The sequence below is a fragment of the Crocodylus siamensis genome, chromosome 15 (genome assembly GCF_052110815.1).
Source record: "Crocodylus siamensis isolate JL-2025a chromosome 15, ASM5211081v1, whole genome shotgun sequence".
NCBI lineage: Eukaryota > Metazoa > Chordata > Crocodylia > Crocodylidae > Crocodylus > Crocodylus siamensis.
Genome location: NC_143409.1, coordinates 51752965 through 51823875, shown reverse-complemented (window position 1 = coordinate 51823875; position 70911 = coordinate 51752965). Strand labels below are relative to the sequence as shown.

Genomic DNA, 70911 nt, shown 5'->3' with positions numbered 1-70911 from the left:
ACCCCTGGAACCTGTTCATGTGCCCAGAGTGCACAATACTAGCTTTTTCCAGTTCAATGAATAGGCACACCCAAGAAGTATCTCCCCAGAAGAGGGCAGATAGTTCCTGGATGTGACCACTCATTCTCAGGTTATTGTCCCTTGAAAGAAGCACCTCCCCAGGAAACAGTGCTGCTCTGCTAGAACCCTGTTTTGAAAGAAAGCCTTGCCCCGCACTAGCCCAGGTCTGAAGGAAGCATGTCTCGCCAGAAAAGAGCCCTGGCCTGCAAGAACCCTGGTTTGTAAGCATCCTCTCCCCAGAAAAAAACAAAACCAACTTGCCCTGCAAGAACCCTGGTTTGAAAACAGTATCTCCTGAGTAAAGAGCCTTCCTCCACACAAACCAAGGTTTGAAATGGGTGTGTGAGGGACAGTGCTATGTTTCCATAGCTACCATTAACACCTCTCAAGAACTAAGGCAAGCATCAAGGCCTCACAGCCATCAAGTTCTCTCTCAACAAATGTCCCTCCATACTTGGACCCACCCAGTTTTGCAATGGGCCTTCCTTAGCAAACATGCTGCATTTTTAGTCCTGGATAAGCATTGTAGCCCCCTGGACCCTCATCTCCCCCTGTTAGAAGGAGCTCTGCACCCCCTCTCCCAAGATATAATTCTCTAGTACCTTACAAAAAAAATTGGGGTTCTGGCAGTCAAGGACACACTGCCCTTGATTTGCAGGAACAGTGAGGCTAGGGACAGTTTGGCCAGCCAGTCACAGACACTTGGCTGTGATCCTCATTGGGACATTATGGGACTTCACTGAGCTATCTGAATGGACAATGGGGGCCGAATTGGGCCAGCCGATGCCTATCACCATTGCTAGGTACATAAAGGGTGCTTGGACACATTGCCCCGACTTGCAGTTCTGAGGCAAAGCTGGCACCTTCACAGTTAAGATCCATGGGATTTAAAACAAGTTTTGTTCAAGACATGTCTATATAACACCTCTGCCGGCCTCACCAGATCTGAACAGCCCTGGACTAGCTTATCCTTGAGATCTCTTCCACGTCTCTGCAGTATATGCCTACAATTTCTATTTAATTAACCACAATGACCATGATCAAGTTAGCAGGACATGGACCTCTTCTCCCCACCCCACAGGCCTTTCTCCCTTGCACAGCACTGGGAGAGGTGCCTCTCCAGGCCCATGCCCTATATGTTCATTGCTTGCAGACCCCATGTCGACTGTGGTCGACGTCCTGGCCCCTTGTGGGCCACATGTGGCCTGCAGGTAGTCAGCTGGGCAGCCCTAATCTAGTCCAACCCCCTACACAGAAAAATGATGTCCTATTCTTAAGCCATACCAAACATACATACTTTATGAAAACCACAACTTCCCTAGGCACATTTCCATACACATTTCCTTGTCACTTCCGGTAGCTTCATTGGTGTCAAAGGTCATGTGACATCACTTCCTGATGTGATACCACTTCCTGTGAGGTCCTTGAATATGGCTTGCTGTCCCACTGGGTGACAAAAAGTTTGCCCCACATTCAAAAAGGTTGGACACCCCTGCTCTAGTCTATTGTTTGGCATTCAAGTACCTCCATAAATGGCTGCACGTACTGATAATGATACGCACAAGTGTGGCAGTCTGATAAGCTTTTGCTCCTGCATGTCTGGAAGCAGCTCTCATACTCTTGGACTTCTCCCTCCATTCGACTGCCATCTTGTTGTGCCCCCACCGGGCAAGTCTCCTGGAGACATCCAGCTAGGTGTGCAAGTTATTAATTGGGCTGTTGCTGACCCTGAACTGGCTTAACCTCAGGTTCACTTCACTGAACTGACTGAACCTCAGAGTCCCCCCAAAGCCCACTCCAGACTGTTTGTTGCTTCATAGGACCACATTGCCCTAGTTCTCACTGTGACTTTTCATGAGAAGAGCACCTTTGTGTGAGCATCTGCTTGTACAGGATCGGAAGGTAGATGGCCAAAGGGTGAGAGGCTGGAGAGAGGAACTGAGAGGCCTTCACTTTCCATAGAACAACTGCGTCTCCTGAGTGCTGCACAAGAGGTGGACCTACTCAGTGTCACGCATACTGCTGCACCCGGTGGCAGTGTTAAGCATGATAGCGGCTCCAATGTGGGGTGCTAAGAAAAGAGCCAGTTTAAGGACGCGCAGCATTGACCGTGTCTGCAGTGCCACTTACAACAGGTGCAAGCTATGGCTTAGCTTCCCCCTCTCGGTTCTCAGTCCCCTGACAGGAGAAACAACTGCCCCCATTTCAGTTGGCCTGCAGCTGGTTTTCAAGGAGTAGTGAACAAAAACAGCGAGGCCAAAAGAAGAATGCAGTGACGATGGGTTCAGTGCAAGACAGAGGGTTCGTAGGAAAGCACATGCCACAGGACCTAAGCAGCATGATGGGACATGCCGTAACCACTGATTCAGGAGCATAACCTCAGACCCCCCACCTCGACAGCAATTTGAGCATCAGTTGTAAGGCTGCTGTTGCCACGTGGTGCTGTTGTGGGTTAGTGGCACTTTTGGGAAGAGCACTCTCAGCATTGCATCTACTGTAAAAGTCCTGAGACTATTTCAGGCTGCCCCTGTCCCTGGCTTTTGCTGTGAGCAGTGTCTTGAGCGTGGTCCCTGCCTCCACTGGGTCTGAGCCGCTCTTCGCCCCGCTCAGGAACCCTGTTGGCGGCTCTTCACTTAGGAAGGAGCCCATGGTCCTCTCTGACCACAGGAGCTGCCGTATAGAGACTTTCTACTGCTCCCCACCACCACTATGAAAGTGGAGATTAAGGAACCTTGCATCTCTGGGAATCTGAGTTCCTGCCCTTCTCCCTTCGGGGTGCTTAAGGATCTGGTGGAGAACTGCAGAGGACACTTAGAAAGCAATCAGGTCTGAGGTTAGGGTAAGGCTCAAAGAAGAGTCATGTTTCGTGTAGAGTTCAGCCGCTTATATATGTTGACAGGGTGAAGCCAGAATGGCTGTTGAGCTGACCAGAGCAGGCCACCTCACTCAGAGCCACTCATTCAGTGGAACTGATCTGGACAGGGTGTTTCCATGCTGTTGATGACATCCCAAGTAAGGGAGCCATACCACAACTCCCTGCCTAGGACCCCCTTTCCTGCATGCAGATGTGTAGAGCATCTGTCCCAGACAGTAGCTCCAAGCCAGAAGCGGGACTCTGCATCCCCATTCCCATGACCCTTTCTTCCTTCCAGATGCTTCATGGCCCATTCACCACATGGCCAAATTTCCTCTTCTCCATAAGCCTTCCAACCCTCCAGGGGACCTGGGGTGCTGATGAAGCACATGTGGAAGTAGTCCCAACCTCCCACGACAAACACTCATGAGCTGCGGGCTTTTCTGACTACCATTTCAGGGCCTCTCACAGAGTTCAAAGACCTTCCTGAAGGAGCAGGATCACTAATGTGCATAAGTGGCTGGAGCTGAACCCTTGTGAGCGTGCCAAGGGAGATCAGGATCTAACAAGTCATGTAGAAGGGCACAAGCACCACACACACACCAACTTCAGCCATGGAAATGCCCCTGCTCTGCCGACAAGAGGTCAGCTTGGAGCTGGATAGACACAGGACCAAAGTCACCATGGGAATCTGGCACTGACAGGGTGGCATTACCACATAGGCAAACTGAGCACATACATAGGGCCCTGAGCTTTGTGTGTGTGTGTGTTTGTGGGGGGGAGTCCTTCCCTGTGTGATAGCAGTGCAAAAGTCCCCATCTGTCTCCCATCCCTTCCCTTCCCATTCCCTCTGCCTTCCTCACCACTGCAGTGGCTGCTTTCTAGCAGTGGCTCTGAGCCCCACTCTCCACGGGTGGCAGTGCTGGGTGGGGAGCAGGGACCCAACCAGCCCGGGACCTATGAGTTTGTTTGCCTAGGGCCCACTAAAGGGTTAATCCATCTCTGGTAACAGTAGGGAACTGAACCCATCTCCCCCAGTCCCAAGTCAAACCTGGGGGACAGCTTCCATAGGCCTCACCACACCCCTGTCCTCCAGCTCACAAAAATCCCTTCTGACTCCTTGTTTCTTCCTGCCCTGTCCCTGCATCCATTCCCTGTGTCCTCAGCCCTCAGATCCCCTGCTGCTCCCTGCTTACCCATGGAGGAGTCACTGTGCTCACCCTTGGTTGCCACCAGTGAACGTGAGGGAGGACTCTACCCCTGCCACTTCAGTGGGGTCGCTCTCCTTCAAGGGAGAAGAGAATTTCCCCGACTTACTTTGGGAGGGTGACACTGGGTCAACAGTGGGATGAGTGAGGCAATATCTCCAGTTTCCTCCAAAAATGTGACACTGGGTCACGGTTTGGTTGAATGAAGGAAAGCCACACGGGCAAGCATGAAATTGCTGATTTGTGTGCAGCAGCATTCCCTAATTCATATATGAACTACTGACTCCTGGGGATAAGTACAAAACTCCTCCTAAAAGCAGAACGTGCCACACCTGTCTGCCAGGTGTGTCACTCTGAAGCTGGGGGTGGCCTCTGCTGCACACAGGACAAGAAGGACATTGGCCACATCCACTAGGGCAATTCTACATTCCCATTCACATCTCCAGTCCTTCCTCCTCTCTTTTACCTTGAAATGGCACACAGCTCAGTTCCCTCTGCATTTACTTTGGTTCGTTTCTGAACTGGGCACAAAAGCAGTTGAAGGGATACTGCCTGCTTGGGCTCCCCATAGGTCATAGGGCCTGGACTGGTTTTACAAGCTCAAGGTCAGGCCTGAGACATGGGAGATGAGTTCAGGGACCGAGGGGAGTTTGCGGCAGCAGGGACCACTTGCCCGGCAGTGTGGAAAGGCCTGATGTGGGAGAGGCCTGGGGTTCAGAAGTCACTTTCCAAAGCTGTCTGCGGTGTCCCAACCTGATGGCATTGTTGGCAGAGTTTCCTGATCTAGCTGGGATGCAGCATCCCCAGCTCTCCAAAAATGCCCCTGGACATCACCCAACCCCTTGCAGAAGCACAAAGCCAAAGCAAAATCTTCAGTGAACACTCAGCTCCACCTCTTTCCCCCTCCACCAACCATGGGCCGTTAGAGTTGGGGTGGGCGGGGGAAATAGCAAATAGCATGGGCTTTTTGGGAAGGGGACTGCCACCATCAGAGACAGGAGCCTTCAACGCTGAACTGGTCTCTTTCTGGGAGAGAGAAAAATTCGGACTGAGGTGCACCACAGACTACAGCTTTTTGGACGGACGAGCTCAATGTCTTTTCTTGGAGCTTTCCAACTTTCTGCATTTCTACGTCTCCTCGTCCAGAATCTGATTTTTTCCTTCCCACTGTCTCCACTCCTGTGTCTTTCTATCTCTCCATTTGTCTCCCTTCCCAAATACATTCTCAGCTTAACCAGCAGACTTCTGTATCCTTCTATCGTACTCTGTTCTGACTTCTTCTTTCCATTCAGCCACCTCCTTTATTTCTTTCCCTCTTCCTTCAACTCCTTTTCCACCTCCCTCTCCACCATTCTCAATCTCTGCTCTCTTCTTATTGATATCACATCTCTTTTTCCCTCTCTTTGAGTAAACTCTCCTCTCTACCCCCTTCTCTCTCTAAAACATCCATCCCTTTCTTTCTGGCTCTGTAACTGCCATACATGCACTGGCTTATCACCTATATCTTTATTTGCACCTTTCTGTCCCTACTTTCTGGCACTTTCCACCCATCCCTGTCTCACAGAATTTGTCCTGTCCAGGCTGGCATTTCCAATGCTCCCATCATCAACGGTAGAAGGATCTTCGGAGGCTGTTCCAGCTCAGACAGATTTAGAGCATCCCTGCGTGGCTGCAATGCACAGTTCTGGTCCCAGGTCCCACATTCAGAACCAGACCTTAGTACTGGGTCTGGAGACCTTCATGGTGGTCTGAACCTAGCTCTGCCTGTCTGGCCAGTGCTCACAGCTGCTGTATCCCCTCTGTTCCAACAAACCAGGTCCCTAGTAATATATGCAGAACAACGTGATTTTCCACAGCCCAGACCTTTGTGCCATTATAAACGGTACAGAACAGCAAGTGCCCTCTTGCCTTTAATGGCTTTATGCCCTTTCAGCCATGGGGCTGACTCTTCCCAGGACCCTACAAAGATGAAAGGATCCAAGAACAGAGAAGCAGAGATTATGGGTGCAGGCTCTGCCCCCAAACTATGAGCTATTGGAAGCTGCCGGCACAGGAGAGATTGGGCTGACTGGAACCAGGAGAAAATGAAGGTGAGCCTGGATAACAGAGGAAAGCATTTAAAATGGTGTGCAGGATACAGAGATGGGGGGGTGGCGAGGGGAAATAGCAGCATGAATGGAGGAAGGAGCTGCCTGACTTGGGTTTATATTTTGGGAATGAGGCTGAGAGATGGACTGACAGCCTGATGAAGGGTGAGTGGCGGAAGAAGGGCAGTTAGATCAGAGATGTCTCCTGAAAAAGGCATTACTGCCTGTGCTGGTACTGGCCAGGGCCACATGGATGGGACCAATTCTGTGATCCCGATCCCTGCACTCAGAGCCCACGGCTCTGGTGGGGTGGCCTTGCAGAGCCTTAACACTAGTGCAGGTGGGTGCATGAATCCTACCTGGAGGACTTGAAGCTGGGATGTTAGACAGTTTTTCTCCTCTGTTGTTCCTTCCAATTTTCCCCGCAGTGTGTTTGTGGGACAGATCCTTTGTGCGGTTAAGCTGAATTGAGATCAGGGTGGTACTTCGAAGCTGAAGCTAATATTAGGGGTTCAATTTTCCAGCCCTGTACAAACATGCAGTATGAAACAGTCCCTGCTCCAAGTGAGATCATAACTCCACTGTGCCAGGTGCTGCACAGGAAAGCATGCAGAGAGTTATAGGTCCCTCACATCTCTCCCTAACCTGATAGAAAGAGGAAAGTTGCATAAAGGAGAAAGAAAAAATTACTATTCTCAGGATGTAGGTGGGTAATAGAGTCAGATTCAGGGACCAGAAGGGACTGACTTAAAACTTCACAGCGAGTCTGCAGCAGGTCGGGGAACAGAGTTCACATCTCAGTTCCTGCAACATCAGGACATTAAATAAGAAAAATCAGGCAAACTGCAATAGGAAAGAGCACTTTTTAGTTTGCAAGAACAGGATCATATTTGGGGTTGTTCCCTGTAACTCCTCTGATACCACATCCCCTTCAGCCCTATGTGCTATGGCTTCTTCAGAAGATTTACCAGTGATCCAGGAAATGCATTTAATAACTGGCGTCAGAGGTTTGGATTGTAATGCAGCATTTGGATAACGCTCACTTTATCTTTTTAGCAACCTATTTGTCACTTACACTTTTCTCTTCCTTCCTTCCTTCTCTTAGCTTCTTTGAATAGCAGAGATAGAGTTAGCCGTGCTATCAGACAGAATGGGGAAAAGGGGAATGAGAAGGAAGGTGAGGCGGGCGGAAAAGTAAATATCTTGAAGGGGCCAATTGTCTGGGCTAGAATGGGATGCTTTAGTCAAGGGTGATCTTACCTTGAGCAGGGGATTGACTGGATATCACCCCCTGAGGTCTGCTCCAGCCCCACTTTTCTATGATTGTGTCTCAGCCCACTCTAAATCCATGTTTAATAGTGAAGTGGCCTCTGAAAAACTTAACACCCTCCATTCCCCATGTACCATGGCTTCTAAGTGATGGCGTAGTTATAGCACAATTATACCCCTGCATAATTTAATAGATAATCATGTTATATATAATTATAGTTATATATAACTATAAACATCTATATTTGTAATAGGTAATTATACACCTGCAATACTTCTTGTTTTTGATTCCACTGATGCTGCTTGGGATCCCATTCTGCCACTTCTACTCAAAACTCAGGATTTCATGCATTCCCCAATTTCACCGGGCCACAGAATTTCATCTCTGCTACATCACCTGGGATGTGTGTGTGCCAAATCAAAATCCACATAATGGATCCCACTAATCACTCAGTTAGCTCTCAGTCTATCATACCTATCTTTACCCAAATTCACTTGTCTTACCTTTGAAAAATCCCATAGCCCTCAGCTCTGCAATCTTCATGAATTTGCATTGATTAAGGATTTTTTTTTGCATTTTTGAATATGCTCAAACATTAAAGCTGAACCTGACTTCGAACCTTAAACAATGTGGTAGCGTGACATATGCCTGTGATGCTTTTATTTCATTTTTATGCCGGTGAAAGGCATATTGTAGACCCCCTGAATGTACTTGGGCTCGTGTGGAATCTCCTATTGGCCAATAAGTAGGCCTGCTTTATGTTGGAAGAAGTACATTTTGAGAGTAAAGTAAGGTGTATATTAGGAGTGTGCACTGATACTGATCTACCACCAAGTCTTTCCTATGCAAGGCCTATCCTTTACGAAGAAATAGATTTAATTCTCATACAACTTGCTTCATACCTGTTCCCAATTTCCCGTCATCCGTCCAGTGCTACCAGTGCTCACAACCCAGCCCTCCAGCTTTTCCCAGAACCACTTATTCACTGTGTATCTAATCTCTGGGCGATGAATTGATTTGTAGTTGCCCCATCCAAAACACCCACTGCAAGGCACACTCACACAACCGTTATCACCAAACCCTGTCTGCAAGGTAATTCTCCCCTTACTCTCTCTGTTCCTATAGGTGACCTATGGCAAAGCAGCACGGGGCGAGGGAAACCAGAGTGCTGTGGATGAATTCATCCTGCTGGGAGTGTCGGATCAACCACAGTTGGAGCTGCTGCTGTTTTCACTCATCCTAATCTGCTACATCGTGGCGCTGCTTGGGAATGTCACCATCATTGTTGTCTCCCAGCTGGACCCACGTCTCCACACACCCATGTACTTCTTCCTCAGCAACCTCTCCTTCCTGGACCTCTGCTATACCACTAGCCTAAGTCCCCTGCTCCTGGGAACTTTGCTTAGCACCCGCAAGTCCATCTCCCAGGCTGGCTGCATGGTCCAGCTCTTCATTGCTCTTGCCCTGGGATCCACCGAGTGCATGCTGCTGGCAGTCATGGCTTATGACCGCTATGCAGCCGTCTGCCACCCCCTGCGCTACATGACCATCATGAGCCGCCCCCTCTGCCTGCTCATGGCTGCGGGCTCCTGGCTCAGTGGCATAGTCAATTCCCTGGCACAGACGGTGATGACTATGCAGCTGCCTCTGTGTGGGCAGAACCACATTGACCATTTCTTCTGTGAGCAGCCAGCCCTATTCAAGCTGGCCTGTGTTGACACGTCTTTCATTGAGACTGAGGTCTTCTCGGTAAGCGTGTTTGTCCTGGTGGTGCCTGTGAGTCTCATCCTGGTCTCCTACAGCTACATCAGCGCTGCTGTGCTGAGGATCCGCTCGGCTGAGGGCAGGCGCAAGGCCTTCAGCACCTGCACCTCCCACCTGGCTGTGGTTTTCCTTTTTTATGGGACAGGCATCTATGTCTACCTGCAGCCCCAGTCAGGAGCGAGGTAAAGATTATCTCCCTCTTCTACACATTGGTCACCCCCATGCTGAACCCTCTCATCTACACACTGAGGAACAAGGAAGTACACAGGGCCTTGTGGAAGGTTTTGGGACGAAACCCAACATCCAAGCCTTTGGGCTAGTCATTGGCCATTTGACCCTCTGTTCTTACACTGCCTTTAAAGAATTTTGCCTATGTCCTACCTGCACCCCACTAAATTGCCTTTCCACTTTTTCTTAATATATCCATTGGTTGATCTTATTTTGCCCTTTGTCTTCTTTCCATGTTTTCCCCCAAAAGTTGTGAAGCAGCTGAGACAAAATAGGATTTGTCTCAGTCTGGCCTCCTCCAGATGTCAGCTTTGCACTGTGACTGGCATGTGACCAATTTTAAGAAGGATTTCAAACCCTGTGCTAATTCTCAGGAAAGAAGTGAAAGGTTACATTTAATAGGATTTTAAAGAGGATTCTATAGATGGAAGACTCTTTAAGAAACCCCGCGAAAAGATTTGGAATGTAAATCATGAGATGCTATTTTTGAAATGTGTATATGTATTTTTGTTGGGAGGGTTATATGTGAAGGTGTGGGGGGCTGTGGGGATGTGTGTGGGGTTAGGGCGAAGTGGTCCCTGCACACGCTGGCAGGATGCAGGTACTTACTGTAAGTCAGGAGCGAGGGGCAGCAGCAGGGCGGGTGGGCGGGTGCGAATGTGGTTTGGGAGTGAGGGGCAGACACACAGACACATGCCATGCACACACAGACAGGCAGCCACCCACCGCTCAGTTGCATGACTCACTCCAGTTGCCAGGCTAGGGAATGCCAAGGCAAGAGACTGAATCAGAGGGTGTATGGGTGAGATTTGAACAGTGGTTATGGGTTCATCACAGTGTCCAGCCCATTGAAGCCCCTGACCACAAATGCTGTCATACTTTTCCTGGGATGACTGGTGGGGTCCTCCCCACAACTCTCATGAACATTCCCGGTGATTCCAGTGATTTTACACACACGTGCATGAGAATGATTCAGGATGGGCAGCAGGGGTTAATTGTTTTTGAAAAAGTCTGGCTCACACACACACAGTCTCCCACAGCCTTCAAAGCAGACAGGCCGTCTACACAACAAGGCCAATGGATACACACATAGTCCGAGAAACTGGGGGCATGTACCATACTTCCTGGGATTTTGTAGCTATATAGAATTGTTTGATTGTTTGTATTGTTTCATTTCTGTTATCGCTGGGTATCAATAAATTTGCCTATTCTTCATAGATTCATCGATGCTAGGGTCAGAAGGGACCTCAACAGATCATTGAGTCTGACCCCTTGCCTACACAAGAAACAGTGCTGGGGTCAGATGACCCCAGTCAGATGCCTATCCAGGCTTCTCTTAAAGACCCAAGGTAGGGGAGAGCGCCACCTCCCTTGGAAGCCAATTCCAAATTTTGGCCACCTTTACCGAAGTTTTTCCTGAGATCTAGCCTAAATCTGCTCTCTGTCAGTTTGTGGCCATTGCTCCTTGCTCCATTATCAAATGGAAAGGGGGTGGTTGGTCTAAGGGTGGGTCCCCCTCCACCTCCAGAACAAGGCTCTTGGGTCCTAAATCTCGTGCCAACATTTGAACCTCAGGAGATTCCTTTTGGCTCCATCCTCCAATTTCTCTAAGGCACTCTGAAACTTGGCCCTATCCTACAGCAGATCTGCTACTCCCCCCAGCTTGCTGTCATCTGTAAACTTGCTGAGGGCGCACTCTATGCCATCTTCCATGTCTTTGATGAAGACATTGAACAAAACTGGCCCTAGGACCACCCCCAGGTGCACTCCACTTGATAGCGGCTGCTAACTAGACACTGAGCCATTGATTACAACTCTCTGAGCTCAATGCTCCAGCCAGTTTTCTATCCACCTTACAGTCCATTCATCCAGCCCGCTTCCTTAGCTTGCCCACGACAATGCTGTGGCACAGCATCCAAGGGCACATCAGCCAACTCCCTCAGCACCCTTGGGAGCATCGCATCCGGCCCCATGCACTTGTACATGTCCAGCTTTTCTAAGTAGCCCCTAACCTGCTCTTTCAGCACTGAGGGCTGCTCACCTCCTTCCCAAACCGTGCTGCCCAGTGCAGTAGTCTGGGAGCTGACCTAACCTGTGAAGACTGAGGCAAAAAAGGCACTGAGAACTTCAGCCTCTTCTGCATCCTCTGTCACAAGGTTGCCTCCCCCAGTCAGTAAGGCACCCACACTTTCCCATATCCTGCTCTTGCTACCAGCCTACTTGTAGAAACCCTTCTTGTTACCCTGCACATCCCTTGCTAGCTGCAACTCCAAATGTGCTTTGGCCTTCCTGGCTTTATCTCTGCATGCCCAAGCAATGCTCTTATATTCTTCCCTAGTTATTTGTCCAAGCTTCCTCTTCTTGTAAGCTTTCTTTTTGTGATTTATTTTACTGGAGAGTTCCCTGCTAAGCCAAGCTGGTCTACCGCCATACTTGCTAGTCTTCCTGCGCATTGGCATGGTTTGTTCCTGCACTCTCAGTAAGGCTTCTTTGAAGTACAGCCACCTCTCCCCATAGCTTGGCTTCCCAGGGGATTCTGCCCATGAGTTCCCTGAGTGAGTCAAAGTCTGCTTTTCTGAAGTCCTGGGTCCTTACTCTACTGCTCTCCATCCTTTCTTTTCTCAGGATCCTGATCTCAATCATCTCATGGTCACTGCTGCTCAAGTTGCCATCCGCTACTATATCCCCCACCAATTCTTCCCTGTTTGTGAGCAGCAGGTCAAGAAGAGCATGGCCCCTAGTTGGCCACCCGCGCACTTGCACCAGGAAGTTGCCCCCAATATTCTCCAAAAACTTCCTGGATTGCCTGCGCACTGCTGTATTGGCCTCCCAGCAGACGTCAGGATGATTGAAGTCCCCCATGAGAACCATGGTCTGTGGTCCAGAAACTCCCCCTAGCTGTTTGTAGAAAGCCTCATCCACCACTTCCTCCTGGTCTGGTGGTCTATAGCAGGCCCCCACCATCACATCACCCTTGTTGCTCTCCCCTCTGACCCTAACCCAGAGACGCTCAGCAGGCCTATCTCCAGCTTCATTCTGGGTATATGTCATTGTGCTGGGCCAAAGGAAGTGGCAGCCAGAAGAAGCCACCACCACTGGGGCTGCCAGGAAATGGAGTATGGTCAGAGAGCCTCCCCAGCCCTGCTGCATGCCCAGGGATGGTGGGACACACCACAGGCTGGATGCTACCTAGCTCAGGTGGGAACCACCATGGGCTGGACAAAGTCCCTCCATGAGCCATCTTTTGCCCACCCCTGGTCTAGATCCCAACAAGCTTCAATAACACATCATTGCCCAGCCAGTCCAGAGCCCTGAATCCCACAGCGCCACACTCTGCACCACGGCCAGTTCGCCCACCACTCAAGAGGCTTATGCCTTGATGGCTAGACAGAAGCCACCCTCTTCAAAGTGTGTCTCTTTACAGCTCAGTGTGTTGCATGATATTCTAGCCTAGTATCCCAGCTCTACTCCTCCTTTGTGTAGGCCTATGGTTATCATTCAGGTTGTTACAGAAGCTCCCACTGGTGGGCAAGTCCCATCAGATCCATTGTGCAGAGAGGGAAGAGGAGGCCCAGACAGAGGAAATAACTTCCTCAAGGAAGGGGTGAAGCAGAGTCAGGGGCAGCACCTGTGATTTTCACCTCCCAGTCCAATGTTTTGGGCTCCAGACTAAACTTCCTGCAGAAGGAAAAGCTTACTGAAGCCCAGTGGAAATGATCTCAGCTTAATTCCAACCTAGGCACACTTTCCTGGGCTCTCTTATCTCTATTGGAGGGGAGTTTACAGGTCTCACATACACATGGGCAGTCTTCATGGCTCCCAGACTGGCCTGAAAGGGAGCTGAGTTGGTAGAGAAGTGCATGCACAATGACCCATACACAAATCAGTTAACCATATATTAGTGTACATAATGTACTGAGCAGAAGGACTGGTCAAGCAATGAACAGTACCCAAGAGTCCTGATTTCCTGATGCTCCCTGCTTTAATCATTAGACCCTGTGGCAGAAAGCCACCTTGGTTTCTCCCCAACATCTCTGCCCTGTGACAAGGAGATCAAGATGGGCCAGCACAGAGGATTCACACCTCAGCCTGTCTCTTTAGGTAACTTGAGCTGGCTGCAGTCCTGAGGGAGGGGGGAAACCTGCTCCCTCTGCCTACGGGACTGGCATCGGCCACCTGGGTGAGGGGCATCTACCTGGTGGGCTGGGATCTGCCCGGTAGCTGGTGATGTATTTCAAATTGGTTGGCTGACAGCCAACTGGGGCTGACCTCCACTGGACCAGTTGATTGAGGTCACAGGGGCTATATAGGTTGGGGGGGGAAGGAGGCTCTCTCTCTTCAGCCATGTGGTGAAGCAGCAGCAAAGCAGGGGAGACAAAGAAGCCTTGCCATCGGGACCTCGCTCTCTCTCTCACCCCCAGACTCCAGAGGGGAAACTGGAGAACTCTGGAAGATGCTTGTGAGTAAGCTACTCAATCTGATTAGATATTTAGCTGGCAGTAACACAGATGCATGATCAAAAGGCTACCTCAGCCACTCTGTTTGCTCTTCAGGATTTCTAAGATATTGCTCAACCCTGTACCTAGTTTACCCTACCCCTTGTAATCAATAAAGTTCTCCTTTGTGACCAGTGTGGGAGACTTATTGAGGGGTGGGTCTAAATTGTGCCTAAGAGACCCCTTAGGTCTGCGGACTAAGGGAGACTACTTTTTGCTCCCTTGACTTGGGGAAGTGCCCCAAGTGCCTGTATTGGGTCGAGCACCCGTCGGACTATTAGGCCTGTGTTTCCCTGAGGACACAGGGCCGAGACAGTCCCTTCTCAGGGTGGTGGCAGCAACGTTACCCCCAGACTAGCGAGTGTACTCCGGGAGAGGGGTCAGCCAAGCATAAGGCGCCCCTAGGGAGGCATTCGGAGCCTGGAAGGTGGTCGGGCGCAGGGAGGTGGGCGGCTCAACGCAGGAGCGCCCCCTACTTGTCCGCCTCACGTGGTGTGAGGGTTGGGATACAAATACCCTGCTGTTTTACTGAGGTGGGGTCCCTGCACCCGCCACAGACCCCATGTAAAGGGATCTAGGAGCCTGGGCTCTCAGCCCCACCTGCTGTCCCACACCCTCTTCCCAGAATTGATTCCACATTTTCACTTCCAGGGAGCCCCGCTGGACATTGATGTCAGTGCTTAGCTCTGAATAGGAAAGCAGTTGGACAACTTTCCCAGTTCATCCCATCACCAGTTAAAGGGATACAGACTGCTCAGGTTCTCCATAGGTTGTAGGAACTGGACTGGTTTTACAGACTCAAGATCAGGCCTGAGAACTGTGAGATGAGTTCAGGGACCAAGGAGAGCCTGTGGTATAACAGGGGCCACATGCCTGACAGAGTATAAGGACCTGACATGGGTGAAGCCTGGGGGTCAGAAGTCACTTTGCAAAGCTGCTTCTGTGGTGTCCCAACCTGATGTCATTATTGGAGAAGTTTCCTGGTCCATTTGGGATGCAGCACCCCCAGGGCTCCATAAATTCCCCATGTCAATGCCTAACTCCTTGCACAAACTCAAAGCTCAATCTTCAGTGAAAACTCTGCTCCGCCTCTTCTCCCCTCCTCCATCAAGGGGCCTTTAGAGTCAGGGATCGGGGATACTGGCTCTGTGAGCAGGAGACACCTACCATTTGAAACACGAGGTTTCAAAACTGAGCGAGTCTCTGTCCAGGACAGAGAAAGGAGGTCCAAAGTCGACCGGGAACGGCAACCTATTGGGTGGATGAGCTCTACATTCCTCCGACCACTGTTTGATCTCTCCAACTGTCTGTGCTTTGGCTCCTCATCACGAATTTGTTTCGTTTCTTTTCTCCCAGCACCCTTCTGTACCTTTGGATCTATTTCTCCCCCTTCCCATATATAACTTTGACTTATACTTAGTTGGTAAATTTACATATCTCTCTGTCCTCCTCTTTTCTAATGTTCTTATTCTCTCTGTTCAGCGATCTGCTGCATTTTCCCCCTCCCGTCATCTCATTTCTACCCATCTATCCACATTTTCCCTCTCTATTCTATTCTCTCTCATATATTATCTTGTTTCCTCCCTTTCTATAAGCTGTCTTTTCTCTGTCTTTCTTTCTCTAAAATATCAATTTGTTTATCTCTTTCTCTAGCTGGCATGCATCCGCTTTTTCACTCGTTATAGCTTTATGTGCACCATTCACTCCCTACTTCCTAGCCCCTGCCATTCAGCCCTCTCTCTCATGCACTTTGTCCTGCCCAGGATGGCATTTCCAAGCTCCCATGATTAAATTTGGTGGGATTTTAGGAGGCTTGTTTCAGCTGAGACAGGTTTAGAGCATCCCTGCCTGGTTGCAGTGCACAGACAGAAAGGTCTGTTTGGTCCCAGGTCCCCCATTCATAATCAAGCCTTAATGCTAGGACTGGGGCCCTTCATGACAGTCTGAATCCTGCTCTGCCAGACTGACCAGTGCTCACAGCTACTGTGCTCTTCTCTATGCCATTAAACCAGGTACCCAGAAATAGGTACAAAGCGATCTGGTTTTGCACAGCCCAGACACTGCTGCCCCTTTGCAGGGGGACAAGACGCTGCCTTTCATGCCTCTGACTCCTCCTAGGATTCAACAAGGATGAAAGGTTCCAGGGACAGAGAAGCAGAGATTGCAGCCAAGAACAGAGAAGCAGACTCTGCCCTCAAATGGTGAGCTATCAAAAGCTGCCCAGGCAGGAGAGAGTGGGTTGACTGCAACCAGAGAAAAATGGAGGTGAGTCTGGGCAACAGGGATAAATGTTTTTTAAAAATGTACAGCATATAGGTAGGGAATAGTAGTATGAATGGAGGGAGAGACTGACTGACTGGCTGGGGTTAATGTGAGAATGAGGCTGAGAGATGGACCAGTCTCTTCCAGCCCTTAATTTCTATGATTTCTATGATAACCCGACTGAGGGGTGAGGTAGATGATGTGCAGTTAGATCAAAGATGTCTTCCCAAAAGGCCATTACTGTCTGTTCTGGTACTGGCCAGGGTCACATGGATGAAACTGATGCTGGGTCCCAATCCTGCACTCAGAGCCCACAGCACTAATGGCGTGGCTGTGCAGAACCATAATACTTAGTGCAAGTGGGTGAATGAACCCTAGTTGGAGGATCCGGGACTGAGAGTCTTTCTCCTCTACCCTTCCTTCAATTTTCTTCTCTCCCCCAGTCTGTTTGTGAGACAGATCCTTGCTGGGCTTAAGCTCACTCGAGATCATGATGGTACTTAGGGGCTCAAGCTAAGATCGGGGGTTTCGTTGTCCAGCGCTGCACAGATACCCAGTATGAAACAGTCCCTCCCTACCTGAGATCATGACCCCACTGTGCCAGGGATGTTAGAGTATGGACAGAGCTATAGGTACCTTCCATCTCTACCTAACCTAATTGAAAGTGGAAAGTTGCAGAAAGGAGAAAGAAAAAGATTATTATTCTCAGTTTGTACCTGGGTACAGATTCTGAGACATGAAATGACTGACCTAAGACTCCACAGTGAGTCTACAGTAGCTTTGGGAACAGAGTTCACGTCTCTTGAATCGTATGCCGGCATTATCCACAAAATGGCTCTTCTGGACCACAGTTACCCCAGCCTTTGTATCCTTAATGTGCCTCCATGTCAGTTCCCATAGTGTCAAGAAGTCAAATGGGAAAAAAACCAATCAAGCAGCACTAACAAAAAACATTTTCTAGGTTGGAAAAACAGTATCACAGCCTGGGTTGTTCCCTGTCACCACTTCAGAAGCACTTCCTCCTGCACCCCCATTCTTCTTACTTGCCCTGCCTTCTCCAAAAAATGTACTAGGAATTCAGGGAATGAATTACCTAGCTGCTATCAAGGATATTTATTTTAATGCAATATATGGACAGTAGCCAATTCATTTTTCTACCTGCCTGATTTGTCACTTAGTTCTCTCTCCTCCTTTCCTTCCTATGTATATATGTAATTTTGTAGTTAGATGTATAAACCTCCCCCCCACCGAAAGCCCCCATACTGTTTTCTAGCTACCCAGGGTGTTTGTAAGATTCCTTCTCTTACCTTGTTTGCATAACAGTGAAAGTTAGCAGTGCTACCAATAGAGAGAAGGGGAGTAAGAAGAAAGATGAGGATGGAGGAATAGTAAAAACTTGAACTGGGGGATATTGTCTGGGTGAAACAACCACTCAGTTGGAATAGTTTATTCAGAGATGATCCTGCCTAGGGCAGGGGTCAGGACTAGATGTCACTGTCCGGGAGTTGCCTGGACTGGGAGACCCCGGGAAGCCCCTTTACCCCAGAGCCAGGGGGTGGAGCAAACACTCACCTGCCAGAGGTTCTGGACAGCCCAGCCCGCTTAAAGAACGGGCCAGAGTCAAACCCGGGGGGGGAGAGCTGCGGGACCGGAAGTGCTGGGACAGACGCCGGCTGCCGGCAGGAGAGCGGAGGGGCGGATGCACGCCACCCGACATGGAACCCGGACGTTCTGGGGCAGCGGTAAGAACCCCCTGGGGCAATCCACGGAGGAGGTGGGGTTCGGCGGAGAGTCAGCTGTCGAGGGGGTGCAAGGGCACCAGGTTCCGGCGGGGGAAGGGCGGAGGAGAGCCTTAGGACCCACCGAGCTGCAAGGACCCCAGACGGCGACCCAGCTAAGGGAGGACAAAGGAGGCACAAGGCCCTTCCCTTGGAGAGGCACCAGCAGTAGGATCGGACTTGGAGGAGGAGACGAGTGGAACTCCTCGCACAAAGACCAGAAGCCTCTGGGACGTCGTTCCCCAACACTTCTGGTAGGATCAGATGGACGTTGACTTATAGAGCGGACAGGACATTCCCCGGAGGCACGGGCGAGGGTGTAGGGGTGGAGGAGCCCTCAATTAGCTCAGGGACCACCAGTCCCAATTCTGGACAATTTTGTACATGCCGTACAAAACTCCACTGAACCGTGGAAAACGTCAAAGTCGTGGCAGGAGAGCTTGGCGCGTGCAGACTGAGAAAGAGAGGGGATTGGCTATGAAAAGGATGGACCTTTGAGTAACACGGCCAGACGATTGATAGACCCGTTCACAGTCATGTCCTGAGGTCCCTTCCAGTGCATGGAATGGGCTGTCTTAGCCCATTCTAAATCCATGTCTAATATGTAAGTGGCCTCTGAAAAATTAACACTCTGCATCCCCCAGGTACCACACCTACAAAGTGATGGAGTAGTTACAGCACAATAATATACTTAGTGATTTAGCTAAGTACAAAAATACTTGTTATGCATCCCCTGCACCACATCTTCTCTTTGCTCCCGCCAGTGTCCTTTGGGATCCCATTCTGGCACCTTTACTGAAAAATCACTATTCCATCTATACCCCAGTTTCATTGGGCCAACTGAATCTCATCTCTCCCACGTCACTTGGGATGTGTGCACGCCAAATCAAAATACTCCATTTATCACTCGGTTTGTCCTTAATCCAAGATCCCATCTTCTCCCAAATTCACTTGCTTTCAGCTCTGAAACCTTCTGGGATTCGTGGTGACTAAGTTCTTTTGAAATGCCCTAAGTGCATTTTTTTAATATACCCAAATATGAAGGTTGGGCCACTCTGGGAACTTTTACCAAGATGGTAATATGGCATGTATCTGTGATATTTGTTTCATATTTTATACCAGTGAAAGCCATATTGGAGACCCAATTATAATAGCATAAATGTATTTCTGATCCTGTAGGTCATTTTGATCAGCAAATAGGTGAACTCTGTATTAGCAAAGGTACATTTTGAGAGTAAAATAAGGTCTAAATTATGAGGGTGCATGAACGACTAGTGCCTCCTGAGACTGGGGGGGCAACATGGTGGTGAGTGGGGACCATGGTAGGTGGGGTGGGAAGTGGTAAGCAGAGACCACCCGTAGATGCTGCTGGCTACATTGGTGGCAAGGAGAGGGTAGGTGCAAGCACCGCAGAAGTCGGTGGTGGCCAATCTCAGAGAGAACATGCGCCACCCCATGCCGCCCCTATGCATTGCCTGTGTGAGGGTGTACTGATGCCGACCCACCACCAAGTCTTTCCTAGACAAATGCTATATAGATTCTATATTAATTCTCATACAGCCTCCTTAATAGCTGTTCCTAGTCATTTCTAGTCATCCTTCCAATGTTACCAGTGCTGACAACGCCAGCTGCTTAACTTTCCCAAATTCATTCCTTCAGTGTGCGGCTACTTTCTGGGAAGTGAACTGATTCATGGTTGCCCCATCCAAAACAGCCACCACGCTGATGCTTGTTATCACCAGCCTCCTGTCTGCAGGGTATTACTCACCTATAGTCTCTGATCCTACAGGTGACTGATGTCAAAGCAGCACAGGCGGTAGGAAACCTGAGTGCTGTAGAGGAATTCATCCTACTGGGGGTGTCTGACCAACCACAGCTGGAGCTGCTGCTGTTTGTGCTCATCTTAATCTGTTACATTGTGACGCTGCTTGGGAATGTCACCATCATCGTCGTCTCTCGCCTGGACCCCCATCTCCACACTCCCATGTACTTCTTCCTCAGCAACCTCTCCTTCCTCGACATCTGCTATACCGCCAGCGTTGGCCCCCAGGTGCTGGTGAACTTGCACGGCACTCACAAGTCCATCTCTTGGGCCGGCTGCATGGTCCAGCTCTTCATCTCCCTTGCCCTGGGATCCACCGAGTGCATGCTGCTGGCGGTCATGGCTTATGACCGCTATGCAGCCGTCTGCCACCCCCTGCGCTACATGACCATCATGAGCCGCCCCCTCTGCCTGCTCATGGCTGCGGGCTCCTGGCTCAGTGGCATGGTCAATTCCCTGGCACAGACAGTGATGACTATGCAGCTGCCTCTTTGTGGACAGAACCGTATTGACCATTTCTTCTGTGAGGAGCCCGCCCTATTCAAGTTGGCCTGCGTGGACACATCCTTCATGGAGACTGAGGTCTTCTCGGTAAGTGTGTTTGTCCTGGTGGTGCCAGTGAGCCTCATCCTGGTCTCCTACGGCTACATTGGTGCTGCTGTGCTCAAGATCCACTCAGCTGAGGGCAGGCGCAAGGCCTTCAACACCTGCACCTCCCACTTGGTTGTAGTGTCACTTTTTTATGGAACAGGCATCTATGTCTACCTGCAGCCCCAGTCCAGGAGCCAGGGAAAGATTATCTCCCTCTTCTACACATTGGTCACCCCCATGCTGAACCCTCTCATCTACACACTAAGGAACAAGGAGGTACACAGGGCCTTGCGGAAGGTTTTGGAACAAAACCCAACATCCAAGGCTTGGGGATAGTCACTGGCCATTGGATGCTCTGTTCTTATAGCAGATTTAAAGAGTTTTGCCTGTGTGCTGCCTACACCCCAATAAACTGCTTTTCCATTTTCTCCTCCCCGTAAACTTGCAGGGCTCTTCTACTTCCTGTGACCTATCATCTAAAGTCAGGTGGTTGCCCAGCACTTTGGTTTTCATTTAAAAAATAACTTTCTACCCCTTGTTGATACAGACCAAATGTGGATACTTGACTCAAGTGTAAGAGAAGTAGCTCTGAACCAGAAGATTGCATTGATTTACATGGCAATTTCATGAATCCTTATGTCCTCCTTCCCCATTTTGAATGCTATGGCTTTGAAAAATTGCCTAGGAGAGGAAGATGTGTTACCCCATAAACTATTATGTCTCTACTATGATAAGATCCTTGCTTGGCAAGTCCCACACCCATGGGAATGCGATTCTGTTTCATGCAGTTTTTCTGTTCTCTCCCTGGGCAAGCCACTATGTGTCCACAAGCTGATCTTATTTTGCCCTTCATCCTCTTCTCACCTTTTTCCCAAATCTTGGTGGGGGCGGTGGCTTTGCCCAGGGGTAGGACCCCACCTCAATCTCAAGGGGTACTTGGGCCCACCCATGTGCATGCTTGGAAGGGATCTGCTCCAGCCACTTTTACTCAGTAGTGATTCTGCTTCCCTCGGGAAGGTGCCTGAACACTGTGTAAGTCCCTGACACATTAGATGAAGAAACCCCTGGCCAATGACACTGGTAGAGGAGAATCTTGCCTTTCTCCACCCCCTCCAGCCTAGTATTTCAGGCACTTGGCTATTAGTTAGGACACCCTCCTTCACCCAGACTGTAATTGAACCTACACCCCTTTCCAGGGAAATAGAACCTAAAAGTGCCTCAAGTTGGCTGCCCATGACCTACCATCTTGTCCAGAGATGGTGTGGCATCTCGGGTTCGGTGTCTTAGCTTCCTTGGAATAATGGGAATATCAGCTTCTCCTTGTCCTATAGACTGTGGTAAGTATAAGTTTATCATGTCGATGAAAGATGCTTATGTACCACAGTGGTGAGTGAGTGAGTGGTGAGTTGCATGGTGAGTATGTGAGTGGTGACTATTTATAGTTGCGTTTGGGGGGGACTGGGCCGCAACCTTGTGGCATTGTCTGCTATGTAGGCGCATCCCGCCTGCCCAAACCCCTTTCTTGCATATTCAGTTTTCCATCAGTTCTCCAACTCATACCTTCCCTCAGCTCTTCTGACTTTCCCTCTCCACTGGCTAAAGGATGTGGATAAATTGCAGTGTCCAGCACAGGGGAACAATATAGTAAGGGAACTGGAGGACATGAATTCTGAGGATAGGCTGAGGGAACGGGGCTTATTTAGTCTAGAAAAAAAAAGACTGGGAAGGGATTTAATAGCAGCCTTCAACTACCTGAAGTGGGGCTCCAAAGAGGATGGAGCTGGACTGTTCTCAGCGGTGGCAGTCTATGGCAGAACAAGCAGCAATGGTCTCAAGTTGCAGCAAGGGAAATTTAGGTTAGCTATAAGGAAAAACTTTCTCACTAGGAGGGTAGTAAAACACTGGAACAGGCTAACCAAAGAGGTGGTGGAATCTCCATCCTTGGAGGTTTTTGAGACCCAGCTAGACAAAGTCCTGGCTGAGATAGTCTAGTTGGGGTTGGTCCTGCTTTGAGCAGGGGGCTGAACTAGATGTCCCTTCCAACCCTAATTTTCTATGATTCTATACAGCTAGAAGCTTTATAAAATCACGTGTCAAAATATAAAAAGTAAATATCTATAAATTGTGACTGGTTTGAATCATTCTGTTTATTCATTAAGAAACAGCCTGGTGGGCAGGGGCCAGAAGAGGAAAGCAGCAGTATTCCCAGAGCTCTGGGAAGACAGGGAGTGGTGGTGGTCACCCTCTGTGTCCCCATGCTTAGCCAGCCTGGCCTGGACAGGATCTTGCTGCCACCAGGCTGGAGCCTTGAACACTCATGCTCATACTCATGTTCATGTTCATACTCTTCCCCTTCTGCTATCCACTCCCCATCTGGGCTAAGGGCAACTTTTGTTTAAGTAGCCTTTTATTTCCCTCCAGCCTGCTGCTGCACCTGTGAACAAGTGGCTAATTGCTGATGCATCCGTCATTGGACATCAACAGAGGAGAGTTTTGCAGAAGCCTGGTACAAGTGGCCTCATGCTGGGAGGAGCCTCAGTCAGAGGCATCATTGCCCGGGACTCATCGCTATGCAGCAGGCTGTGGTGCAACACGCACTGTCAGCATCTTAACAGCTGCTCCAGCTGGGGATAGTTGAGAGGGACCCTAAGTCTTATTAAAATATTTCCTATTTGTGTTGCAGACTCTGAGGAGCCCCATGGAAAGTGCAGGCAGACCATTAAAAAGTTTTCATGCCCAATTGGGAAGTGAATCTAAATGAATCCAGAGGGAACCCAACTCAGTCCAAGTTCAAGGAACAGGAGTGGAGGTAGGGCTGGAGCAGTCAACAGGGATTTAAAATAGTCCCAGCTGTATGTGACCAGGGTCCTTCTAGTCCAGTGTGCAAAAGAGGCCAGCCCCAGCTATAGAGGAAGATAGTATACCCTGAGATTGGGCTCAGTTGCCTAATCAGAGACATTTTTCCAGCATGGTTTTAGCTGTATGTGTTCACTGGATAGTGGTTGATTACCTCAAAGACCCTACAGTCCAGTCCACCTCCAATGCACCTGCCTCACCCTCCAGTGACAGATGTGCAACCCCCAGAATGAGCTCCCTCCATGCCCTTCCCCCCGTCCTATGCTGAAAACAGTGCCAGAAGCAGAGCTGGTCTGTGCCAGTTCAGCCTGGCTCCTGGCAAGCACAGACATAAGTTAATGAAAGCACTCCTTTTCTGCAGGGCTGCTGCCCAGCCAGTGAGCCCCCAGCCTGTCCTGGTGCATGGGATTGTTCTGTCCTAAGCACAGGACTTTGTACTTGTCCTTATTGAGTGCTTTTGAGTGCCTCAGGTAATGAGTTGGGTTCTCTCAACACAAAAACTTTTTAATGATATGCCTGTACTTTCCATGGAGCTCCTCAGAGGCTGCAGCAAAAACAGGAAATGTATTTAGTAAGACCCAAGTCCTTTCTCAACTGTCCCCAGACAGAGTAGATGCCAAGATGCTAACAATGCCGGATGCACTACAGCTCAGGATCTAATGAGGAGGCAGAAGCATTAATACATCCGACTCAGGCTCCACCTCTGCTGGGGCTGCTTGTGCCAGGCATCCACCAATATCGCTTTTGTTGAAGTCAGGTGAGGGGTGTCTGAGTGTGCAGCCTCTGTCAGAGGCACTCAAGGAAATCTCACATACAGCCCAGGGGTTTCCTGACAGGAGTGAAACAGGGAGAAAGAAAAATCCAGACCAGAGCATCAGCTTAGTCAGGTCAGTCTCCTGACCTCCCACCTTAGCCAAAGTATCACGAGCCAGCTAGCCTAATCTGCTCTATCTCGTTGTTGCAGCTCAGGCAGAAGACAGGCTTGGGGCATCCAAAATATCTGCAAAACATCACTGGCTAGCTACTCCAGCACTCCACACCCCTCCCTATGCTAATTCACAGGCCAAATGGACCAGTGCCGGTTTCATACAACGCCATAAGGTTGGGCAATTACTTTGTCACTCTTTGGGCATGTCTACATGTGCACAGTTACCGCAATATAATTTAACTTACTGTGCAGAAACAAAAAAGTACCGCATAGTATAGGCACGCATCTACATGTGCACACCCATACTGTACAGTAACTATGGTGACTTAGGCCAACTTGGGTGCAAATTTGCTACCTGCATGATGCAGGTAGAAAATTTACACCCAACTAGTTGCTGTGCAGTAAGGCACGTGTAGACACCTTACTGTGTAGTAATACTGTGTGTGGACTGATTTAGGACTAACTTTAGTCCGCACACAGTGTTACTGCACTGTAATGCCTAAACATGTAGACACCTGCCTAAAAACTTCTTACTGCACCTCAACTTACTGACCAGTCAGTTACTGCACAGTAAATGCATGTGTAGACCTGCCCACTGCCTCTCAACACCAGAGGATTGGCCAGAAGCCCAGAATCCAAGAAGCTTTGCTGTCAGTTGACTGGCCAGCTAGTGCAGCAGATATTCTACTAAACCAATGGGTCAGCAATGATTTGGGGCAGCAGGCTGCTATGGGCTGATAGTCCCCTCTTCAGTTTCCAATGAAGTAGCGCACACTGGGCCAAACTGCATGTTGCTGATGCCCTGTGCTACTACAGCCATTTCCAGTCATTTCACAGGCTAGAGCCCCTCAACAGGCCAGAGGTTAATGACCCCTGCACTATACCATGTAATGCGGAGCTGGTGTAGCACTCCCTAGCCCACTGCAGAGGGGCCAAACTCTTTAACCAGGAACGCTTGGGTTTAATTTGACCAGGAGCACTCCAGGCTTGGCTGCAGCCCACACTCAATGCTTCTGAAGAAGGTGTCAAAAGCCCCCTAGCACCTGTACCAGCAGGAGGGGGAAAAATTCCTTCCAGGCACCACATGACAACCAGAAAAGCCCAAAACATGGAAAAAATAAATCACTCCATTCTGTTCTGCCACCTGGGGACAGTAAGCATGACTACCCACAACACACCCTGTGAGTGGACAGCCAGAGCTCCTCTTTCTGTCTTCTCTCCATAAACTTCTCCCACCTGCTTTTATCTTCTTTCATAACTAAGCCAGGGGTGGAGTTGTGCTTTACTCCTTGCTGAGTATGCTGCTTTCCCATGTCCCCATCATGGGCAACTGATGCTTCCTAAGTGGGGGGGGGGGGGGGGGGCTTGTCCTCCCAACAGCCAGTCAGCACCTGGGGGTCCCCTGCGGCCAATCGCATGGACCCAAAAGTGCCAGGGGCATGGCTCCCACGCCCTGGTCAGTGCTCTTGGGGGGGGGGGGGCGGAGCACCAGTGCTCCCACCTGCCACCCCTGTCCAACGCCTAAGCAGGGAACTCCGGCTGTCAGGGTGTGCACCAGTGTACATGCACCCCCACGTGTCCCCTACTCATTGCCACCGGTCCACATGCTCTAGGCTACAGAGCTCTTTATAGCCCAGTAGTCTGTTGGGGGGGGGGGCATTAGTGGACTTCTTACTATTTTGTTTTACAGCACACTCCAGGCATAGCTGCTCTTCAGTCATCCCTGTCCAGTGCCTTTCCCAAGTCTTCTTGAAAACCTCCAGTGATGGGGATTCCACAACTTCCCTAGCCAGGCTGTCCCACTGCCTCACTGTTCTAACGTTGAAGAAGTTTTTCCTGCTATTTCATTTAACATACTTGGCTGCACCCTCCAGGCATTGGGATGCATCCTATTCTTTGAAGCTACAAGGAAAAGGTGCTCTCCCACTTCTTCATGGCAGTCTTTCAAATATTTGAAGGGCTCTATCATATTCCATCTTCATCATCCTTTGTGCAAGGTGAACATGCCTCTTTCTTTCAAACTTTTCTCATGTGGCTTACCTTCCATGCCCTTTTCACCCTCCTGTGAACCAGCTTTAACTTATCCATGATTCCCTTTTTAAAATGTGGGTCCCAAAACTGCATATACTGCTCTTAGATGATGCCAAGATAGTGCTGGGTATGAGAAGAACTAAATGACAAGCATTATCTGTGGACCGGTAGGGAACGTTTATGCAGATGCTTGGGCTGGCTTAAACTTATGGACTGATTAGCAAACTTCTGGGCATTTTTCCTGGCTGCTAGGCTGGCTGGCAAAGGGTGGTGGGAAAGCAGGTGGTGAGTGTCCTATGATAGATGCATGAACAGCCTAAACCCAATATTAATGTACATATTGATTAGAGTGTATGTTGCGTACGAGTGCCACTACAGGCTACGAACCTCTAGAGGCTTATTAGTGCCTACACCCTCCAGTCTCCCCTTATTCACTAATCTTGCCCACCATGTCTTGATGTCAAAATGAATAAGGGAGGCTGCACAGAGGTCAAGGCACACTAGTGAAAAGGTAAGTTGCATCTGCTTCAAGGTCCCTCCCCTGCCCCCAGCCTTGTCCCAATATTACTCTTGCTGAGCCCTCTAGATCAGGGCCCTTTATTAAGACCTGCAAGCTCCTGGTTTAGCTCTGGTCACACCACGTGACCTCAGGTTCCAGCACCTTCAATATCAGCAGCATAGGCAACTAGGGGGCTTGAGTCCCGTTTTTCCCCTGCCACCTCCTGCCTTACAGTGCCAGCAAACTCAACTTCATGTGGACAAGAAACATGCACTTAACATTTAGCCCCCTCGCTTTATAGTCTAGGCAAGGTCAGCTGTATGTAGCCACAGAACCTACTCTAGTCTTTATCTCCTGTCCATTCAGCACAATTTCAAGTTCAGGGTGTCCAGAGTCACCCCTTTTCAGTGACCTCCACTTCCCCTACTGCCACAACCCAGGCCTCTCGGGAACACGGAAACTACAAAATACACGCACCTGTCCTGGTTCAAAGAAATGCCCCATATGGGGTTTATCATGTCCCTGGGTGGTGGACTCCATGTTGGCAAGAAAACAAAACAGATAGTGCCCAGGGTGCTCAGCTTGCTTCCTATGAAGAGCCCTAAGCTTCTTTTCATCTGGGGCTGCCTTGTGAGCCCTCTCACTGCAGTCTGCGCTCCGGTCCTGACACCTCTCAGAGAAAGTCCCATCCCTGGAGGCTTCCACAGCCAGACAGCCTGCCCTGGCCTGAGGCTTGGTCTTATACAGGGCTTGCTGGGTGACTCTTCCAGGTTGGTGAACCTCCTTCGGCGGGCTTTAAACTAGGCTCGTCGGGGGAGGGGGAAGATGAGGGCGGAGGAGACGATGAACTACCAGGCCCGGCAACAGCCAGCGAGCCCAGACCAATGGTCAAAAGGGAGAAACAGGTAAGTGATGGGGGACGGGGCATTGCTGAGACTAGGGGGTCAGTGGGCACAACCGTTGGAGGCCTCAAATGCCTCTACACGAATGCTCGAAGTATGGGGAAGAAGCAGGAGGAACTTGCCCTCCTCCTAGCTGTCACCAGCCCTGACATAGTGGGGATCACAGAAACGTGGTGGGACTCATCGCATGACTGGGCGGTGAGTGTCAAGGGCTATAGGCTATACAGGAGGGACAGGATAGGAAGGAAAGGTGGAGGAGTAGCACTCTACATCAAGGAGGAATATAATTCCTCGTGAATTAGCAAGGGGGTAGAGGGGGGGAACTCTGAGGTGCTCTGGGTTAGAGTAAAAGGCAGTCCAGGGGATAGAGACTTAACGGTGGGAGTCTACTATAGACCTCCCAACCAGGGAGAAGAGTTCGACCAGGAATTCTTAGGTCAGCTCGCAGAGGCAGTGAGGGCTAAGGATGTGGTCATCATGGGGGACCTGAACTTCCTAGACATCTGCTGGGAAGAGCAGTCAGCCAAGTCTGATCGCTCACGTCGGTTCTTAGCCAGAGTGCAGGACCTCCATCTAACCCAGGAGGTGCACAGCCCCACCAGGGGAGATGCCTTGTTGGACCTGGTGCTGGCCACGGGTGATGACCTGGTGAGGGGGCTGCGGGTGATGGGCCACCTGGGAGACAGTGATCATCGCTTGCTGGAATTCACCATCCAGCGTAAGGTGGCAAAGGGCTGCAGCAAGGCAACAGCCCTAGACTTTAGGAGGGCTGACTTCAACAAGCTAAGGAGGATCGTTGGGGAAGTGCTGAGGACCCAGAGGGGAAGGGAACCAGATGTCGAAGGTGAGTGGTTGCTCCTTAAGGAGACGATCCTCCATGCCCAAAGGGAGGTAATCCCAACAAGGGTCAAAGGGAGCAGGAGGGCACATAAACCCCCATGGCTCACTAGGAGCATCCGGGAATGTCTCCTTGCTAAAAGGGAGGCATACACCCAATGGAGGGATGGGGTCATCACCAAGAAGGACTATGTTACAGTCGCCCGAGGATGTAGGGGGGCAGTCAGGAAGGCCAAGGCAGAGATGGAGATAGGACTAGCTTCCCGGATTAAGGACAATAAGAAGTCCTTCTTCAAATACATAGGGGGTAAAAAGAGGGTCCCGGGTAATGTGGGGCCCCTGCAGGACACGATGGGCAACTTAGTCGTCATGCCAGATGACAAAGCTAACATATTTAACAATTTCTTTGCCTCTGTCTTCCTAAGTAGGGACCAGTTCAGCCACCTCCCTGCTGGGCCCCCCTCGGGCCCCGGGAGAGACACGCCTGGGCCAGGGGTTAGCGAGGAGTTAGTTAGGGTACTTCTGGAGAGGCTGGACGTGTTCAAGTCTCCTGGTCCGGACGATCTTCACCCTAGGGTTCTACAGGAACTGGCCGAGGTCATTGCGGGACCCCTGGCGCGGCTCTATGAGCACTCGTGGTGCTCTGGTGAGGTGCCGGAGGACTGGAAGAGGGCCAATGTGGTCCCTATCTTCAAAAAGGGAAAAAAAGAGGACCCGGGAAATTACAGGCCAGTTAGTCTTACCTCAATCCCGGGTAAGCTCTTTGAAAAAATTCTCCTGGCACACATCCAGGAGGGCCTTGCGGGGGAATGCATGCTCAGGGGCAACCAACATGGGTTCATCAGTGGCAGGTCTTGTCAGACCAACCTGGTGGCCTTTTACGATCAGGTCACCAAATCATTAGACGCAGGGGTTGCTGTGGATGTAGTCTTTCTGGACTTCCGGAAGGCTTTCGACACTGTCTCTCACCCTGTCCTCATCAAAAAGCTGGGAGACTGTGGTGTCGATGCCCACACGGTCAAATGGTTCGCTAACTGGTTGGAGGGCCGCACCCAGAGGGTGGTGGTGGATGGGTTCTTCTCGACCTGGAAGGACGTGGGCAGTGGGGTTCCGCAGGGCTCGGTCCTCGGGCCCGCACTGTTCAACATCTTCATCAGTGACTTGGATGAGGGGGTAGAAAGCACCCTGTTCAAGTTTGCTGATGACACTAAGATGTGGGGGGATGTGGGTGCACTAGAAGGGTGCAATAGGCTACAAGCTGATCTTGACAGGTTGCAACGGTGGGCGGATGAGAATAGGATGGGGTTTAACACTGATAAGTGCAAGGTGTTGCACATGGGGAGGAAGAACCGGCACCACACTTACAGGTTGGGGAACTCCCCTCTTGCCAGCACGGAGACGGAAAAGGATCTTGGAGTCGTCATTGACTCCACGATGAACATGGGCCGGCAGTGTGGGGAGGCAGTCAAGAAGGCCAACCGTACCCTGTCATGCATCCACAGATGCATCTCGAGTAGGTCCAGGGAGGTGATCCTCCCCCTCTATGCGGCACTGGTCAGGCCACAGCTGGAGTACTGCGTCCAGTTCTGGGCGCCACACTTCAAGAGGGACGTGGACAATATGGAAAGAGTTCAGAGGAGGGCCACTCGTATGATCAGGGGTCAGCAGGGCAGGCCTTATGAGGAGAGGCTACGGGACCTGAACCTGTTTAGCCTCCACAAGAGAAGGTTAAGGGGGGACCTTGTGGCCTGCTACAAACTGGTCAGGGGGGATCAGCAGGTATTGGGGGAGTCCCTGTTCCCCCGTGCGCTGCCAGGAGTGACCAGGAATAACGGTCACAAGCTGGCGGAGGGTAAGTTTAGATTAGATATTAGGAGGCGCTACTTCACAGTCAGGGCGGCTAGGGCCTGGAACCGGCTTCCAGGGGAAGTGGTGCAGGCTCCTAGCCTGGGGATTTTTAAAAGGAAGTTAGATGAGCACCTTGCCGGGGTCATCTGACCCCGGTGCTCTTTCCTGCCAAGGCAGGGGGTCGGACTAGATGATCTACCTAGGTCCCTTCCGACTCTAGCTACTATGACACTATGAAACCCCTCTACTTCCGCCCCTGGGTCATCAGGCTCTGCCTGCACCTACATACCATGACCAATTTTGTTTAGGTTCCTCTGCCTGTGAGTTTGCCTTTGGCATCACCACCAGCATGCAGGCAGAAGAGGCATGGAGATGAATTGGAAAGAAGGGAGAGCAAAGTGGGGAACCAGAACCAAGTAACCAAGAAACTAGGAGGAAGGGTCCTCTAGTAGGGACAGGATTCACTGGCAAACGCACAACAGGTAAGAAAGAAAAACATGGCAAAACTGTGCTGGTGGTTGTATTTGTTGCCCTGAACAAAAGGGGCCTTTGGTCACCCCCACTATTTTGCCACCCCCTCCACTTGCCCTTCCAGTCCTGTTTAAAAGGTTCGGGCTTGACAGCAGCTGTGCAAAATTTTGCCAGCATTTTTGTTTCAATGCTGTTTTGACTCATTTTGAGCTCGAAACAGTGAAATTGTAATGAAATGAATGGCTTTGAAGCAGCCTCAAAATGAAACGAGGCCATTCAAAATGTTTAGAAAGTTTTGATACATTTCGAATTTTGAAGCAGCCAGCCAGGTGGTGGGCGATAGCGGGGAGCCAGGGTTGCATTCCCACATGGCTCAGCCCAGTGGGGAGCGCAGCCAGGGCGCTTCCTGCCTCCCACCACTGAGCTGCACTCGGTGGGGCTGGTGGAGCCGATCAGAGCACAGCGCTGGCTTTGCCCATCTCCTGCCGCTGGGCTGTGCTCCAGTTGGCTCCGCCAGCCCTGTGGAGCTCTGCCCAGTGGCGGAAGGTGCACAGAGCTGGTGCCTCCCGCCACTGGGCTGAGTTCCACAGGGCTGTGAGCCGCTGGGAGCTGAGCCCGGCTGAGGGGAACCGCCAGGCTTAGGTTCAAGCCCCTTGCAGGGCTGGGGAACTCAGCTGGGCTGGGGGAAGCACTTCCTCCAGCCTGGCTGAGTTCCCCACTGCTGCAAGGGGAGAGAAACTGAGCCCGGCTGGAGGAGGCACTCCCCCAGCCCGGCTCAGTTCCCCGGTGCTGGGTCTCAGATGGTAGGAGCAGCGAGCTGTGATCCGGCAGGCAGATTGGAGCCCCACCCGTACCCCCAGGAGGGCTGCAGGGGCTCTGCCAGACTCCTTCCAGGGATGCTGGCCCCCGTTCTGTCTGCTGCATCACAGGATGCTGCTCCTGCTCCCTGGCTCCTATTTGTCAGCAGCCTGAGGTACAGTTTCCTAGAAACCCCTGCACCGATCTCCTTGAAACTTGGCAGGCTGCATGCACTCAGAAGGGACTACTCTCCCTGAAGTTTAATTGGACTCAGGCAAGCAGTGAGAAAGTCATAGGCTATTTTGTGCTTCCCCACTATAGCCTCCAGGAGGAAACAAACTTTGAAACAGCATCGAATAGCAAAGCCGTTTCGACGAAACAGAACACAACAGTGATTTCGACACAAAACAAGACTCAAAATGAAACACTCTTCCGCCAAAAAGTCGAAATGGAAGTTGAAGCGGTACGCTGCTGTTTTGCCCAGCCCTACTTGACAGCTCTCCACGTGCTGCGGGGCCCAAGTTAATTTAGCAAGTGCCAAGGCAGGCCTGAGGGCTGGGAAATGAGACCTGGAACCAGGGGGAGCCTGTGGTGGGGCAGGACCCATATGCTGCGCACAGCGCTGTGACCAGATGTGGGAGAGGCCCATGGGTGAGAGGTCACTTCCCTGGCACTCCCCTGGGGTGTCCCACTAGTGCAGGAGTCTCATGCTGTGTTTGGGATGTGGCTCCCCTGGGATCCATGCCTGCCCCAGCTGATTGCCCAATGCCATGCACACCTCCATCTTCCATCCATGCTCTGCTCCACCCCTTCCTCCTCCTCCACCCCCAGCCTCTTCCTCAGTGGCCATGGCCTTTTCATCTGGGGAGAGGGAGGGTGTGGGTGGGAGCCAAGCACAGCTGAAGAGATGGGGCTTCAGACCTGAGCTAGCATCTCTGCAGGACAAAGATCAGGTCTGTGAGCAAAGACAGCGGGGCTAGGCTGCGGCCGGGCACATGGCCCTGTAGGCATATGGGCCACTCACTCCTTCATCCATTTCCCTTCTGCAGACCTTTCCAACACATACTCTTTTGCTTTCTGCATATTTTTACCTTCCCTCTCTCTCCCCCTGCATATTCTCCTCTCCACCCAGTTCTCTCTATTCCCGCTTGTGTCCTCCTACTTCTCACTCTCGTTCCTGTAACCAAGTTGTTACCCAGCTCTCTCTTTCCTACTGTATTCTCCTACTTTTCTCTGTCCCCTTTGGATCCTTTTCTGTATCTATTTTTTTTCTATAGATCATGTTTCTTTCACTCTCCAACTCTTTTGTGTTCCCACCTACCCACCTTTTTAGTTCTCCCTTTATCTTTCAATAGATCTGAATTTTTCTCTCACTCTGTTGTTTGTCTTTTTATTATTTCATCACTCTCCCTCTCTCCTTTCATAAATATCCACCCACCTCCATTTTACTCTTTCTCCATATTCCCTGACTGGCAGTGATCCAGCCACTCACTGTCTCTTTACAGCTGAGGTTGTCTCTCTCCATCCGTCTTCATCTTTTCCTCTCTCACACACACTTTGTCTCGGGCACAGCTGGCGTTTCTAATTTTCCCATCAACAATGTCAGTGGGCTCTGAGAAGGCTGATCCAGCAGAGACAGACTTAGGACACCCCTGCCTGGCAGCAGTGCACTGACACATAGGTCTGCATTGTCTCCAGGTCCCTTACTCAAAATCAAGCTTTGGTCCCAGGACTGGGGGACCTCACACCAGGGTGATGCTGGCTCTGAGGGGCTGTGGAATCTGCCCACAAATATAGATCAGTTGGGCAGTGGCCAGGAAGGAGAGATTGGGGCAATGACAACCAGCACAAAATGGAGGTAAGTCCGAGCAACAGAGGGAAGGGTTTGACCTGCCTTTTGGGGTGAAGGGAGGAAAGAGCAGAATGATTGGAAAGAAAGACTGACTGACTCTCTTGTACTAATATTGTGATAATAGGAGTGACTGCATGACTGTATAACTGTAGGAGCTATGTGGCAGAATCTGGTCCATGAATGACTGGTGCATTCCGAGACTGGGGTGGAGGGAGGCCAGCACTTGTAGGTGGTAGCATCAGCAGCAAGTGCCAACTGTCCACAGACACCATTGACAGTGTTGGGGGGGAGGCAGGTGGTGGGTGGTGAGTGGCAACTGCCTGCACAAGCCACTGGCAGTGTTGGCGGGGGCCAGTCTCAGGGAGGGGCATGTGCCCCCCCACTCTCCCTCTACGAGTCACCTATGATCTGGCCAGTATAATCACTAAAGCCCCCTAAAAAGCCTAGCACAGATTGTGTTGTTACTGCAGAAGGCTACAGGTAGTCCCAACTGTGCACTTGCATCTCGTTGCACCGTTGGTCTGGCTGTGCAGAACCTCAGATGATTCCAGGTAGGTGCAGGATTTCCCGCACAGCATCTACTTGGCAGATCTGGGCATGAAATATTGTCCAGGCTCCTTCTCTGTTCTTTTATCCAATTGTGCTCTGTTCTTTACGGTCTGTCTCTAGGACAGATAGTTGCGGGGTTATACTGAACCTGTACCATGACAAGACTCAGAGGCTCAAGTGTAGCTCTGTAGCTGATTATTGCAGGGTCTATGCACCCACTCAGTGAGAGATGGTCTCTGTCTGAGCTGAAATTAGGATCCTTCTGTGCAAAGCACTACACAGACACATAGGAAAAGGAAGATCCTGCCCCAGAAGAGATGCAGGCGCTATTTGCTGAGCTCTGCAGAGACACCCAGGGTGAAAAAATGCTTAATTCAGTTGAGACAAGGTCACATTTATCCCGGGGCTTCACAGACAGATCTGGAGAGAGAAAGAAACTTAACAATCTAGGTACCCTGATTTAACTAGGTAAGAAGCACAATGGAGAGGGAAAAGGGTTATTATTCTATATTTAAACAAGGAGAATAGGTATATACTCAGAGGGCGTGTCTACAAGAGATGCTTACTACACAGTAGCCTAATAACACTGTGCCGTAGTGTTCAGGGCAAAAGCCCTGCTAATGCTGCTGTACAGACTTATCAGGCTGCTGCACAGTAAGCATCAATAAAAAACTGTGCCAGTTGCGTGAGTTACTGAGCATGGACTTACTACTTGGCTAACCAAGCGCTAAACTTAATGCACAGTAACTGCAGTGCCTTAATGAATGTGTAGACAAACCCATGGACGTGAAGGGACTTGCCAGAGACCCCATAGTGAGCTTACAGCAGGAAGAGGAACAGAATTCAAGTTTCTTCATTCCTTCTCCTGCTTTAAGCCACAAAACCACCCCTCCCCGCCACACCTTTGCTTTCCAGCCTTCTCTATCACTCAGTCTCTCTTCCATGCCTCTCACAAAGCCATCCCTTCAACTGAGAAAATTCAGTCAGGCAGCAGTGGCCAAAACCACTCTTGCTTTCTGGTTTGGAAGAGCTGTATGAGAGTGAGGATTTTCTTGGCACTGCTCCACTCACTCCCCTGCATGCCCTGGCTTCTTAGAAAGATTTACAAATATTCCAGGATGTTCATTAATGAACACCTATCAAAGATGTTGTTGGGGAAATCCTGAATTACAGATGTTGTCCCATGCTTGTCTTCATTTTCCTTGCTTAATGCCAAATTCGAAAGAACAAAGAAATCATGCAGTAGCTGGAGAAAATTAATTTAATCTTTCTGCCCAACTGGGTTCTCACTTCGATTTCTCCTCCCCTCCTCTGCTCCCATCCTGTGGGTATTTCAAGTGTTCTGTTTGGGACTGTAAAACCCTCAGGAGGTCCCTATGCTGTCTTCTAGGTGTTCAGTATATATGTGAGACTCTTTGTCTCTTTTGATAGTTTTGTCTGGTTATGCTGTTATGGAAGAGATCAGGGGAAAGAGGAATGAGGCAGCATGTGAAGATGGAGAAAAACTGAAACCTGGAACTGAGTAGAATGGACTGAGCAAGAATGTGATAAGTGCTAGATCTGGGCGCAGCGATCGCTGTTGACCCTCAAAGTAAATGCAGGGGTCTGCTGGTTATGTTTAGACAGCCCCTGTTCTCAGCAGAATGAGACTTCCAACGATGCAAAGATAAAAGCAAACTTTATTGAAATTTTCAAAATATGAATATTGCTAGCAAATAAAGAATAGCATCATATATCCAGATATAGAGGCATTCATGTTTAGGGTAAAGATCTAAATTGAGGCTTTAGAAATAGAAAGATGTAGGTGGACACTTTTTTTACCAGTGCAATAGTAGATATGCAAACTATGCTGCAGCTCCATTGACCCGCACCCTCCTTGCTATGCTCATCTGATCAACCCTGGTAGGACCACAGCAGTTTACTCTCTACTCCCTTAATAACGCTACTTCCCCAGGCAGCCTGGCCAGAGAGGTGATGCACTTCCACACAGAAATGGAATATACTTCAAGTGCTAGGTTCAGTGTCATTAGCTTTTGCAGCTCTTTACTTCTCATACATACCAGCTGCAGTTCCATTCTCCCTGTCTGACTGCTATAATTTCTAAGGTCCTCGTAGCCAATACTGACATGTGCTGGGGTACAACTGTAACCACGGATTGTGTCTAACGCATCACCTCAGTCCATTTTAAGTCTAGTTCCCTAACTGGCGTCTGAAAAATTAGCATCCTCCACAAGAAAATTTGACCGATAAAGTAGCACAGTATAAGGCTGTGATTCTTTTTTCGTGTCTGCTTTATGTCTAGGCTAGGAAAATCCAGGCTGTTCTCCTAGAATGAAAGAACATCTTCTCCTGTAGATCACTGGCTCACCAGGACCTGGGGTAGCGTAGGTGATAAGGCGCATGGTTGGCTGCCCAGAGGTTACAAACACTGAGGCCAAAGCAGAAGCGCTCACTGTGCAGCCCTGTGAGAATCCAACAAATCTGTGAATTCTGCTGTTTGTCTTGTCACAAGGACATGAAAAAGGTAAGGACGGGATCACCTAACAGGCACATTCTGTGTTACTGGGAGCTGGTTTTCAGTAAAAAGACTCTCAGCTAAGCGGTGTCCAGTAGGCCCATGCAAATAAGGCAGTATTTGTTTCCAATTCGGATTCGGCCGATTTGGAGGACAGTGATTCAATTTGGAGATTTGGATCACTGTCCTGAATTGATTCAGCTGAATCAGCTCCCAAAGATTCAGCGCTGATTCAGATAGATTCCGTGATTCGGATCGGCTGGGGAGAAACAGTTGCAGCCAGGCACTGCAGGTTCTCCTGCGGCTCCTCCGGCTGTGCCTGCATCTCCCCAGGCAGGGAAAGCCATGACGCAAGTCCCCAGGCTGTCCTACCCAGCCCTATCCCCCACCCAGCCCCAGACTAGTCTTGGCACTTAAAAAAAAAAAAAAAGCCCTGTACTCACTGGCTGCAGAAGTGGCACTGGGTGCTCGTGTCAAATCCCCCCCCCCATGCAGCACAAGGCAGTGGGGGGCAGTGGGAATTGCCCCGCCACCCCATTTGGCACCTGTGTGGCACCTGCCCCGTGGTGTGGGTGTGGTATGGCTCGGCAGGGCATTGCGCACTGCCTGGGAACTGGGGCTGCTGGGGCTGAGTGCTGCCAGGCTCCTGATGACTGCTGGACCTGCCCCAGCTCCCAGACAGCATGCAGCGCACTGCTGAGCTGCGCTGAACCCATGTGATGCAAAGGCTGCCACATGGATGCCAGGCGGGGGGGCAGGGGCATCCTCACTGCCCTGCTCTGTGCAGGGGGTTCTGACACGAGTGCCCAGAGGCCCCAATCACTCCTGCTGCAGCTGGTGAGTGAGGTGCTTTAAAAAATAAAAAAATAAAAAAATAAAATCCCCACACTTACCAGCTGCAGGAGTGGCAATAGGTCCTGTGGGCACTTGTGGCAGAACTCCCCCTCCCCGCCACGCAGCAAGGGCAGAGAGGGGCAGTCGAGGGGCAGCAGGGATTGCCCCCTCCTGCTTGGCACCCATGCAGCAGCTGTCATGCCGTGCGAGTGCAGCGTGGCTCACCAGAGTGCTGTGCACTGTCTGGGAGCTGGGGCTGCTGGGGCTGAGCGGTGCTGGGCTCCAGCTGACACGTGGAGCAGCCCCGGCTCCCTGACAGCATGCAGTGCCCTGCTGAGCTGTGCTGTACCTGCACCATGGGGCAGCTGCTGCGCAAGTGCCAAGCTGGGGGGGAGATCCCCACTGCCCCTTGCTGTCCCGAGCTGCATGGTGGGGCTCTGTCATGATCACCGAGAGGCCCCAATCGCTGCTCCTGCAGCCAGTGAGTGCAAGGCTTTTTATTTTTTTTAAATGCCATGACTAGGCTGGGACCTGGCTGGGGATGGAGCCAGGCATGGCAGCAATGGGGGCCTCTCCCACAGCTGCCCTGGTTCTGCCTGCCTCTGCCCCAGCGGGGGGTACTGCAGGTCTCCCAATTTGATTTGGATTCAGAGATTCAGTCCCTGAATCAGGCTAAATCTCCTTTGAATCGAATCAGCTGCCACTTCCCCAGCCAGCATGGCCAGGGTGGGGTATGATGTAGGCGCAGCAGCACTGGGAGTGGAGGCTATGCCCTGCTGACTTGCCCGCTTCTGCCTGGAACAAGCTGTGCCTGCATCCTACCCCCCACCCCCGAGCTGGACAAGAGGCAACAGGGCAGAGCCCCTGCTTCCAGTGCTGTGGTGCTCACATCCTGCACACCCCGGCCCCCTCTCTCAGTAAAGTGCCCCCCACCCTGGCTGGCAGTTTGTCCCAGACCAATCCCTCCTCCCCCACACCTCTTCCCTCCTCCAACCTCAAAAGACTTACCAGCTGTTTTAGTCTATGGTCAAATCTCTGAGTCTTCCGAATCTTTCCAAACCTTTTCCCAAATTGATTTGGATGCTCTGAATCAATTCAGAGCTTTTATTTGGTCTTCCAATTTGATTTGGATTCAGACATTCAGTCCCTGAATACGGCCGAATCTCCTCTGAATCGAATCAGCTACAAGCTTCACACAGCCCAGGTACTAGGTCCAGGTACTAATCTACCAACGAGCATGTCTAACACCCAGGCTGTCCAGTTTCTTAAGTGGTTGGGGCTGGGTGCTTCCCAACCTGACCTTAGCACCATGGACTGCTCTTCTGTACCCAGGACAGGGGCAGGAAGCAGAAGCCACAGTCCTTAGACGTAGGATGAAGGCCCCGACTGCTACTGCATCAAGAGCAGTTGGGAAAGCTGCGAGTGCCTGAAGGCTCAGGGATTGCAAACTACCTCCTTGTAGGCTACATGCAGCCCATGAGCCAAAGCTGGACATCCTGTGGTAGACATTCTCACAACTTCTCTAGCACCTGCCACCAGTTTCTACCCATGGATTCTACCTACCACTGACCACACACCCACCCCTCCAGCTGTTTCCAGATCCACTCAATGGGGTGTAGCTACTCTCTGCTAACCAAGCTGCACAGCCCTCCAGGATTCACATGCATCAGACACTGCCAGTCACTCTCTGATATCTGTTATCACCAACCTCCTGCCTGCCTGAAGGGTCTTTGTCACCCTTCCTATTTCTCTACCTATAGGTGATGCATAGCAAAGCAGCATGGCAGAATCAGCCTGAAGAAAACCAGAGTAGTGGTGAGGAATTCATCCTGGTGGGAATGTCTGATCAACCACAGCTGGAGCTGCTATTGTTTGTGCTCATTTTAATCAGCTACATGATGACGCTGCTTGGGAACATCACCATCATTGTTGTCTCCTGGCTGGACCCCCGTCTCCACACTCCCATGTACTTCGTCGTCAGCAACCTCTCCTTCCTCGACATCTGCTATACCACCAGCGTTGGCCCCCAGATGCTGATGAACTTCCTCAGTACACACAGGTCCATCTCCTGGGGTGGCTGCGTGGCCCAGCTCTACATCTCCCTTGGACTGGGGTCCACCGAGTGCCTCCTGCTGACAGTCATGGCCTTCGATCGCTACGCTGCTGTCTGCCAGCCCCTGCGCTATGTGACAATTATGAGCCGTCGCCTCTGCCTGCTCATGGCTGCTGGTTCTTGGCTTGGTGGCCTGGGTGCTTCACTGGTACAGACAGTGCTAACTATACAGCTGCCGCGGTGTGGCCAGAACCACATTGATCACATCTTCTGTGAGGTGCCTGCACTGCTCAAGTTGGCCTGTACTGACACTTCTTTTAATGAGGCTGAGCAACTCTCTGTCAGTTTGATCTTCCTTGTGGTGCCTGTGAGCCTCATCCTGGTCTCCTACGGCTACATTGGTGCTGCTGTGATGAGGATTGGTTCGGCTGAAGGTAGGCACAAGGCCTTCAGCACCTGCACCTCCCACCTGGCTGTGGTGTCTCTCTTCTATGGCCCGGCCATCTACATGTACCTGCAGCCTCCCCGCAAGGGTCAGAGCAAGATTGCCTCCCTGTTCTACACAATAGTCACCCCCATGCTGAATCCCCTCATCTACACCCTGAGGAACAAGGAGGTACATGGGGCCCTGAGGAGACTGCTTCAGAAAAAGCCTGGCCTTATGGGTTGGGGTTAGTCAACCACCCTGGGATCCTCAGTTCCCCATACCTCGTGAAGCATTTCCCTTCCTTCCACTTCTAGCCCCAGAGTGTCCCTTTTCTTTTTACTCTCTTCTTTCCTTCAGGTCTCTTCTGTCTCCTGTGACTGATAATATGAAATCTAATTATGGGGTCATCTGTCCCAGGCAGTCTGCAGGGATTGGGTAGGACTTATGGGAGAGATTGATCTGACCCAGAAGCAGAGCTAGGCTTATAGTGGATGTAACCCTGCACCCTAAGCAGGGCTGCATGTCCAGAAGGTCAGCATTTGAGGCAACATTTGAGGCAGTCTGGAGGTTTGAGATGGAATTAAAGGGGTGGCAGAGGTTCCTAGGGACTCAGGAGGGGGTCTGGGAGAGCCCAGAGAGAGGAGCTAAGTGTATGGTGCCTATTGTGGGGTCTGGGTGAGCCTAGAGAGAAGGGCCATTTGTATGGGACCTATTGTTGGTCAAGGTGAGACTAGAAAGAGGAACGCAGCATACGGCACCTATTTTGGGGTCTGGGTGAGCCCAGAGACATGGGCATGTGTGTGTGGGGGGGGCGCGCACACACACACACACACACACACACACTCATACCCCTCAGGTGTCGTGGGGTATATTGGATATGCATGCACACACAGAACTCAGGCCTGATGAGGTGTCCAGGGGAGAGAGAGAGGCCAAGTGTGAAGGACGTGATGAGGCTGAGCAGGGTCCCAAGGGGAAAGTGAGAACAGAGCCCTGAGGCTGAGAGTGGACCCAGCAAGGAGAACAGGACCTGAGGCTGAGAGCAGGCCCACAGAGAGAGCTGGAGCTTACAGAAAGTGGGACCAGTGGTGGGACAAGAAGAGTCCAGAGATAGTGGAATCAGAGGTGTCCAGAGGTGCAGAAAGCGGCCGGGAAAGAGTGAGAGTAGAAAGCATCAGAGAGGCCCAGAGAGGGGTCAAGAAAGTGTGGGATGAGAAGGATCCAGGGATGCAAGGAACCAGGAAGAGACCAAGGGGCCTGGAAGCTCAGAGAGGGGCTGAGTGGGAGACTGAGGCGTCTGAGGGCTCAGTGAGGAGCTGACAGACAGACCAAAAGCTCTAAGGGCCCAGGGGAGGGCTGTGTGTGCAATGAGAGAACAGCCATGGGGATGACACCTGGGAGGCTTGGGGTGTGGTGTAGGGGTAGACTGGAGTCACACAATTAGCCCATAAAATGCAGACCACAAACACCAGGTGGTCATTAAATTCAGAGAAGGGCAGCTTCATACAACCTAAATAACCATTTGACATCAAGATGTTGCAGGCAAGAAGGGCAAACTGCCCTCCAGGGGCTTCACAGCAACCACTGGAGATGATACCCTGTGGTCAGAGGTGTCCAAAGGCCCAGGGAGTGGCCAGGAGAGTGCAAGAGCCAGAAATGCCCATGAAGAGACCGACAGGCCTGGCAGCTCAGATAGGGCCCATGTGGGAGACTAAGGGGAGGTGCTGAGGGAAAGACAAAGAGATCTGAGGGTCCAGTGGAGGACTGTGTGTGTAATGAGACCACGTCAATGAGGATGACATCTGTGAGGCTTGGGGCGTAGTGTAGGGAAAGATTGGAGTCATGCAATTAACCCATAAGGTGCAGAACACAAACACCGGGTGGTCATTAAATTAAGATGAGGGCAGGTTCCTGCATCTTAAATAACTTGGAATTCATTGCCACAGGTTATGGTGGAGGCAGCTAAACAGGCAGGTTCAAAAAGAGATTGGAGAAACCAATGGATGATTGATGGCTATTGAACAGAATGGCTGGAGACATTTCCTCGGGCATGTGTAACCCAGAAATGCCAGGGAGATTATTGATTTGGGGATAGATCCACCTAAAAACGTCTGGTTCAAAGCTCTCCCTGCATAGCACCCATTTTGAGACCATCAATGACAGCATGTTGGGCTAAACAGACCATTAGTTCAACCCAGCATGAACAAACCATGTTCCCATCTTATGGTGTTAAGTTGGAAGGGATGTCACCGTTACCCAAGGTCATCTGGTCAACTGCCTGCAGGAACGCATGAGTGCTACTTCTTAATCATCCCTGTCTAATTCTACTTATCCAGCCTCTGCACCAAAACTGCCAAAGAAGGAGATCCCACCGGTCTCCAGGCAGTCTATTCCACTTACATTTGTCTGTGTTGAGCTCATTCTGTTGTTCCTCGTGCAGCCGTAACTTTTGCAGCCCCTCCCCATAGCCTCAAACCCCTGTAAGGCCTGGGGGGAGCTAAAGCCTTGCCCACCAATTTCCAGAACAGGTGCCGTAACTAATAGGCCATTACAGCATATGTGGCTCTTCCACTGCTGCCCTCAGCCGAAACTGGATCACAGTGACCTGAACCAGGCGAGGGATCCAGCTATTTTGTGTCTTCTGCACTGAGTGATAGGCAATCACGTTTGGTGACATGCAGACTTTACCCATGCAAGAGGGACTAAGAGGAACGAGAGGCAATATAGGAAACCTCTCTCGATCTGTTTCCCATCCCCTGTTTCTGTTCTTTTGGAAGACTAAAGAAACCCTCATCAGCTACCCAAATAAAGAGGCAACAAACCAGTCCCTCATCGGTTCTGTAACTGCTCTGCCTTCAGGAGGGATCTAAACAAAATAGTGGATATATGGTTACTCATTTCAAGAGGCAGTGCAGTGGTCCCATAGACGCACATGTTTCATGACCTAAGGTGGCCAAAAAGAGAGAGTGCCCAGGTCCTACTGAAAATCAGGTAGTCACAACATTGAGTTTGGCAAAAAACATGGGACTTAAATGAATGATAACTTTAACAGTCTGTTGTTTTGCTCGCCCAGTCCCAGGCCTAACCTGGGGACAGACTCCATCATGCCTCGCCACACCCTGTCCTCCCGCTCACAAAATCCCTGCTGGCACCTTACTTCTTCCTGCCCTGTTCCTGCATCCATCCCCTGTGTCCTCCGCCCTCAGATCCCTTGCTGCTCCATGTTTACACATGGAAAAATCACGGTGGTCACCCTTGGTTCATACAAGGGTAGTCTGAGGGAGGAATCAACATCTGTGACCTCAGTGGGGTCAATCCTCTTGAAGGGAGAAGAGAATTTCCCCTAAGTACTTTGGCAGGGTGACTCTGGGGCAACAGTGGGGTGACTGAGGCAATAACGCCAGTTTCTTCCAAAAGGGTGACATTGGCTCAAGATTTGGATGAATGAAGGAAAGATACATGGGGCAGCACTGGCCACACATAGGGAGTGCACACAGCTGCACGTGCATCCCCTGAGATTGGTGGTGCACCCCCTGCAAAAAGGCGGCACCTACAATGCCAGCGGTGCCCGTGGGTGGTTGCCACTCACCACCGTCCCGCCCTTTCTGCCTCTACCGCCAGCAGCATCTGCGGGTGGTCGCCAGCTGCCGGTCAGCACTTGCCGTGCCCCTGTCACCCCGTGGACAGTGCCATAGCCACCTGTGGGAGCTAACCGCTTGCTGATGCCCCGGTCCTGCCGCCAACAGCGCCAGTGCCACCGCCACCTATGGGAGCTAGCTGTGCCCACCCCCAGCCTCCAGCGACACGCAGCATTCATGTGGGGTAGCATGAAATGGTTCATTTGTGTGCAGCAGCATTCCCTAATTCATATATAAATTACTGACTTGAGTGGCTAAAGTAGAAACTCCTCCTAAAAGCAAGATGTACCACATCTGTCCACCAGGGGTGTCACTCTACAGCTGAGGGGTGGGATGCCCTACTGCACCCTGCACTTGAGGACACTGGCCACATGCACTAGGGTAATTCTACATTCCCGTTTATTTCTCCAGCCCTGCCCCCTCTCCTTTGCCCTGAAATTGCATGGAGCTCGGTTCACTTTGGTTCATTTCTGAACTGGGCACAAAAATCTTTTTAATGATCTGCCTGCACTTTCCAGGAGTCTCTACAGAGGTTGCAGCACAAAAAGGAAATGTATTTAATGAGACCCAGGTTCTTTCTAAAGTCTCCCCAAGCAGAGAGCCAATGCCAAGATGCTAACAATGCCCGCTGCGCCACAACCTGAGGCCTAATGAGGAGTCTCCCTGCGGGGAGCACCTCCAATTCAGGCTCACATCGGCTGGGGAGGCTTGTGAAAGGCATCCACCAAAATCTCCTTTGTTCAGGTCAGGTGAGGGATGGCCCAGCATGGAGCCTCCCCAGAGTCACTCGGGGAATGTCACACACAGCCCAGGGCTTTCCTGACAGGGTTGAAGCAGGGAGAAAGAAAAATCCAGCCCAGACCAGAGCACCAACGTACTGAGATCGATGTCCTGACCTCCCACCTTCGCCAAAGTCTCAGGAGGCAGCTAACCTAATTTGCTCTATCTCTTTGTTGCAGCTCAGGCACCACACAGGTCTGGGGCATCCAAACTGTTTGCAAGACATCACTGGCCACCTAGGCCAGTGCTCCACACCCCGCCCTATGCACATTCTCTGGCCATGGACAGGTACCCATTTCGTACAACAGTACGGCACTGGCCACTTACTTGCTTACTCACTACTGCTGGACTCCAGGTCAGTGGCCAGAAGCCCAGAATTAAACAAGCTTTGTTGTCAGTTGACTGATTCACCAGCTAGTGCAGCACATACTCCACTGAGCCATGGGTGCGCAACCAGTGTAGTGCAGCAGGCTGCCGTGGGCTGCTATTCCCCTGCTCAGTTTCCAAGCTGCGTGATGCCACCATCACCTCCACTCGTCATGGTACAAGCACCTGATTCCTAACCCTAACCCTAACACCTGGGGTGTGAGGGAACCGGGGTGGGGGCTGAATTTGTTGGTGATGGTAGGCACCTGCTGCAGGAGAAGAGCGAGAGCAGCTGAAGAAGTACATCACAGGGTAATGAAGCAGCACACACTGGGCCAATATCCTGTGCTACTGCAGGCCAGTCCCAATCATTTTACAGGCCAACATTAATGTACATATTGATCGCAGTGTACGCTGCATCCAAGTGCTGCTACAGGGTACCCACCTGGAGGCCTATTAGTGCCTATGCCCTCCAGGCTCCCCCATACTCAGTAGTCTCACCTGCCACATCTTGAGAGCAAAATTAATAATGGAGGCTGTACCCAGGGCAAGGCACATTTTCAAAGAGACGGGCCTTGTCTGCTCCAAGGTCATCTCAGTGTTTCTCTTGCTCAGCCCTCCCACCAAGGGCTCTCTATTCAGGGCCACCAGATCCTGGCTCAGCTCTGAGCACAGCCCATGACCGCAGGTTTCAGCACTTGCAATATCTCTTACGTAGGGAGCTAGGGGCTTTGCGCAGGGCTTCCTGGGTCACACGGCCCCTCTACTTCTGCCCCCGGGCCATCAGGCTCTGCCTGCACCTGGGCCCCATGGCCATCTTGCTTCAGGCTCCCCTGCTTGTGAGTTTGCCTGTGGTGTCACCAAAGGGCAGAAACAGGAGAGATACACAGATGAAGCAGAAGGAAGTGAGAGCAGAGCGGGCACTCGGAAGAAAGACTGGGAAGCCAGGGGGAAGGGGCCTCTGCCAGGGATGGGATGTACTGGCAAACACTCAAAAGGTATTTGAGGGCAAGGTTGAATGAGGTGGGTGATGAAGGGGAGAAGGGCTGGATACCCCTGGACAACCATTCCCATTCCGGTAATGGGCAGGGGCCGATCAAGAGAGTCCAGGAGTCTGGACATCTAGGTCTGCACTGCTCTAACCATTCGGCTCCACTCTCCTCTCACACAAGGGAGATTCCCGGAGCCCAGAGTCTCAGCCGCTCCCTCTGGGTCCCCCTTCCTCCCGCGCAGCTCCTCCTCCTCACTCCCACACAGCTCCGCTGCACGTTGTTTTTAGCCCCGCGCTCACTACAGGAAACAGGCCAACAACTTTCCCGGCTCCTCTCATGGCCATGTAACGACAAGAGAGAGCAGAGCACGCTGACGCCCATGGTGGCAGCAACACAAAGGACAGCGCCTGGTGCCACCGTGCCAGTGGTGGTGGTGGTCAGCCACCACTGTGCCAGTGGCTGCATTTGCTGCCCTCAACAAATGGGGCCTCTGGTCACCCACGCTGTTTTCCCACATCCTTCTGTTTAAAAGGACAGGTCTGGACATCCATCCACATGCTGCTGAGTCTGGGGTGCTTTTACAAGTGCCAAGGCAGGCCGGAGGGCTGGGAAATGAGACCTGGAAGCAGGGGGAGCCTGTGGCGGGGCAGGACCCATCTGCTGCGCGCAGCGCTGTGACCGGATGTGGGAAAGGCCCATGGGTGAGAGGTCACTTCCCCGGCGCTCCCTCGGGGGGTCCCACTGGTGCAGGAGCCTCGGGCTGTGTTTGGGATGCGGCTCCCCCGGGCTCCATGCCTGCCCCCAGCTGAGTGCCCAGTGCCACGCACCCCTCCACCTCCCATCCGCGCTCTGCTCCACCCCGGCCTCCTCCTTCCCCTTGCCCCCGCCCCTCAACAGCCATGGCCTTTACAGCTAGGGATCGTGTGTTGTGGATGGGAGCCAAGCACAGCCAAAGACAGGGGGCTTCACACCCGAGCTCGTGTCTCTGCAGGACAGGGAGCGGGTCTGTGAGCCCAAAGACAGCAGGGCTAGGCTGCGGCAGGGCACATGGCCTCGTAGACATATGGGCCCCTCACGCCTGCATCTACTCCCCATCTGCAGACCTTCCCAACTCATGCTTCTTAGCTTTCTGCATATTTCTATCTCCCAATTTGTCGCCTACTTTCTCTCTCTCTCGACATCCCCCTCTATACACTCACCTCTATCCAATTCTCTATATTCACACTTGTGCCCCGCCACTTGTCATTCTCTCTCCTGTAACCAAGTTCTTATCCATCTCTTTCTCTCCTCCTGTATCCATCTACTTTTAATTGGCCCCTTCAGATCCTTTTCTTTGATCTTTTTTTTATCTATACATCAGATTTCTTTCTCTTTCCATTTCTTTTCCTTCCCATCCACCCACCTCTTTAGTTCTCCCGTTCTTTATCTGTCAATCAATATGTCTTTTTCAGTCAGTTTTTTTTTCTTTTTATTATTTTATCACTCTCCTTCTCTCCTTTCATAAATATCCACTCATCTCTGTGTTTCTCCTTCTATGTATTCCCTGACTGGCACTGATCCAGCCACTGTCTCCTTGCAGCTTTGTCTCTCTCCTTCCTCCTTCATCCCTCCCTCTCTCACATGCACTTTGTCCGGGGCACAGCTGGCATTTCTAATTCTCCCATCACCAATGTCAATGGGCTCTGAGGAGGCTGATCCAGTGCAGACCGACTTAGGACGCCCCTTCCTGGCAGCAGTGCACTGACACAGAGGTCTGCATTGTCTCCAGATCTCTTACACAAAATCAAGCCTTGGTACCGGGACTGGGGGACCCAACACCAGGGGGTTGCTGGTCTGAGGGGCTGTGCTTCTCTGTCAGCGAGCCTTCCCCCAAACCACGGGGATGGGAAACAGCTGTCACTGCTCTGGACCTCCAGAGCCAGCTTCAAGCAATTCTGCTCCTCTGCGCCAGCCAGGACAGAAGGAATTACACTGCCGAAGGTGCCTTGAAGCCATTGCAGCTCCACAACTAGGTGCTTCCATCTCTCTGGCAAGAGGGAGATCAGAGATCATCAATCTGGGATCTGCCCACAAAAACTGAACTACTGCATGCTGTCCAAGGAGAGATTGGGGTGATCAAACCAATACGAAATGGAGGTGAGTCTGAGCAACAGAGGGAAGGGCTCAGCATATCCTATGGGGTGAGGAGAGGGAAGAGCAGAATGGCTGGAGGTAAAGACTGACCGACTGTCTTGGGCTAACACTGTGATAATGGGAGTGACTGACTGACTGATTAACTAGGAGCTACGTGGCAGGATCTGGGCAGTATGATCACCGAAGCCCCTTGAAAAGCCCAGCACAGACTGTGTTGTTATTGGATAGGACAAGAGCTAGTCCCAACTGTGCACTTGTATGTTATGGCACCTTTGGTCCGGTTGTGCAGAACCTCAGTACAATCACAGGTGGGTGCAGGATTTCCTGTACAGCGTCTAGTTGGCAGATCTGGGCATGAAGTATTGTCCAGGCTCCTTCTCTGTTCTTTGATCCAGTTGTGCTCTGTTCTTAGCGTCTGTCTCTAGGACAGACACTTGCCGGGTTATACTGAACCTGTACCATGACAAGTTCAGAGGCTCAAGTGTAGCTCTGTAGCTCATTATTGCAGGGTCTATGCACGCACTCAGTGAGAGATGGTCTCCTTCTGGGCTGAGATTAGGATCCTTCTGTGCCAAGTACTACACAAATGCATAGGGAGAGGAAACTCCTACCCCAGCAGAGATGCAGGCCCTATTTGCTGTGCTTTGCACAGACACGCAGGGAGAAAAAAGTCCTTAATTCAGTTGAGACACGGTCACATTGTTGCAGGTGCTTCACAGACAGGTGTGGAGAGAGAAAAAACTTAATAATCTAGGTACCCCAATTTAACTAGATAAGTAGCACAATGGAGAGGGGAAAGGATTATTCTTCTTTATTTAAACAAGGTGAATACATTTATACTCAGAGGATGCCTCAACATGAGATGCTAACTGTCCAGTAGCTTAGTAACGCTGCACTGTAGCATGCCAGGCAAAACCCATACTAAGACAGTACTGCACAGTGTTATTAGTCTGCTGAACAGGAAGCATCACTAAAAAACCATGAGCCCAGGTTACCAGGCAGTAGCACATGTTACCGTGCATTAAGTTAGCACTTGGTTAACCAAGTCCTAAACTTAATGCCTAGTAATTATGGCTCATTAATCAACATGTAGACACACCCAGAGAGATGGAGGGACTGGCCACAGATCACCTAGGGAGTTGGCAGCAGGAAAGGGAACAAAATTCCAGTTTCTTCACTTCTCCCCCTGGTATAAACCACCAAACCACCCTCCCACATGATCATTTTCCAACTCTATCTGTCACTCACCCTCTCTTTCATGCCTCTCACAAGGTCATCACTTCAACTGAGAAAATTCAGCCAGGCAGCAGTGGCCAAAACCACTCTCGCTTTCTGACTCGAAGAGCTGTATGAGAGCCAGGGTCTTTCTTGGCACTGCTCCACTCTCTCCCCCTGCATGCCCTGGCTTCTTAGAAAAAATTACAAATCCAGGGAGTTCATTCATTAACATGTATCAAAGACGTTGATGGGGAAATCCTGTATTTCAGCTTTTCTCCTGTTGAATAGAGTGAGCATGGAGGCCCAGCCTGCTATTGCAGCCAGAGCAGTGGGGGACATTGCTACTAGCTGCAGGCTCAAGGACTACAAACGAACCCCTTGTCGGCCACATGCAGCCCATGAGCCCAAGGTTAGACAGCTTCATTATAGACATTCTCATTTCTTCTCTTACACCTGCAACCATTTCCTAGTAATTGACTGAACAATGCAAAAATGCCAACAACCCCCCCTTCCAGCCTTTTTCAGATCCACTCACTGGGGGTGTAGCTATTTTCTGCTCATTAAATTGCACAGTCCTCCAGGATTCATGGATACCAGACACTGCCAGTCACACTGCAGTACCTTTTATCACCAACCTCCTGCCTGCCTGAAGGGTCTTTGTCACCCTTCCTATTTCTCTACCCATAGGTGATGCATAGCAAAGCAGCATGGGAGAATCAGCATGAAGGAAATCAGAGTATTATTGAGGAATTCATCCTGCTGGGGATGTCGCATCAACCTCAGTTGGAGCTGCTGCTGTTTGTGCTCATTTTAATCAGCTACATGATGACGCTGCTTGGGAATGTCACCATCATTGTCATCTCCCGGCTGGACCGCCGTCTCCACACACCCATGTACTTCTTCCTCAGCAACCTCTCCTTCCTTGACATCTGCTACACCACCAGTCTTGGCCCCCAGATGCTGGTGAACTTCCTCAGTACGCGCAAGACCATCTCCTGGGGTAGGTGCGTGGCCCAGGTCTACATCTCCCTTGGACTGGGGTCCACCGAGTGCCTCCTGCTGGCAGTCATGGCCTTCGATCGCTACACTGCTATCTGCCAGCCCCTGCGCTATGTGACAATTATGAGCCGTCGCCTCTGCCTGCTCATGGCTGCCAGTTCTTGGTTCGGTGGTCTGCTCAATTCACTGGCACTGACAGTGCCGACTATACAGCTGCCGCTGTGTGGCCAGAACCACATTGATCACATCTTCTGCGAGGTGCCCGCCCTGCTCAAGTTGGCCTGCACTGACACTTCCTTCAATGAGGCAGAGCTGCTTTCCGTCAGTGTGATCTTCCTGGTGGTGCCTGTGAGCCTGATCCTTATCTCCTACGGCTACATTGGTGCTGCTGTGTTGAGGATCCGCTCGGCTGAGGGCAGGCGCAAGGCCTTCAGCACCTGCACCTCCCACCTGGCTGTGGTGTCTCTCTTCTATGGCCCCGGCATCTACATGTACCTGCAGCCTCCCTCCAAGGGTCAGGGCAAGATAGTCTCCCTGTTTTACACCATGGTTACCCCGATGCTGAACCCGCTGATCTACACACTGAGGAACAAGGAGGTACACGGGGCCCTGAGGAGACTGCTTCGGAGAAAGCCAGCCCTTATAGGTTGGGGTTAGTCAATCTGCCCGGGACCCTCTGCTCCCCATGCCTCCTGGACCATTTCCCTTCTTTCCATTTCTAGCCCGCAAATATCCCATTTCCTTTTACTCTTTTCAGTCCTTCAGGTCTCTTCTCTGTCCTGTGACTGATAATATGAAATCAGAAAATTAGCCAAAGGCTTGATTTTCATCTAAAAAGAAATTTTCTTCCCCCAGGATTATAAGACACTGTGACCCACAGTGTGTTCTTGTGATGTGACTCTGGCAGGCTGAAGAGCACCTGCCAATTTAAAGGGAGAGGCAGCTGGGTCTAGGGGTGATTATGGGGTCATCTGACCCAGGGAGTCTGCAGGGGGTGGCTAGGACTGATGGGTGGGGTTGATTTGACCCAGGAGGAGGGCTGGACTTACGGTGGATATAAGCCTGGGCCCTGAGCAGGGCTGCATGTCCAGAAGGTCTGCATTTGAGGCAGTCTGGAGGTTTGGGAAGGAACTAAATGGGCGGCAGAGGTTCCTAGGGACTCAGGAAGGGGTCTAGGTCTGCCCAGAGATATGGGCATGTGTGTGGGGTTGGGGTTGGGTGTGTACACACACACACACACCCCTCAGGTGTCTGGGGGTGCATTGCACATGCACGCACACACAGAACCCAAGCCCGATGAGGCATCCAGGGGAGAGAGAGAGGCCAAGTGTGAAGGATGTGATGAGGTGTCTGGAGCCCAGAGAGCAGGGCTAAGTGTAAAGACCTGCTGAAGGGTCTAGGGGAGCCCAGAGGGACCAGGGGATGAGAGCCAGGGCCAGAGGGCTCAGAGGTGAGAGACTGAACTGGCTTAACATACCCAGAGGAAGAAAACCTAGAGATGGGTCCTGGGTATGACCTAAAACAGCACCCTACCAGGGCTGGTTGTTATGTGCTTGTGGTGGGGTAGTCCTTGACAGCGCCACTGGTGGCAAACCCCAGGGAAGAATGATTATGGGGCATCCAAATACCTCAGTCCCCAGTGCATTATGGGACACCCTTTGGTGGAGAAAGGCCGGGGGAGCACACTGAGAGAAAAGCACTGGAAGCAACTTTCCAGTGGTCTAAGTGTCCTAAGTTTGGGCCAGGTAGAGGGACCATAGGAGGGCAATTACTAACAGGGCAGAAGGCCCATAGGCTTAAGGGCCCAATGAAGGGCAGATTGGACCCCAGAGGAAGTCCACAGAAGGGACATTTGTTAGCACAGCAAGCAGACCCATGGGTGAGTGAGGGCTGGCAGCTGGGTTTGACACCCAGAAGCTCAACTGACTCAGGCAGGGCCAGGGCCCAAGAGGAATCAAAAGGTACAGGAGGCACCACTGCAGAGACTGCAGGAGCCCTGAGACTGAGAGAAGGCCCAGAAAGGACAACAGGATCCTGAGGCTGAGAGCGGGCCCATGCAGAGAGCTGGAGTTTGAGAAAGTGGGACCAGTAGTGGAACAAGCAAACTCTAGAGGCAGCAGGAAAGAAAGTGGGATCAGAGGTGTCCACAGGCCCAGGAAGGGGCCAGGAAAGAGTGAGAGTAGAAGGGTCCAAAGGCCCAGACAGGGGCCAAGAAAGTGTGGGACCAGAAGGGTCCAGGGAGAGACCGAGCAGCCTGGGAGCTCAGAGAGGGGCCAAGTGGGAGACTGAGGGGTCTGAGGGGCCGGTGAGGAGCTGACAGAAAGACCAAACCCTCTGAGGGCCCAGGGGAGGGCTGTGTGTGCAATGAGAGAACAGCCATGGGGATGACATCTGTGAGGCCTGCGGTGTGGTGTAGGGGTGGAACAGAGTCACACAATTAGCCCATAAAGTGCAGACCACAAACACCAGGTGGTCATTAAATTAAGAGCAGGGCAGCCTCCTACAGCCTAAATGACCATTTTACATCAAGGTACCAGAGGCAAGAAGGGCAAACTGCTCTCCAGCCACTTCCCAGCAACCACTGGAGATGGTACCCTGGAACAATGGCTATGTCCAGATGTGGCACAACCTCACACCAGGCCTCTCACCACCGGGCGGGAATTCTACTTCAGCCTGCGAGATGTGCTGTCTTTTTTATTTATCCACTGCCAGATTCCTTCCGCCTGCCACAGGTTGATCTTCTCTGGCCCTTCATTTTCTACCTGACATGCTGAATACCACTAAGGAGGGCATTTCCATTTTAATGAGGCCTCACCTCAGTCTCAGGGGAATCTCAATCCACATCTGCCACCTCACTACAAAGTTTCCTGACCACCTGAATGCAAAGCAGGCATAGCTGACAAGTTCCTCCACTCCTTCAGCTTCAGTCAGCTTATAATGAGAAAAGGGTTGCAAGAGTCCTGAACCTCAAGGCAGGGTCTGGAAGAAGCAAAACTAATATGTTCCCAATGGCATTTATCCACTTTATCCATTGACCATTGAATGTAAAGAGCATAAGCAATGTCAGGAGCAGAACGAGGACTCCTTTTCTCCCAGCCCAAGGACCATCTCCTGGGCCTAGCATAGGGGCTTTCACCCAGGGGCATGTCTACCCTTGGGGGTATGTAGCAGTGGCAACGGACCTTCTGGTTTCACTGCTCATCAACCGGCTGCCAGGGGACCGCCCCCCACCCCGCCTTGTCAACCAGCCATCAGGGAACCCCTGCTTGTCAACGGGTGGCGGGGGGTTCCCTGCTTCTTGACCAGCCACCAAAAAAGGTTGAAAAATCCTGGCCTAGTGAATCAGGCTACCTCTTGCGTATTTTTCTACTTGTACAACTCTTGCATCCTCTTCCTCACAGTTAGTTTCAGCAGGAGAAGTGGTGCTCTTAGCCTTGCATAGGCCATGGTCTGAGGCTTCCAGCACTATTCTGAGAATTTGGAGGTGAGCAGATGCAGAGGCTTTTAGTTTGGAAAGCAAAAAGATGAGGCGGGGGCTATGGTAGGGGTCTATAAAATCATGAGGGGTATGGATCAAATAAATAGGGAACTGTTGGTCATCAAGTCCCAGAACATTAGAAGAAAGGGACACCTGCTGAAATTAGTAGGTGACAGGTTTACAATTAACAAGAGAAAGTACTTTTTTTATGCAATGTGAAAATAACTTGGAATTCATTGCCATGGGATGAGTGGGAGGCAGATAAAATAGCCAGGTTCAAAAAGAGACTGTAGAAATTCATGGATGATTGATGGCAATTGAACAAAATGGTTGGACATGTTTCCTCTGGCATTTATAACCCAATAAATGCCAGGGAAGTTACTGAATAGGAGATAGATCAATCATAGAAATGCCTGGTTCAATGCTTTCCATGTTTAGCACTCACTTGTGCACTATTAGAGGCAGGATGTTGGGCTAGGTGGACCATTGGTCTGACCCAGTGTGGTACTTGTTATCTTCTTATGCTGTTAAGTTGGCAGGGATGACACAGTCATCCAAGGTCATCTTGTCCAGCCACCTGAATGAAAGCATGAATGTTACTTCTTTATCATTCCTGTCCAACTATACTTATCCAGCCTCCGCATCAAGATCTCCAAAGAAGGAGAGCTCAGTCTGTTGTTCCTAGGGCAGCTATAACTTTCCCAGCTCCCCCCCACCCTCCCGCCCTGCCTCAAATCCCTGTAAAGAAGAGGGAAAGCTAAAGCCTTTACCTCCAATTTCCAGAACAGGTGTCCTAACTAATAGGCCATTACACAAAAGGTGAGTGGCTCTTCCACTGCTGCCCACAGCTGAAACTGGATCACAGCAACCTGAAGCATGTAATCAATCCAGATGTTTTGTGTCTTTTGCATGGAGTGAAATACAATCACTTTTGGGGACATGCAGAGTTTAACTGTGCAAGTACAACTAAGTGTAGGCTGTCTCTCTCCATCTGTTCCCCGGCGCATGCTTCTGTTCTTTTGGAGGACTAGAAACTCCCTCATCAGCTACCCAAATAAAAAGGCAACAAACCAGTGTCATTGCGTCTGTAACTGCTCTGCCTTCAGAACTGATCTAAAAATCAATGGAAAGATACCTAATCATTTCAAGAGACACTGCAGTGATCCTATAGATGCACATGTTTGATGACTCGAGATAGCCAAGAGACAGTGCCCAGGTCATACTGAAAATAAAGTAGTCACAATATTGAGTTTGGCATAAATCACGGGACTTAAATCAATTGTAACTTTTGCAGTGTGATGCTTTGCCTTTTGCTTTCCAAGCCCTTTCCAGCCCAGAATGGGTGTTTTCAATTCAGACTGTACTCCGCAGCTCCAAAGATTAAAAACTTGCTTGTATATCCACGATAGCCACAATTCTTGTATAATCATGCTAGTGTCAGAGTGATGATGTAGCCACTACGGTCCAGGAATATTTCAATGGGCATGGAAGTCTTTGGGTTTAGTTCTTGTATTGGCCCATCTGTGTCTTTGGAATAAAGTTAGAATCATTCAGAGTGCAAGACCTTATGAATGAACCCTCTCCATGTTGTCCACATCCATCCTGAAGTGCGGCGCCCAGAACTGGACGCAGTACTCCAGCTGCAGCCTGACCAATGCCGCATAGAGGGGGAGGATCACCTCCTTGGACCTGCTCGAGATGCATCTGTGGATGCATGACAAGGTGCGCTTGGCCTTCCTGACCGTGTCCCCACACTGCTGGCCCATGTTCATCTTGGCATCAATGATGACTCCAAGATCCTTTTCTGCCTCTGCACTGATGAGAAGGGAGTTCCCCAGCCTGTAGGTATGGTGCTGGTTCTTCCTCCTCAGGTGTAGCACCTTGCACTTTTCAATGTTGAATCCCATCCTGTTCTCATCCGCCCACCCCTGTAACCTGTCCAGGTCCAATTGCAGCCTATTCCTCCCTTCTAGCATGCCCACTTCCCCCCACATCTCAGTGTAGTCTGTGAATTTGAGCAGGGTGCTACCTACCCCCTCGTCCAAGTCGCTGATGAAAATGTTGAACAGCGCAGGCCTGAGGACCGAGCCCTGGGGGACCCCACTGCCCACATCCCTCCAGGTCGAAAATGACCCATCCACCACCACTCTCTGGGTGCGGCTGTCCAGGCAGTTGGCGACACATCTGACTGTGTGAGTGTCGACACCACAGCCCCCAGTTTCTTAATGAGAACGGGGTGAGAGACAGTGTCGAAGGCTTTAAGAAAGTCCAGGAAGACTATGTCCACTGCTGCCCCTGCGTCTAATGATTTGGTGTCCTGGTCGTAGAAGTCCTCCAGGTTGGTCTGACAGGACCTGCCTGTAATGAACCCGCATTGGTTGCCCCTAAGCATAATCTCCCCTGCTGGCCCCTCGTGGACATGCACCAGGATAATTCTCTCAAAAAGCTTACCCAGGATCGAGGTAAGACTGACTGGCCTATAGTTTCCTGGGTCCTCCTTCCTCCCTTTTTCGAAGATGGGAACCACATTGGCCTCTTCCAGTCCTCTGGGACCACACCAGAGCACCACGAGTGCTCATACAGCCGTGCCAGGGGTCCTGCCATGACCTCTGCTAGTTCCCTCAGCACTCGGGGGTGGAGATCGTCCAGACCAGCTGATTTCAATACATCCCGTCCCTCCAGAAGTCCCCTGACTAGATCCTCTCTGTCCCTAGAAGTCGTATCCCATTTTGACTTTTGTTTTGAGTTGAAACAGCTGCTCCGTTCTGTTCTGTCGAAATGTTTTGCCGTTTTGACCCTGTTTCAACGTTTCACCCACAGGATACAATGGGGAAGGTTGAAACAGGCTATAACATTGTCATTTCTGGCCTGATTTGAATGACACTTGCAGAAATGATAGCCCCTTCTGAGGGCGTGAAGCGTATCAAGTTTCAAGAACATAGGTGCAGGGGGTAAAGAGAAACTGCACCTCAAAGTCTTTAGAACAACACTCATGTCATATGTATGTGTTAAGCCACAGTGGGGTCAAAACTGCAGGAATGGTAGCCCCTGCTGAGGCAACAAAGCCTGCCAAGCTTCAAGGAGGTAGGTGCAGGGGTTTGGGGAAACTGCAGCTCAAGCTGTGGACAAGCAGAAGTCACGCTATGGGCGCTTGTGCAACTGCTGCCTCTCATCAGGCAGCAGGACTAAAGATCCCTCATCACTTGTCAACAAGATCTGGGGGTAATAATTGCCCACAGTATGAACATGAGCTGATAGTGCGATGCTGTCGCCAGCAGGTCCAACAATACGCTGGTATGCATCAATTGATGCATCTCCAGCAAAACCACTGCAAAGAAGTGATTCTCCTGCTCTGCTCGGCTCTACTCAGCTCTGGTGAGATGCAGCCGGAGTACTGGGTCCAGTTCTGGGCTCCACACCTTAACAAGGACAGGGTAAAGCTTGAGAAAGTCCAGAGAAGGGCTACCCATATGATCAGAGACTTGCACGTCAAGCTATTATGAGGAAAGGCTGAGGGATCTGGGACTCTTCAGCCTGAAAAAGGGAAGGCTAAGAGGGGACTTGGTAGCAGCTTACTGCTACATCAGAAGCGTACATCTAGGGCTCAATGAACAACTGTTCACTAAGGCACCCTTGAGGAAAACTAGGAGTAATGGTCACAAACTCCTGGAAGATCATATCAGGCTCATTTCAGGCTGAACATTAGGAAAAACTGCTTCACAACTAGGGTGTCCAGACTGTGGCCATTACTCTGCTGCTACCAAGTCCCCTCTCAGCCTTCTCTTTTTCAGGCTCCTTTCCGGATTTCTGTCCACATGGGGATAGCCTGTTTCTAAGCAGTGAGAATTGCCTCCTTAAAGAAGCATCACCATTCCTGAACTCCCACATCATCCAGTCGCTGGTCGCAGAGGGCCTCTCCAACTAGTCTTCTGAGTTTGCCAAAGTCTGCCTTTCTGAAATCTAGGACTTCAGTTCTGCTGACTGATTTCCCAGCCTTACGGTAGACAGTGAACCTAATCAGGTCATGATCATTGTTGCCCAGAGTACCTCCAATCCTCAGGTCACCTATCATGTCCTCTTCTTTGGTCAGCACTAAATCCCGAGTGGCCTTACCCCTAGTAGGCCCTTCCATAACCGGAGTCAGGAACAGATTTTCTATTGTTGCCAAGAAGTTGGCTGACCTGCGGGAGCTGGCCGAATGGTCCTCCCAAAAGATGTCAGGGTAGTTGAAGTCACCCGTGACAATCATATCTTTAGTGCTAGCTGTCTCAGTCAGTTCCCCAGAGACTGCCTGATCACTCTCCTCTTCTTGGGAGGGAGGCCTGTAGTAGACTCCTACCTCTCCTAATCCCCATCGTATCCTGACCCAGAGAGTTTCAAGGGACCTTCCCTGCTGTCAAACAAGACATACAGGGAGGGGCACTGCTCTTTCACATAGAGAGCCACACCACTTCCCTTCTTCCCAACCTGATCCTTCCTATAAAGCCTATACCCCTCAATATTCACTGCCTAATCATGTCATCAAACCAGTCAGATCAAGTTCCTTGTCTACTAGGAGTGCCAGTTCCTCCGATTTATTTCCCATGTTTCTGGCATTCCCATAAAGACACTTCAGTTCCCCCCTTGTCACCTCAGGTCTTCTGTCACGCTGCCAGTGTCTCCAGATGTCAGTACTTATCTGGACATCCATTGCCTGAATGACCTCCCCTGTGTCATCATGGCTGAAGGATTCGTGTACAGCAGTGAAACCTTCTCCCCCACCCCCAGACATGCCTAGCTTAAAGCCCTCCTCAACAAGTCATTGATTCTTGTAGTGAAGAGCTTCTTCCCTCTGCTTGTGAGATGAATACCATCCTTGTATGCAGACCGCTGTCTCTGAACTGCATACCAAGGTCAAGGTATCCAAAGCTTGCACGGTGACACCATCTCTTAAGCCTTTGGTTGACCTCCTCAAAACCTACACCGTCTTGTTTCCCCCCCTATTCGGTAGTCTTTCCTGCCATGTCTTGATGTCAAAATTAATAGGGGAGGCTGCACAGTGGGCAAGGCACACTTTTGAAGAGGTGGGCCATGTCTGCTCTAAGATCCCTACCCTGCCCCCAGCCTCACCCCAATTTTACTCTTTCTGAGCCCTCTAGCTCAGGGCCCTCTATTCAGGCCCTCTGGGCACACCCTAAGATTGCAGGATCCAGAAACCACAATATCCATTACAGAGCCAGCTAGGAGCCCTGAGTCGGTTTCTCTCCTGCCACCTCCTGCCTTACGGTCTAGGCAAGATTGACCTCATGTGGCCGCAGAACATACTTTAATGGTCCTGCTTTACAGTCCAGGCAAGCTATGCCTTGTGTGGGCACAGAAGTTACTCTAGTCCTTATCCCCTGTCCACTCAGTGCAATTTCACATTTAGGATATCTCCAATCATCCCCTTTCAGTGCTCTGCACATCCCCTAGAGGTGCTACTCGGATCTACAAGGAAACTATAAAATACAAGCACCAGTCCCAGTTTAAAGGAGTGCCCCACGTGGGGTTCACTGTGCCCCTATGTGGTAGGTTCCAAGTAGAAATGAAAACAAAACAGAAAGTGCCCGGGGCGCTCAGCTTGCCTCCTGAGTCCTCTCCCTGCAGTCTGGGCTCCAGTCCTGACACCTCTCAGACAAGGTCCCATGCCTGAAAGCTTCCACAGCCAGACTGCCTGTCCTGGCCTAAGCCTTGGTCTTCTACAGGGCTCACTTCTACAGGGCTCACTTACACATGGCCCCTCTATTTCTGCCCCTTGGGTCATCAGGCTCTGCCTGCACCTGGACCCCGAAGCCATCTTGGTTCAGGCTCCCCTGCCTATCAGTTTCCTTCTGGCATCATCACAGTGGCACAAGCAGAAGAGACATGGACATGAAGCAGAAGGAAGTGAGAGCAAAGTGGGGAACCAGAACCAGGGAACCAGGAAACTAGGGAGAGCGAACCTCTACCAGGGAGAAGGGACTTCTACCAGGGACAGGATGCACCAGCAAAAGCACTAAAGGTACGAGAGGAAAAGGTGGAGTGGGGTGGGTGATGGAGGGAGGAAGGGCTGGCTACCCTTAGACCCATTCTGGTAACGGGTAGGGGCCTTGTTACACAGAACAGATAACGGAGCAATGAAAACAGCCCAGAAATCCAGAGTCCCAGCTCTGCGCTGCTCTAACCATTAGAGAGAGATTGGTCTGGACTCCGGGAATCTCTCACGCAAGAGAGACTCCCAGAGTCCAGAGTCTGAGCCGTACCGTCTGGGTCCCCCCTTCCTCCCACACTCAGCTCCTTGCTCTCACTTCCACATGTTGTTTTCAGCCCTGTGCTCCAAACAGGTAAAGAGGGTAACTACTTCCCCAGCTCAGGTCACAACCAAGACAAGAGATGTAGCAAAGCTGCTTGATGCCCATGGTAGCAGCTACACATAGGACAGCACCAGCTGCCACCATGCCAATGGCGGGGCATGGTCACCAGAGGTGACCCAAGGAGAGTGTGGAGCTCGGGGCTAATCAGCCGATGCGGGACACCGCCCCTGCTCTGATCCCGGACCTGAAGAAGCTGGGGGTGGGTAGCAAGCAGCTGGACGTGGAGGGCTGGGCAGCGGGTGGGGGGGGTAGTGAGCAGCTGGATGTGGAGTCGCTGCTCCACCTAGCTCCATGGGGCCCCCCAAAGCACGGGGCCTGGGGCAATAGCTCCAATTTGCACCCCCCAGGGATGGCCCTGGTTGTCACCCACCACTTTGCAGGTGGCTGTATTTGGTGCTCTCAACAAAAGGGGCCTCTAGTCACCCCCACTATTTTCCTGCCCCCTCCACTCGCCCGTCCACTCCTGTTCAAAAGGACAGGGCTTGCCAGCTCTCCATGTGATGTGAGACCTGGGTTGCTTTTATAAGCACCAAGGCAGGCTGGAGGGCTGGGAAATGAGACCTGGAAGCAGGGGGAGCCTGTGGCAGGCCAGGACCCATCTGCTGCGCACAGCCCTGTGACCGGATGTGGGAAAGGCCCATGGGTGAGAGGTCACTTCCCCGGCGCTCCCTCGGGGGGTCCCACTGGTGCAGGAGCCTCGGGCTGTGTTTGGGATGCGGCTCCCCCGGGCTCCATGCCTGTCCCAGCCGAGTGCCCAGTGCCACGCACCCCTCCATCTCCCATCCGCGCTCTGCTCCACCCCTGCCTCCTCCCTCTCCCCAGCCTCCTCCCCCAGTGGCCATAGCCTTTAGAGCTGGGGAGAGGGATCCTGAGCTGTGGGTGGGAGCCAAGCACAGCAAAGACATGGGGCTTCAGACCTGAGCTCGTGTCTCTGCGGGACAGAGAGCGGGTCTGTGAGCCCAAAGAGAGCAGGGCTAGGCTGCACGGCCTTGCAGACAGGTGGGCCCCTCACTCCTGCATCCACTCCCCTTCTGCAGACCTTTCCAGCTCAGACCTTTCCAACTCCAGCTCTTTAGCTCTCTGCATATTTCTATCTTCCAATTTGTCTCCTACTTTCTGTCTCTCCCCCTTCCCCCTCTGTGTACTCCTCTCCATCGCTTTCTCTCTGTTCCCACTCAACACTCTCTCTCCCCCAACTGATTTTTTATCCAGCTCTTTGTCTCCTACTGGGTCCTTCTTTCAATCTGCTTTTCTTTATCCCCCCTTGGTCCTTTTATGTATCTATTTTCAAATATATATATAAAATATATTTCTCCAACTTCTTATGTTCCCATAAGCCCACCTTTTTACTTCTCTCTGTCAATTGATATATCTTTTTCTCTTACTGTGTTGTTTCTCTTTTTCTGAATGTACCACTCTCCCTCTCTCCTGTTATAAATAGCTGGCCATCCCTTTGTTTCTGCTTCTCCAGTCCCTGACTCAGCTATGCAGCCACTGTCTCCTTACAGCTGAGGCTGTATCTCTCCATCCTTCTTCGTCTTGCCCTCTCCCACATGCACTTCATCCTGGACACAGCTGGCATTTCTAATTCTCCCATCAACAATGTCAGTGGCCTTTGAGGGGGCTGTTCCAGCAGAGACAGACTTAGGATGCCTGTGCCTGGCAGCAGTGCACTGACACAAAGGTCTGCATCATCGCCAGGTCCCTTACTCAAAATCAAGCCTCGGTCCCGGTACTGGGGGACCTCACACCAGGGTGACGCTGGTTCTTAGGTCTGTGCTTCTCTCTGACCGAGCCTTTCCCCAAACCATCTGCCCACTGGGATGTGAAGCAAGTCTTGGTGCCCTTGACTTCCAGACCCAGCTTCAAGCAATTCTGCTCCTTTGCGCACAGACAGGACAGCTAGGGTTACCCTGCCTATGGTGCTTCAGAGCCTTTGCAGCTCCACAGCCACTGGCTGCTGTCTTCCTGGCAAGAGGGAGACCAGAGATCATCTATCTGGGATCTGCACAAATTCTGACCTATTGGGCACAGCCCAGGCAGGAAGAATTGGGGTGATCACAACCAGCACAAAATGAAGGTGAGTCTAAGCAACAAAGGAGAGGGTGTGACATGGCCTATGGGGTGAGGGGAGGGAAGAGCAGAATGGCTGGAGGGAAAGACTGACCAACTGCCTTGGGCTAACACTGTGATAATGACAGTGACCGACTGAATACAAACTATGTGGCAGGATCTGGGCAATTAGACCACTAAGACCCTCTGAAAAGCCCCAGAAAGATTGTGTTGCTACTGGATAGGGCCACAGACAGTCCCGACTGTGCACTTGTATCTCATGGCACTGTTGGTCCGGCTGTGCAGAACCTCAGTACAATTACAAGTGGGTCCAGGATTTCCTGTATAACACCTAGTTCATGGATCTGGGCATGGAAAATTTTCCAGGCTCCCTTCTCTGTTCTTTGCTCCAGTCTTACTCTCTTCCACACAGTCTGCCTCTAGGATACACAGTCAGGGGATTTGTACTGAATCTGTATCACGACAAGACTGAGAGGCTCAAGCTAAGTTCTGTACCTCATTATTGCAGGCACTACTCATGCACACAGTGAGACATGGTCTGTCTCTGAGGCGAGATTAGGGTCCCCTTGTGCCAGGCTCAACACAGAGACATAGGGAGAGGCAGCCCCTGCCCCAGCTGAGATGTGGGCTCTATCTGCTGGGCTCTGCACAGATACCCTGGAGCAGACAGTCCTTAATTCAGTTGAGACAGAGCCATGTTGTTCCAGGTGCTGCACAGACAGGCCTGGAGAGAGACAGAAACTAGGTACTTTGATTTAACTACATAAGTAGCACAATGGAGAGGGAAAAGAATTATTATTCTAAATTTATACAAGGAGCACATATTTATACTCAGACAGAAGAAGGGACTGGCCAGAGACGCAATACTGAGCCTGCAGCAGGAGGGAGAAACCAAATTCATGTCTCTTGAATCCTCACCCTGCTGTATGCCACATAACCACCCCCCCAGACCATCATTTTCCAACCTTCTCTGTCACACACTGTCTTTCATACCTCTCACAAGGCCATCACTTCAACTGAGAAAATTCAGCCAGGCATCAGTGGCCAAAGCCACTCCTGCTTCCTGGCTTGGAAGAGGTGCATGATAGTGAGGGTTTTCCTTGGCAGGGCTCCAGTCACTCCCCCTGCATGCACTGGCTTCTTCGAAAGATTTACAAATATTCTAAGGATTTTGTTAATTAACATCCATCAAAGACACTGATGGAGAATTCCTATATTTCAGGCTTTATGTTCATTTTTCTTGCTTAATGCCGATTTCAAAAGAACAGAGAAGACATGCAGCAGCTGGACAAAACTCAATTAACCTTTCTGCCCACCTGGTTTCTCACTTAGATTTCTCCTCTCCTTCTCTGCTCCAATCCTGTGTAATGTCGCGTTTTAGAGTATAATACCCTCAGGAGTTTGCTATGCTATCTTGTAGGTGTTCAGTATATTTTTTAGACTCTTTGCCTCATTTGAAAGCTCTGTATGGTTAGTGGTGCTATCGAAGAGATCAGGGTAAAGAGGAATAAGGCAGGATGTGAGGATGTGAGGATGGAGGAAAAGTAAAAGCTAGCAGTTCAATTTATTTGTGAGAGACTGCCTCATTTGACAGCTCTGTAAGGTTAGTGGTGCTACTGGAGAGGAATAAGGACAAGGTAAAGAGGAATGAGACAGGATGTGAAGATGGAGGAAAAGTAAAAGCTGGAACTCAGCAGCATGGATTGAGCAAGAATATGATGAGTGCTAGATCTGGGCACACTTATAGCTGTTGGCCACTGAAGGACATGTAGGGGTTTGAGGGCTTTTTTTAGACAGCCCCTGTTCTCAGCAAAACGGGTCCTCCAATGGAGTGAATGCAAAAACAAACTTTATTGAAATTTTCAAAGTAGAATATTGCTAGCAAATAAAGAATAACATCATATACCCAAATGTAGAAGGATTCATACTTATATTTAAGTTCTACATCCATGTTCCCCAACCCGTGGGTCATGACCCAAAAGTGGGTTGCAAGAATATATGAAAAAATCGTGAACAGACTTTAAAAATGGATTCTCCTTTAAAGGAGAAAAATGTGGGAAGTGGTGGGCTTCCACTTCAAGCCTGGCAGAGCTCCAGCCTGCGAGGGGATGCTTGGGGTTAAAGGGTGTGGGAGGAAGGTGATCAGACAGGGGGCACCAGTGTGTGCTCACATATGTGCATGTGGCTGCCAGGCAGCATGGAGAGTAGCTCCTCGCAGGTAAGTCTATTGAGGCGGGTATACACAACACTTTATGGAGGGGCACAGATGACATGTTAGAGAGGCATGGGGGGGGTGCTATATGCACCCACAGTATACACATTGCTGCAGCCTAGCTAGACTGGTACGAGCAGGCACCGCTTTCACAGCCCAGCAGGCAGAAGCCCAGAGCAGGGCAGCAAAACTCAATGCTGCCATTGGCAGGACCCCTGCACCAGCTGCACTGCCACCAGCATGAGGAGTAATGGATGGCATAGGCCACTCTGCCCTCACCTCCTCCCACTGCCAGCCACTTGTATGCCAGGTGCAGCTCTATCCCAACACCATGACCCAGCTGCCACTGCCACTGCCCTCAGGCTTCAGCTCTACCCTAGAGGGGAGTGGTGGCAGCACCTGGGCCATGGTGGCAAAGTAGAGCTGTGGCCCAATGCCTGAAAAGCTGGAGGCAGGAGGAAGTGAGAACAGCACAGTCCCACCACTGCCCATTACTCCTTGCATTGCTGTTGGCGTGGCTGGTGCTGGGGTCCCAGCAGTGGTGGTGGCAGCAATGAATCTCACCACCAGGGGGAGAGGCAGTGGGTTGGGAATGAGTGGCACCTACAGGGCTGAAGGGAGTGGGGCGCTGTGGGTTAAGAGTGAGAGGAACTGGTAGGACCAAGGGGCTACTTAAACTATTTACTAGGTCAGGACTGGCCATTAATATTTACAGATACATCTTGGTACAAAAAAGGTTGAGAACCACTTGTGTACATGGATGCTTTAGAAATAGGATGATGCAATGGACCCTATTTTTACCAATGTAATTCTATAGACCCAAATTCTGCTCCAGGTCCTTTGACCTGCACACTCCTTGTTTGCAGGTCTGATCAAACCTGGCAGGGCCACAGCAGTTTATTCTCCACTCCCACCTCTCAGCCTATCCTGTAGGAACACTACAACCCGAGAAAGCCTAGGTGATGTACTTTTACATAGAAATGTAATATATTTCAAGTGCTAGGTTGAGTTTCACTAGATTTTGCAGATATTTACTTCTCATAGGGCATGTATAGACAAAATAAGGGGCATGTATGCACAACACTTTAAAGCAGGTTAAATGCTTTTGCATCGTTTTAATGGTGTTGGTGTTTGCTTGCGTCCACAGTGTATTGAGCATTAATTCCAGCTCCTGTAGCACATTCAGCAGCCTACTGCACCTTAAATTACGTTGGAGTGCAGCAAACTAAAACACCTCTGAGAAGTTTTAATTTGCTGCCCATAGCCACGGAGCGAAGCACCAGGCTCAGTGAGGCTCAGGAGCTGTGCAGGCAGCCTGGCAGCAGCCTGGGAAGGCAAGTTCTTTGTTTTTCCCTCTGGAGCTTGCCTGCCTGCATGAGCTCCTTCCCTTCGTGGCTGCAGTGCTCCCCAGGACTGCCTGAGCCAGGTTTCTGTGGACAAGTGCCATGGTGGGGGGGGGGTGCCACTGCTGTGGAGCAAAGCACCAACTCCCCCTCCCCTACCCTCCCACAGCCCAGGGACCGCTTCACCCACTGGAGAGGAAGGTGAGGCATGGATGTACATGACACGGGGGTTTACTTCACCTAAATTGAAGTGGTATTAAAAACCCACCACTTCAATTTAGGGCCCCCATCTCATCTACACATGCCCATACATACCAACTGCAACTCCATTCTGCCTGTCTGACCTCTATAATTTCTAAGTTCCCCATAGCCAATATCCACATGTGCTCGGGAACAACTGTAACCATGAACTGTGGATAACCAAGAGTCCATTTTAAATTCAGTTTCCTATAGTCTAACTGGCCTCTAAAAAATTAGCACCCTCCACCAGAAACATTTACCTATATAGTAATAAGGCTGTAATTCTTTTTTTAGTGTTTGCTTTATTTCTAGGCTATGAAAATCCAGACTTCTATACTACAATGAAAGTGCATGTTCACCTATAGATCACAGGCTCAACAGGGGCTCGGGTGGCATGGCTGGTAAGGTGAATGGTTGACAGCTCAGAGGTTGCAAACTTTGAGGCCAAAGCAGTAGCATTCACTGGATGGCTCAGTCAGATTCCAACAAATCTGTGAATTCTGCTAAATACCTTGTGACAAGGACATGAAAAGAGCAAGGACTGAATCACCAAACTGGCATATTTTGTATTAGTGGGAATTAGTCCTGTAAGTAAAAAGGCTTTCAATGAAGAGAGTGCCCAGATACTAATTTACCAACAAGCATGTATCAGACCCAGGCTGTCCAGCTCCTTAAGGAGCTGGGGCTGAGTGCCTCCCACCTTGACCTCGGCACCACGGACTGTCCTTCTGCTCCCCCTACCCGCTAGGCCTGTGAGAATAGGCAACTATTTGATTCAGATTCAGATTCGGCTGATTTGGATTCAGCCGATTCAATTCTGAGATCTGAATCGCTTTCCTGATTCGATTTGGCTGATAAACCAGAGCGGGGTGAAAATTGCATGGGTGGTAGCTCTTGCTGAGCCCACAAAGCATGCCATGCTTCAAGAAGATAGGTGCAGGGGTTTCTGGGAAGCTGCACCTCAAACTGCTAACAAGCAAAACTCACGACATAGGTGACACTGTGTATGTGTTAAGGCACAACGGGGTGAAAACTGCAGGGGTGGTAGCCCCTGCTGTGGCCCCAAAGCTTGCCAGCTGTCAAGAAGATAGGTGCAGGGTGAGTCTGGGCTCTGAGGCCTTGCACCTCTGGCCACAGGCAGACAAAACTCATGAGATAAGTGCTTGTGGGACTGTGTGTGTGTCCAGGTGCATCCTTCCTGGCGTTGAGGCCTCTGCACAACATGGAAGTATGCCCCAATGAGGCCTCCTCCTCCCCTACCGCCTTGGCCTGATCCACCACTGTAAACAACCGCAGGTTAAAATAACTTAGCTGGCTCAACACCAATAGCACCAGCAGCATCAAAGGTACCGGACAGAATTGTCAGAGCCTTTCTTTTTATAAAGGAATTGACAGCAAGAAGTAAAGACGTTGTGTTGGATATATGTTACTCATGGTGTGTGGCGGCTTATCGTGTTTTTATGTTTATATGTTTATTATGAAAAAAATGAAATAGTTAGAAAAATATATCTTAGGAGCTTTTGGGTTCAAAAACCTTTTGTCAGGCTGAGGTTGGTGTGTCTCCTGGTCCTGGATGGAAGGAATAGTAAAGAAGACAGAGGCTGGCCTGGCATGCAATGCAGGCAAGAAAGCCAGTTAGTGAAAATGGAAACGGAGGTGTTGGGGGTGAGGGACACGCTGGGGTGGAGGGTGGCGGGGGAAAGGGGGAAGTAGCAGCGCAGGTAAAAGTGCAGTGGTACCTGGGGAATCAGAAGTCCGAGTTTTGCCTGCCTGTAGCCAGAAGTGCAGGGCCCCAGAACCCACACTTTCCCTGCAGTTTTCATGCCTGTTTGCCTTAACACACACATAGTGTCATCTATGTCACGAGTTTTGCTTGTGAGCAGTTTGAGGTGCAGTTTCCCAGAAACCCCTCCACCAATCCCTTGAAACTTGGCATACTTTTTTGCCTCAGCAAGAGCTACCAATCCTGCAATTTTCACCCCACTATGGCTTAATATACGCACGTGACAAGTTTTGCTTCCAGGATTTAAGGTGCAGTTTCCCAGAAACCCCTGCACCTATCAACTTGAAACTTGGCCGGCATCATGCCCTCAGCAGAGGTTACAATCCTTGCAAGTTTCATCTGAATCAACAAAAACCAACAAAGTTATAGATATTTAATTGATTCCCCATTAAACCATATAGCTGAATTGCTGAATCTTTTCCAAATCAATTTGGAAAACATAAACCTTCTAGTGATTCAATTTGGATTCATAGATTCAGCCCCTGAATCATCCAAATCATCTCTGAATCTGAATCATGATCCGAAACTTTGCATAGCTCTACTACCCGCCGAGGACAGGGGCAGGAAGCAGAAGCCACAGACCGCAGAGGGAGCATGGAGGCCCCGTCTGCTACTGTAATCAGAGTTGTCAGTAAGTGGCTATTGGCTGAGGGCTCAGGAACTGCAAAAGAACCCCTTGTAGGCCAAATGCATCCCATGAGCCACAAGTTGGCCAGCCCCATTGTAGAAATTTTCACATCATCTCTTAGATCTGCCACCATTTTCTAGTCATGGAGTCTGAACTGCTACCAGTACTCACAATCCCACCCTTCCAGCCTTTTCCAGGTGTAGCTGCTCTCTGCTCACTAAGCTGCATAGCTCTCCATGATTCACATGCACCAGACACTGCCAGTCGCACTCCAATTCCTGCCATCACCAACCTCCTGCCCAAAGGGTCCTTGTCACCCTTCCTATTTCTGTACTTACAGGTGATGCATAGCAAGGCAGCATGGCAGAACCTGCAAGAAGAAAACCAAAGTACTGCTGAAGAATTCATCCTGCTGGGAGTGTCTGATCAACCACAGTTGGAGCTGCTGCTGTTTGTGCTCATTTTAATCAGCTACATGATGACGCTGGTTGGGAATGTCACCATCATTGTCGTCTCCCGGCTGGACCCCCATCTCCGCACACCCATGTACTTCTTCCTCAGCAACCTCTCCTTCCTCGACATCTGCTACACCACCAGTGTTGGCCCCCAGATGCTGGTGAACTTTCGTAGTATGCGCAGGTCCATCTCCTGGGGCAGCTGCGTGGCCCAGCTCTACATCTCCCTTGGACTGGGTTCCACTGAGTGCTTCCTGCTGGCAGTCATGGCCTTCGATCGCTACGCCGCTGTCTGCCGGCCCCTGCACTACTCAACAATTATGAGCCAAAACCTCTGCCTGCTCATGGCTGCTGGATCCTGGTTCGGTGGTCTGGTCAATTCACTGGCACAGACAGTGCTAACTATGCAGCTGCCCCGGTGTGGCCAGAACCACATTGATCACATCTTCTGCGAGGTGCCTGCCCTGCTCAAGTTGGCCTGCACTGACACTTCCTTCAATGAGGCAGAGCTGCTTTCCGTCAGTGTGATCTTCCTGGTGGTGCCTGTGAGCCTGATCCTTATCTCCTACGGCTACATTGGTGCTGCCGTGGTGAGGATCCGCTCGGCTGAGGGCAGGCGCAAGGCCTTCAGCACCTGCACCTCCCACCTGGCTGTGGTGTCTCTCTTCTATGGCCCTGGCATCTACACATACCTGCAGCCTCCCTCCAAGGGTCAGGGCAAGATAGTCTCCCTGTTCTACACCATGGTCACCCCCATGCTGAACCCCCTGATCTACACACTGAGGAACAAGGAGGTACACGGGGCCCTGAGGAGGCTGCTTCGGAGAAAGCCAGGCCTTACAGGTTGGGGTTAGTCCATTGACCTGGAACCCTTTGTTCCCCATGCCTCCTGGAGCATTTCCCTTCCTTCTGCTTTTAGTCCCAAAATATCCCATTTTGGGACTAAGTGGAACTAGAGGCAATATAGGCTGTCTGTCTCTTTTTCCCATCCCATTTCTGTTCTTTTGGAGGACTAGGGACTAGGGACTCCCTCATCACCAAATAAAGAGGCAACAAACCAGTTTCTCATTGGTTCTGTAACTGCTCTACCTTCAAAACATATCTAAAAATCAATGGAAAGATTTTTTCTCATTTCAAGAGGCACTGCAGTGGTCCCATAAACATACATGCACACGTCTGATGATTCAAGGTGGCCAAAAAGAAAGAGTACCCAGGTCATACTGAAAATCAAATATTCACAACATTGAGTTTGGCAAAAATCGAGACTTAAATATATTGTAACTTTTGCAGTCTTTGCTTTTTGCTTTCTAAGCCCTCATACCAGAGTGGGTTTTTTAAATTCAGACTCTACTCCACATCCCCAAAGAGTAAAAATATGCTTGTTTATTCACAATTGCCAAAACTGTCTCATAATCATGATAGCGTAACATGATTTTGTAGGCACAAAGGTCCAGGAATTATGCAAGAGGCATGGAAACTTTTATGCTTTCATCTTGTATTGGTCCATCTGCATGACTAGAATAAATTTAGACACACTTTTGAATGCAAGACCTAATGAACATCCTGCACTGAAAATCTTGTCTTATTGTCTTCCAAACAGGCAACTGGTCCAATAAGACAGAGGTTAGCAACCCGCGGGACTGCACATACATCCGTGCACATACTTCAGATATAGTTGCAGCAATAGCTGCTCAGTATCAGCACAGGGTGGCCAACCCTGGCTTATTGAGTAGACAATGATGTTAGAAGATAGCAGCTTGGAGAAAGAGCTTGGAGATAGCAGCTTAGAGACAGCAGCTTCGAGTGGGGTGAACAGACGCATCCGTGCTCTGACGAAACAGTAGTAGAGAGAGAGACTCACCCAACTTGGCATTTTTAAAGTGTTCTTTTATAGGGATGGGCATCCTTTGTTTCAGTACTTTGGGGGTTTTCCATATATATCACCACAAAGTGCCCAGGTGATACTGAAAAACAAGTATTCACAATACTGAGGTCTGCAAAAATCATGGGACTTAAATAAATTGTAACTTTTGCAGTGTGTTGCTTTGCTCCCCCAGTCTCAGGGAGGGACAGCCTCCCTCATGCCTCACCACACCCCTGTCCTCTAGTTCACAACGTCCCTCCTGGCTCCTTACTTCTTCTTGCCCTGTTCCTGCATCCATTCCCTGGGTCCTGAGCCCTCAGATCCCCTGCTGTTCCCTGCTTACCCATGGTAGAATCATGGTGGTCGCCCTTCATAGATTTCATAGACATTAGGGGCGTATCCATACATGCAAGTATGTGCACTTGCAGCAGCTCAAATAGAAGTGGTGCAAATTTGAGCAGGGGCTTTTTGCCTCAGTGCACATGCCTGGACATGCACTTCGGTGTGGGGCAAATTGT

The 70911-nt window shown here is 50.7% G+C and overlaps 4 protein-coding genes and 1 pseudogene across 4 annotated transcripts; all 5 read left to right on the top strand.

Moving 5' to 3' along the window:
- Positions 1 to 6206: 6206 nt before the first annotated feature.
- Positions 6207 to 9563, top strand: LOC149852790 (olfactory receptor 2B8-like; annotated as a pseudogene).
- A 9744-nt stretch (positions 9564 to 19307) lies between these two features.
- Positions 19308 to 20756, top strand: LOC149852789 (olfactory receptor 2B8-like). The gene is made up of 2 exons (XM_090028420.1): positions 19308 to 19313; positions 19797 to 20756. Exons 1-2 carry the CDS (start codon positions 19308 to 19310, stop codon positions 20754 to 20756), a joined length of 966 nt encoding a protein of 321 aa, XP_089884546.1.
- Positions 20757 to 36335: 15579 nt separating this feature from the next.
- Positions 36336 to 40458, top strand: LOC149852788 (olfactory receptor 2G6-like). Its single transcript, XM_090029818.1, has 2 exons — positions 36336 to 36515; positions 39101 to 40458. The coding sequence occupies exons 1-2, from the start codon at positions 36507 to 36509 to the stop codon at positions 40067 to 40069; spliced, it is 978 nt and encodes a 325-aa protein (XP_089885944.1). The 5' UTR covers positions 36336 to 36506; the 3' UTR covers positions 40070 to 40458.
- Positions 40459 to 47726: 7268 nt separating this feature from the next.
- Positions 47727 to 50793, top strand: LOC149852787 (olfactory receptor 2G6-like). The gene is made up of 2 exons (XM_090029824.1): positions 47727 to 47736; positions 49675 to 50793. The coding sequence occupies exons 1-2, from the start codon at positions 47727 to 47729 to the stop codon at positions 50601 to 50603; spliced, it is 939 nt and encodes a 312-aa protein (XP_089885950.1). The 3' UTR covers positions 50604 to 50793.
- Positions 50794 to 68417: 17624 nt separating this feature from the next.
- On the top strand, positions 68418 to 69383 carry LOC149852786 (olfactory receptor 2B8-like). The gene has a single exon (XM_090028419.1). It carries the CDS (start codon positions 68418 to 68420, stop codon positions 69381 to 69383), a length of 966 nt encoding a protein of 321 aa, XP_089884545.1.
- Positions 69384 to 70911: the final 1528 nt, after the last annotated feature.

Excerpts from the sequence above, each read along its gene's own strand:
- LOC149852786 (XM_090028419.1), top strand. The coding sequence starts at position 68,418 with ATGCATAGCAAGGCAGCATGGCAGAACCTGCAAGAAGAAAACCAAAGT.